At 50.8% G+C, this 68,909-nt stretch overlaps 5 protein-coding genes across 8 annotated transcripts; 1 reads left to right on the top strand and 4 right to left on the bottom strand.

The window, feature by feature from the left end:
* Positions 1-363: 363 nt before the first annotated feature.
* Pglyrp4 (peptidoglycan recognition protein 4) lies at positions 364-21,992 on the bottom strand. 4 transcript variants are annotated; one of them, XM_015502888.2, is made up of 10 exons: positions 21,894-21,992; positions 13,005-13,295; positions 12,461-12,574; positions 10,935-11,042; positions 10,100-10,301; positions 8,387-8,505; positions 6,982-7,134; positions 6,048-6,246; positions 3,022-3,140; positions 364-1,418 (listed from the first exon to the last, which is right to left on the bottom strand). In XM_015502888.2, the coding sequence occupies exons 3-10, from the start codon at positions 12,507-12,509 to the stop codon at positions 1,240-1,242; spliced, it is 1,128 nt and encodes a 375-aa protein (XP_015358374.1). In that variant the 5' UTR covers positions 12,510-12,574; positions 13,005-13,295; positions 21,894-21,992; the 3' UTR covers positions 364-1,239. The 4 variants fall into 4 exon arrangements, with proteins under 4 accessions (XP_015358374.1, XP_048670785.1, XP_048670784.1 ...); XM_048814828.1 differs by having other exon boundaries at positions 12,461-12,586; positions 13,087-13,295; XM_048814827.1 differs by having other exon boundaries at positions 13,087-13,295.
* On the top strand, positions 21,980-24,735 carry S100a9 (S100 calcium binding protein A9). Its single transcript, XM_015502887.2, has 3 exons — positions 21,980-22,115; positions 22,386-22,546; positions 24,426-24,735. Exons 2-3 carry the CDS (start codon positions 22,397-22,399, stop codon positions 24,618-24,620), a joined length of 345 nt encoding a protein of 114 aa, XP_015358373.1. The 5' UTR covers positions 21,980-22,115; positions 22,386-22,396; the 3' UTR covers positions 24,621-24,735.
* Positions 24,736-38,938: 14,203 nt separating this feature from the next.
* Positions 38,939-40,582, bottom strand: LOC107156643 (protein S100-A12). Its single transcript, XM_015502683.2, has 3 exons — positions 40,427-40,582; positions 39,699-39,859; positions 38,939-39,200 (listed from the first exon to the last, which is right to left on the bottom strand). The coding sequence occupies exons 2-3, from the start codon at positions 39,834-39,836 to the stop codon at positions 39,060-39,062; spliced, it is 279 nt and encodes a 92-aa protein (XP_015358169.1). The 5' UTR covers positions 39,837-39,859; positions 40,427-40,582; the 3' UTR covers positions 38,939-39,059.
* A 9,259-nt stretch (positions 40,583-49,841) lies between these two features.
* S100a8 (S100 calcium binding protein A8) lies at positions 49,842-50,991 on the bottom strand. Its single transcript, XM_015502682.2, has 3 exons — positions 50,846-50,991; positions 50,195-50,356; positions 49,842-50,040 (listed from the first exon to the last, which is right to left on the bottom strand). The coding sequence occupies exons 2-3, from the start codon at positions 50,333-50,335 to the stop codon at positions 49,912-49,914; spliced, it is 270 nt and encodes an 89-aa protein (XP_015358168.1). The 5' UTR covers positions 50,336-50,356; positions 50,846-50,991; the 3' UTR covers positions 49,842-49,911.
* Positions 50,992-57,692: 6,701 nt separating this feature from the next.
* Positions 57,693-61,312, bottom strand: LOC107156659 (protein S100-A15A-like). The gene is made up of 4 exons (XM_015502695.2): positions 61,150-61,312; positions 60,173-60,336; positions 59,804-59,970; positions 57,693-58,379 (listed from the first exon to the last, which is right to left on the bottom strand). The coding sequence occupies exons 3-4, from the start codon at positions 59,951-59,953 to the stop codon at positions 58,203-58,205; spliced, it is 327 nt and encodes a 108-aa protein (XP_015358181.1). The 5' UTR covers positions 59,954-59,970; positions 60,173-60,336; positions 61,150-61,312; the 3' UTR covers positions 57,693-58,202.
* Positions 61,313-68,909: the final 7,597 nt, after the last annotated feature.

The raw sequence follows: 68,909 nt of genomic DNA, 5'->3' as shown, positions 1-68,909 counted from the left end.
TCCTCTCTGCCTGTGAAGGAGCACACAGTCCCTTCCCTCAGGGTGCTTTGGAGAGACAGGGACATGGGACTCTAAAGACATAGCATCCACCATGCGGCCTGCGCATTGGTTTCATTAATGAGGTTCTTGGCATAAAAGTTAGCTAGCAGAGATCGAAATAAAACACACAGACTCAGTTACCTTTTTCTATGACCAGGTCCGAGATGGCTCCCCTCTCTGGCTCCAACCTCGAACCACCCGTAGGGCAGCAAGGATTACTCAGGGCTAGCAGGAGAGAGAGAGCGAGCACACCAGGGAGTAGCCTTTTATTGGGGAACAAGAAATTCAGGGGAGAATTCCATCCAATGAAGGTTGAGGGGGGGCCGCACTCCAAGGTCAGGGTCAGTGATTGGGCCCCCGGGGTCAGTGGTCAGTCACACCCCCACACAGACGGGTTCTCTCATCAGGAGAGGGCCGGGAAAGTTCCGACACAGCCAGAAGCCTCAGGCCCAAACCGGGAGTCGCCCAGTCACGCGTGAGAATGGCTCTCCACAATAGCACTCAGTACAGAAAAGCCCCCAGAGCCAGCTCGGAGCCTCAGACTAAGAGAGAATACTGGTGGACCAGGGCACGATCCCAGGGGGCTTCCCAAAGAGAAGATGATGGAGCAAATTGGCCAGGTGACCAGGAACCCGTCCACTCTTTCATCCATTTCTTCAACAAACACCTAAGGGACCTACTAAATTCCAGACATGGGTAAGGAACTGACACAAGACAAAGGGACAATAAATCTCAGCTCCTTCCCTTGGAGAGCTCATAGTCTGGGAGAGAGGACAGAAACCACTCTGATAATGACAGCCCTTCAGTAACAGCTGCACCCGAGTCTGTACAAGTCAACGTGTGAGCAGAGGGAAGGAGTGGGCGCACGGGCCTGGCGATGGGTGAGGGCCGGCAGCTTCCAGGCAGACCTCGGGGGAAGGCACACCAGGCAGAGGACCATCACCCATCAACTCTCCCGGCTGAGCAGGAGGTGCCCAGGGACGAAGAAGGTGAAGAGAGGGGAAGTGGGGCCCAGATGTGAAGCGCCGTGAGGGCCCAACCTACAGGATGCTGCAGGACAATAGTAGGAGAGGACTGTATCACCCCAACCTGCGAAAGGGAGGCAAGGTGGGACTTGCAGGGGAGGGGGACACAGATGGGTGGGAGGTGAGGACAGAGACCTAGCAGCAGGTTGAGCAGTCTCAGGAGCTGGGGCCTCCCTCACTGTTTGAAGTGAGGCCAAGTCTTGATTATGTTGTACAAAGCCTGTCCCGGGGACAGAGTATTGGCCACATCACTGTGGCCTACCAGCAGGTAGTTGGGGGCCAGGTACCCCTTGACCACAGCACACTGGATCAAGTCCTTGGCCACCTCCAGCGCAGAAGCATTGGGCGCAGTACCTGCAAAACACAGTAGTCCGTTGGTCATAGGAATTCCAGGGCACCCTGCCCAGGGCAGGACACACCCCTAGAACCATCCACCACCACCAAGCTAGTACAGGCCACTGCTGTCAACTGTCACAGAAACAAAAGGAGACAGAAGCAAGGGGCAGGGGCAGAAGCCCCTTGCGCCAGCTGCCAGCTCTATTTGTATCAATAGGTTGCACAAGATCACTGGCATCATAAGTACCCATTGTTCACTGTGTCACTGGGCAGGTTACAGAGTTAGCAACACTGTGCAGCTTCTTCCTCACTTACATACTACCGTTGCAATGTGCAATGTGAGGAGCTTTGTGCAGATCTCAAGAAAGTCCATTGTTTAAAGTTACTGTTCTGTGGACAGGTTCAGGCCCAGCGGAGCTTGGTGAAACACTGTGGTTTGTCTAACAAGAGAGTTCCTTTATTCCCAGGAGCTGAGTGCCTGAGACCAAGGTCAAGGCTGATAAGACTCTAAGTCAGAGCCTCCTCATGCAGGGCATTGCCACAGCAGCCAGGGTTTCCTAGCCCAGGCATTCTGTGCCTTGGCACAGAAACTTCCTCTGCCACCAACCATGACACAGTCATGAGACCCCAATCCTGAACACAGAACCCTTATAGTTAGCCACTCAATGGACAGAGTCTAGACTTCAGTGCCTCAGGGCCAAAGTTTTCCCAAATCAAAAGGCTGAGTCTGGGGAAAGAAACTCATTCTTCTGAGAATATGCAAAGCCTTTTTCCACTGCGAAAGTTTATCTTACTGGGGAAAGTTTACCTCCCCCAGGGAACACATGGCAAGGTCTGGAGACAGTTTGGTTGTCAAAATTAAGAAAGGGAAGATACTGTTATCTCCATTTGATAGAAGCCAAGAATACTGCTAAGCTTCGTAAGGCCCAGGACCTGTAGGGCCCAGGTTAGCGCCACAACAGAAAATCATCTGATGTGAGACGTCAGAATCACCAAGGCCAGGAACCTGTGCTTTACCCAGAGATTTGCTTGCTCCTTCTTCGCCTCTCCTGACCTCAGGTCAGCCCCATTTCCAGGCACAGTCCTGGGCCACTCCTGCCCCCACCCAATTCCCATTTCTGTGTCAGCCTGAACCAGCCCCAGTGACATAGCCGCCCCTCTCCAGGATTCAACAAAAAGCACCTGAATATTGAAAAGAAAAAAAAAAAAACACTCTAGTCAAGGGCTCTGGTCTGTGACGATATTCAGTGTATGGAGTGTGCAGTCTCAGTGCAGAGTCAGGGTTTATCCATGTTGGTGTGACATATAAGGTGAAGGGGTGCCACTTGCTGTCATGGCAACCAAGAAATGGTGTGTCTGCTAAGATGAGTAACAGTAGGCACAAAGATGGCTCCATGTGTCCCTTAGGGGTTGGAAGAGAGAGTTCTGGCTGCATGAGCAGGAGGTGAGTTCCATCTGAGGGTCACCTCTGGCCACACTCAGCCTAGTTAAATGTCAGATTTGAAGCTCCACACGTGCAGTCATTTAGACAGTGCCTGAGTCTGATGTCTTTGTCACCCACGTCACACCTTCTCTCTGAGATACCATACGATGACCACCACTGCCCAAAGCATCCACTTACCTGTAAAGGTGCCCATGAACGAGATGGCCAAGGCAATGTCATTGTAGCCAGGGGTTCGGGAGCCTTGAACATTCCAGCCGACCCCTTCATAAACGGCACCATCCTGGCCCACGAGGAAGCTGCAGGACACGAGGGGGTGGAGATGGGCACGAGAGAGAGGCGCTCTGGGATCGCTTCTCGTCGTCATTCCTAATTCACTCATGTCTCTTCTCACCAGATATCATATTAAATTCTAAGCCCTGGGTCACAGAAACAAGTCAGACCTGGTCCTTAAACCAGCTTGGGGTGGGGGAGGACCCTGATTTATAGCATTTGTAGATTTCTGGGGAAGAAAACTCCCACCGTGGCTGATTTTAGGCTACCAGCTATTTAGCAGCTGGCTCAGAAAATTCCTGAATCTCTGACCGTCAGTCCTCTGAGCTGCCCGGGCCCATCCGGCTCCAGCACATCACTCCTGACACGAGGAGCTCACTGTCAATGAGGAAATTGGAAAGACAGCTTTCCGTGCCTGCCTGTCCCCCACCTCACCAAAGCACGACTTTCTCCAAGCTGGCCCACAGCCTCCTCCCCACGGAGGACAAGTGCCCATCTCTAGGCTTACCTGCCTTGGCCTCTTCGCACACTGGACTCTGTCGACCCTCTCCAAATATTCTCTTCCCGTGGCTTCCCCCACACCACACTCTCCCAGCTTTCTCCTCTGGCTGCCTCCTCTCTGCCCCTCGGATTCCTGTGGCCTTCCTGAGGGGCTCCTCAGGGTCCTGCTCTTTAAGCCTCTTCTCCCTCAACACACCCACTTCCTTGGCTCCTTTACCATCCATGAAAGTCCACAAGTTCATGACTAGACCCACTTCTTCCCGTCTATGCTCCTTCCTGGGATCTCATCTTGGAGAAAGGTGCTGCCACCCACTGCCCACTGGTCATGGGCACAAAAACAGTCCTCAGCCCACCCACTCGCTCAACCCACGCTTGTCTGCAGTATCTCCCGCCACTCCCCTGCCCCTGCACCCAGTCATTAACCATCACCTCTTCAACTTCTCTCCATGACAGAGGCCATCACCCTAGCTGTGCCGCCATATCATCTTGCCTGAATGGCTACACAGTCCTCAGACCTGGCTACCTCCAGTGTTACACTCTTCAGATCCATTCCTGGAGCCACAGCTAGAGTGGCCTTTTGAAAATACGTTGCATGTCATGTTAAAATCCTGCTTTTGGTCCTTGGCACCAAGCCCAAGCTCCCCAGCTCGAGTCACAAGGTCTTCAGGACATGGCCCCTGTTTTACCCACCACACCCCTCTTTAGCATCTCTGTGCTCATGAGAAACACCTCTCCGCTTCTCAAAGGAACTGTTCTCGGGCTGGACTCCAAGCCTTTCCATAGAAGTCCCTTCCTCTATCTGAAATGTTCTTCCTCCTCTGATTGGTTCCCACTGGGTCTTTAGGTCCCAGCTCATGTGTGACTCCCTCAGGTAACATGTCCTTCGCAGCCATCTCCCCAGCAACCTGAGCCCTCCTTCAAGCACCTACTGCACCTCACTAAGGCTTAACTTGTTCAACTCTTTTTCTCCCTCCCTAAAGTACTAGCCCCATAAAGGCAAGACTATGTCTCTGTTCCGTCCAAACAGCGTCCCCAGAGCACAGCCTACGGCTATCTCATGTGAAAAGCAAGTGTTTATCCTGACTCCAGGCCCTCCCAAGGTGACAAAATGACAGTCATATAGTATAATAGAAGGGACACAATAAAAAGTCAGAAATCAAAAGACAGGTAACAGCGTTGAGCAATCTGAGTAGAAAAGGGAAAGACCTCTCCTCAACCTCCATCATTTCCCTGTTCAGGATTTCCAAATTTATAGTCAATGTTCAGACATCCAAGTGTCACTAAGGAGAACATCAATCCTCCATGGCAGGACCTAACAAAGCACTTGGGAGGTCCTGATAAATGATAGATGTTGGGAAAAACATTATATCCTCTTTTTAAAGGGTTATTACTAAAATGGAAACAGAACAGAGGTTCAGCAGCCCAGAAGCCCACATGGAGCAATGGAAATTCATCTAAGACAGGCCCCCGCCCAGGGCTCCGCAGGCCACATCCTATGCAAAGTGCCCAGCTTGGGCTACTAACATCCAGCTCCACTTTGCTAAGCTGTGAATGTCCCCAGAAGTGGGGGTTCCCTTTATTAACGTGTACGAATATGTACTGGGCTAGCCGTGGCCTGTCCTGAGACTTAATACTTAATGGGGTTGTTTCTGATGGGACGTGAGATGGTGTGCAACCCCCAAATGTCTTATCTGCAAGCTCTGGATGCATCCTCAAGACACCTCTACCTGTTTTGTGGACCATTTGGTTCCTATGTGCCAGTATTAAGGGACAAGTTTTTAAAACGGGCACTCTAAATGGAAACAACCTGAGCAAAACCGGCCCGGAACGTTGAGCCCCATTTGGGCTACACTTAATGAGGAGAGAAAAAGAAGGGAGGGAAGGAGGGAGGGAGGGTTGGTTTGGTCTCCCGTTAGGTCAGTGTGTTCCTTAATGAAGACTCCCAGACCTTGGCAGCCCCTCCCTCTCCTTCATACAGGGAAGACTCTCTCGCAGTAGGCCCACAGGCTGGCTGCAGAGGATGGCACCGTGACCTGAGTGGGAACAGCTTCTAGATGTGGCCACACTGAGGGGCGGAGCAGAGGGAAGCACTTCCTTGAAAAGGTCACCACCTGAGATCGTCTTGTCTAAAGATTCCCTGGCACACAGGTGCCTCCTTGGTGGTATCTCAACAGTCTCGGCATCCGCCATGCCAACACGCTACCTTTGAGAGAGGCACGTGTCTTAAGAACATGCCCAGGGCCACGACCACCCCCTTAGATAACTCCTGAATAAGACCCTCCCAGGACTGGATGGGAATCCATGAGGCCAGACCTGAGGGTCTTTCACATGGTGAGAACTCAGGAGATCTTACTGCCCTCTCCTTCCCTTCAGAGGCTCAGTTTCTGCCCCCAGAAACCAGAAAAGAAGCCCCCATTCTGGGGCCCACTTACTTATACCCCACGTCGCAGGCATGGCGTCTGTCCATGAAGAGGGACTGGAGGTCTCGCACCAGCAGGCGGCACTCGTCAGACACACCGCAGGTCCTCCCAGCAGTGTGGAGGACGACCACGTACTTAGCAGGAAGGGTCATCTTGGGACAGTAGGTCTCCCTGGCCCCCCAAGCAGACCGAGCGACAATGCTAGGGCAAGCTATGGCAGGGCAAAAACATAATGATAATTAAACTCTTCCTTTAAAATCCATATAAGTGGTACCCTAAGTTTCCTCAGCACTACTTTTCTGGGAGGGGTCCAGTGCTGGGGGGTGGAACCCAGGTGCAGTTCACCACTGAGCTACATCCTAGTCCTTTTTAGTTTTTATCTGGAGACAGGGTTTCACTAAGTTGCTGAGGCTGGCCTCACGCTTGCAATCATCCTGCCTCAGCCTCTCAAATTGCTAGAATTATAGGTATGCACCACCTATATTCAGAAATGTGTTTGCATATAAGCATATGAATATATAAATAGGTGTAGAAATATCCTATCATTTTCTGTGTTCTTCCCCCACCCCCAGCATTTTTTATCATATAACATGCCAAGTGTTTTTCTGGTTTATTTGCGTCTTTCTCTACCCTGTAGATTGAAACATCATGAGGTCAGGGATTTTAATGTCTCGTATATCCTGAGAGTCTAGTAGGTGTTCAGTAAATGTCTGCCAATTTGAAGAAACAAGTGCACAGATATAACACCAGGCATAACGCCAAGGTTCTGCCATTCTAGGAATCTGAGGGGGAAAGAGGTGCCCTGGAGGGTCCCTTTCAAGGTTTGCTGGCCCCAAAGTTTCAAGAGGAATCTGAGGAGAGCCTGGTGGGAAGCCACCCCCCGGGTGGCGTTGGAGTCTAGTGAGGAGCCATCCTGGATGGAGCCCAGAAGGGCCCAAGGTCTTACCGTGCCTCAGCCTTGCCTTTGGGGGAGGAGCCAGGCAGTTCTCGCCTCTCACAACAAGTGGCTGGGTGTACCTAGGTGACAGGTGTCCCCTCTGCACAGCATAAGAGACTAGGTCCTTCATGGCTGACAGGGCGGCAGGGCTGGGGCTGAGGCCTGGAAGAGAGCAATTGTGGGGAATCTCAGTCTGACCTGAGCTTCAGGGGACTGAACAGAGAAGGAACACTGGCCAAGCCCTGCCCAGCAGGCTCCTCCCCCGGTCTGAGAGGCAAGGGTCTGCCAGGACAGAGTTCTCTGTGGCCCAGGATGAAGCCCTTTCCCAGTGACCTGCCAGGACTCCTCTGTCGACTCCCTCTATTCATGAGAGAACACAGAGGCAGCGACCACTCACAGCGCTGGCCTGCTCAGGCCAGGGTCCCCCATCAGAAGGGCCCTGGCAGGCACGAGCCAGACTCTGCCCACATTCGCCCATTTAATCCTCACCACAAACCCCTGAGGCAGAAGCTATCATTAAGCCCATTATTCATGTAGAGGAACTTGAGGCTGTAAAAAGTAACACCTTCAAAATCCCAAGCCAACAAGAGGCAACAAGTAGTCATCAAAGTTTATAAAGAAATACATCAACTAATCAATTAGTAAACAAAACTGCTGACCCAGTGAGTCTCTGGCAGGCTGGAAACCCCCCAACCCCGGTTGGCCGTGGAGGATACAGACTCACGTACTGATTCCTCTACTCACGGCTGTGTCGCTGTGAGTTATTTACTTCTCTGAAACTCAGGCTGCACCCTGTGATAACAGAAACTGTGAAATCCACCTGGACAACCTCAGAGAATATTGATATTCGAGATCTTGGTTAACAGGAAGGGGTGCACAAATTCAGGGAAATGGCCCCGGACAATGTATGTTCCAAGGTCAAGGCCAACGGCATGACATGTAGAGCAAGAGACCAGAAGAAAGTGGAGTCAGAGATCGGGGACCTCTGAGTCATTTGTAAACAATGTATGGACAATCTGGGAGTGAGAGATGGAAGGAGGCGGTGTCAGGCAGGAATCTGGGGGTCCAGTCTGCGGCTACAAAAAGTTGACATTAGAGGAAGACGAGATAGTCATTCACCCAGAGGTGACAGAGGAAGCCCGGCTCTTTCCAGAAGAGCAGGGGAACTGCAGAGGAAAAACTCATAAGCAGCTCTTCCTACAAGATGGCTAGAAGAAGAGGGGTTGCCATGGAGACTGAGAGAAGTCAGAGCAGTTGGAGAAGCATCCTCACAAAGCCATGACAGGGAGGCCAAGGGAGAATGAATTCCGGGAGTGGATCTTTGGAGAAGTCTGGGAAGGCTGCATGGTGTTGAGACAGGCCATGTTGAGTGCCAAGGACTCTTTGGAGAGGGCTCGTCGGGGGCGGTCATTACCTTCCTTGGTGCCGAAGAAGGCGACGCCCAGGGAAATGTTGCCGTAGCCTTGGGTGTGCGAGCCTTGGACGTTCCAACCAACACCTTCATACACCCTGCCATCGTCCCCGACCAGGAAGCTGTCAGCAAGGGGACAAGGTTGAGCAGCTGACGTGGTGACCCACCCGAGAGAGGAACCACGTACCCAGGCTCCAGATGGACGAGGGCTTGAGCCATGTTCACTAAAAGGAACTCACATGGTTCTTCCCAGACTGTGGAAGACCAGGTCACTCATCCTAGTCCTTAACATTCTGGCCTGCTGCAGCACTCCCTTCCTGCCCCATGCCCTGCACAGACCTGGAGCTGAACATAGATCATCCCGTGCACTCAGAGGAGGAGGGGTCCCCGGTCTTCACAGTAATTAGCATCGACCCAACCACACCACGCTAGCTCAAACATGGCTCTCCTCCCTCCTCCAAAATGCACGGTGCCCATGTGATCGTCCCCAAGCTATTCACCTGATTTCTCCCTGCAGGGTCACTGTCCTGCATGTACCTGGTACCTGAACAAGGACATGCAACGCGGAAGCAGACAGTGCGTTCAGAAGTGATCCCAGAAGCCAGAGGGAGGGAGTAAGGAGAGTGAGACAGGAAGGAGACACCAAATAGAGTGTGCACCTGAGCTGGCTTGGCAGGGGCCGCCCGGCTTCCACCACCCACCTCACCCGTGTCCTTCTGAGGAACCGCGTACGCATATTTTATAACCGTCCTTCAGAAGGGCTGGGGGCCAAGGGAGATCTCATCAGCTCCTCTCTCCCCTCACCGCCCAGGACCTTGGGAAAGCCTGAAGTATGTTGGACACCGAGCAGGAGCCATCACCATGCTCAGGAACTGTCCGTAAGTGGCCAAAGTCAGATGTGAGTCTTCTAGATGGGTCTTAGAGCAACAGATGGGACGAGTGCCCCCAAGAGACTCCCTCCTTCCTCCCTGGGCAGGTGGAGACAAACTCAGAGCTGATAGGGAGCAAAGGCACTCAGGGACAAGGACGTCGTCTGTAACCTGCGATGTGCCGGGGAAACCAAGCTTGGCCTGGGTAGGAAGATTGGTTGTCCTTATTTTCTTTGGGGAGTTCCCAGGGGGAGGGACTGGGTGGAAAATTCTAAAGGACTTGGGATCTCATGAGGGTTTGAAACATTTTATTCACTATAAAACCTACGTAACTATAATCTAGACAATGAGGGAAATGAATGCGAATTTGTTGTGGTTCGGACATAAGGTTCCCCCCAAAATCTCCTGTTAACGCAGGAATGTTCAGAGGGAAAGTGATTGGGCTGTGCGTGCTGTGACCTAATGTGACCATCTTAGTTTCAAAGGACTGACTGGGTGATCAATGTAGGCCAGGGGCACGACAGGAGGGGTAGGTCCCTGGGGGAGTGCCTGGAAGGTTCATCTCCCTGTGGCCCTCTCCCCTTCTCTGTCTTCTGACCCTGCAGCTCCCCTCTGCTGGGCCCTTCCCCCCTGAGGTTTTGCTGCACCTTGGCCCCAGAACAATGGAGTCGGCCACCCACGGACCCTGAAACCACAAGCCCTGGACAAAACTTTTCCTCCTCTAAGTTGTTCTTGTGGGGTATTTTGGTGGCAGGAACAAAGAGCTGACTAAAACAGAAGGATCCAGAGAAGCAGCCCCGCAGAGCAGGGTTGGCCCTGTGCCTCGAGACCCGGCCCCGGCTCTTACTTGTAGGCCACGTCACACCAACTGTTGCTGTGGACATGATAGGCCTGCAGTTCCCGCAGCCTCTGACTGCAAACCGCCTGGTCGTGGCACTCCAGCCCAGGGACATGATGTGTGACGAGGACATCCACCGGCATGATCAGTTGAGAGCTGCAGCCAACAGCTTCTGCCCCCCATTCCTTGCGAGAGACCATGGAGAAGACATCTGTGGAAGGAACCGTGGGATGTCACTCGGTGCATCCTGCCCTGTGGTCGCCCATGAGCGACCTGGGCTGCATGTGCACGTCTGGGCCGCATCTGCCCCGTGGTGGGGGAAGAGCGTTAGGAGGAAGCCCTCGGCAGGCAGGTACACCCTCCCCAGCTCATGCCATCTGCATCCCACCCCTTAGGCAGAGTCTGATCCAGCCAGGGAGCCCGGATGCTTTGCTGCCCCACCCCAGCACATCCCCATCCACAATAAGACACTGTCTCCCAGCTCCTTCCCTGCTCTGCCCAGGCGCCTACTGCAGGGAGCGGCTCTGTCTCACCCACTTTCCCTGGAGGAAGTCCTGAGCAGCACCAGAGAGGGCTGCATCTCCTCCTTGGCCCGAGACTCCCTCCAGACAGGGGCTGAGTCTCCCAACCCAGTCTCCTCCCCGAGGTCAGGGTTTCTATCACCACCTGGCGCCGACCCTGTATCCCAAGGACCTAGGGCAATCCGTGAAGTGGCCGGCCAGTGTTACTCTCTACGGGGTTCCATTCGCCCCGTCCCATGTCACGGGGTGTCACGTGGCCGTGCAGACCTGAGAAACATTTCCAGCCACCTGAGAAACCCCAGTCGGTCCCCAAGATTCCTCACCATCAAGACCGAGTTTGCCTTTTTCAATGAGCTGGGAGATGTTGCCAAACAAGGCCTGCAGACCCTCCGACACCTGTGTTGTGTGTGCTTTGTCCCAGGAGGAAACAGCTGCAAAAGAAGGTTCCGTTATGCATCAAACTACAGATACCAGGCCTCTAACCAGAAGGAGCCAACCCCTCTCCACGGCCCCTTGGCCTCCCCAAATGCCCAAGCCACCTCCAAGAAATCCCTCTCAACTAACCAGAGGACCACCTCCCACAGCAGAAGGAGGCATGGCTTTCTCCAACACCCACTCAAGGTGAAGCCCTGGTGTCGGGAGCCGCTCTGGACAGGAGCTGGGTACTCACCTTTAAGTCCTAAGTAAAGAGGGACTGAGCTGGTACCGCACCCACTGCAATGCGATTGGACCTCAACTCCCTCAGATAAGAAAGGTGCAGCTCCGGGCGTGGGCGTCACCCAGTGGGGTTGAGTTACACCACTGTTTGTTGTAACCCTACCCTTTGCCCTTTTTTGGATAGAGTGTTCCATGGATCAGCTCCCCCCACTAATAAAACCCGGGTTCGAGGTGTGCTCCTCTCTTTCTTGCCTGCCTTTCCCCCCGTTGTGGGAGCTGTGGCTGAGGAGCGGTCACTGAACCCAAAGAAAAAGGAACTTTCTGTGTCTGTGTCTTTATTTAGTCAGCCCAAATTCATTAAAGTGACCCTGATTGATTGAGTCGCGTGTCCCCGCACCCCGGCATGAGACTTAATGGTTATGGGCAGGGAGTCAAAAATATCAGCCTATCCTCCTGAGTGGCATGTACACACACACAATTCACAAAAACAACTTGGAAATGCATTTGGGCACCTCCAAACCACAAAATCCTCTTGTGTGTGAATTTTAGTTAATGGAAACATGAGAAAGAGTCTGCGGGGAAACAATATAGAATTACTTGCATGAGGCAGGCCAGTGCCTGAGTGACTGGAGGGCATGTGCTAACCCAGGTTCCATGGTCCATGAAGGACAGACAGCAGTGGTTTGGGCACAGAGCATCAGGGCATCAACTTACATCTAGTGAGTGATATTCCCAAGGAACTTTTTTCTTTTTCTTTTTTTGTGGTTGATTAGGGTTTTTTTTAACCCCTGTTTTTTAAAAATTTGATCTTTCTAAGGAACATTTTTTTTAACATTAAAAACCTAACTCAAGTCGGACTCTGAATAACATCATAATAATACATCGTTCCAGTTTATTTGCTGTTAATCTCCAGGTGCTCAGTCCTTCTGTGTGTGTCATCTCATTTGACTCTCCAATAAGTTGACGAGGTTGGTGACCTTACCTCAATTTTCAGGTTGGAAGATTAAGAGTTTACTGCATAACTTATTTAAAATCATTATCGGAAGCAGAGCAGGGACTCAAACCTAGGTTGAAAGAGTCCAAGTTCCACGCTCTAAGTATAAAGCTATTCTTTCAACCCAGGGAATTCCTACTACAGGATTTTTGGAAAGATGCTCTCAGTCAGTATTTGGTCCAGAGAAAGAAAACTTACCACAGGACTGGAGACCCAAAACAGAGAAGATGAGAAGCCAGGGCAGCATCCTCACAGGGGCCCAGCACACCGATGGGAACCGTATGTTTAGCAGCCCTTAGGCAAGCGGCAGTCCTGGGAGACACACTGACAGTTAACGTGACTATGACGCTCACTCTACAGATGGAGCACCCCCAGACTACACCGTACCCCGTACCCCGTCTGACTCCCTGCCGCACTGTGGGCCTCCTGAGGCTCCTGCTTGCCAGAGGAAAGGGACAAGGACGCTGTCATGGCGACTCAATTTTATCTAATATCCACTGAGTGCAGGGCGTGTTCAGACACTTGCACACGCAGTCTTATTTAATGCTCACCATCTTTGTAAGGTTAACCCCCATTTCTACAGACAAGGGCAACAAGACCCCAAAACGGTCCAACCAAGAAATCCAAACTCTCCTAGATGAGTCCACTGTGAGGATGACTTTCCAGCTGGGGACAGAAGCAAGGAGGGAGATGCAGGAGTTGGGGGAGGGAGGATCCCAGTTCTAGGGAGAGGAAATCTGACCTTAACTCTCCATTTGGTGGAGTCCAGCCCCGGCTCCTGGAGGGGGACTCTGAAGAAGAAACACTCAGAGACTCAGAAATACCTGTGGACCCTGCGCTGTCCCAGCCCAGCAGGTCAGGGTGCAGCCTGCTCCCTCCTCATTGGCTGGCAGCTCCTTCTCCTCCAGACTTGGCCTCTGGCGCGGTCCCCTCCTCCAGCCTTCCCTCTCCCCAGCACTAGAGGGCGCTCCTTCCCTGGGAATGGCGCACTCCAGCTCTGGCTTCCCGGAGAGGACAGGAAAGCCTGGGATCCCTAAGGAAAGACAGAGCTCTGAGACTCAGAGCTGGCTCCTTCCACGTAGCTCTGAAAGGAACCGTGGTGAAACCAGACGGGGCTGAGAGCACCTGGGGACCCGCCCTGTGAATAACTCCAGCTATCTCCTCCGTGGGAAAAAGCAAGATTGCCCAACCTTCCTGAGCTCTTTCCTCATCCCAGTCCCCAAGAAGCCCAGCCAACCTGTGGGACCCAGGGGCTGTGTCCCCGACATCTGCAAACTTCCTGCCCGTGGAAACAGATTTGCTCCAGGTGTCTGAAGGCTGTGGACTGAGGTCATTTCACCAACATGCCACCCTCCCCTTCCCCTGGGTTCCCCAACTTAATCTATATTCCCAGGGGACAGCTCACCATGCCCAATTCTTTGCGGGAGGTGGGGGATGAATTCAGAGACACTCAACCACTAAGCCAAGTCCCCAGCCCTATTTTGTATTTTATTTAGAGACAGGGTCTCACTGAGTTGCTTAGCACCTCGCTGTTACCAAGGCTGGTTTTGAACTTGCGATCCTCCTGCCTCAGCCTCCCGAGCCACTGGGATTACAGGCGCAGACACTGTGCCCAGCTCGCTATGCCTAATTCTGACCCTGTAGCCTACACGTGCATCACACTGCCTCCTGCCACACCACATCCTTGGCATCAAGCTGTCACCCATCACAGGAAGCCTCCCACAAGCCTTGCATCTCTAGTCCCTTGCCCACTCCTCGGTCATCTCTTCATCAGGTGCACGCTCTGCAACGCTGCTCTCCTGGGCTGTGGATCTTTGCAGAGGGAGCTCCACCTGACACCTTCCAAGAACACAGCCAGGTGCACATTGCGTGAGGACCTCTCAGCTCCTAGTGGGTGGGGCAGTCTCTAGAGACACTGAGGAATGCCCATATCTAGAAAGGCTGCCCTTAGTCAGTCTCACTCTCAGTCAAAGGTCCCAAGAGACGCTCCCTACACAGGAGCCCTTGAATGCACCCCAGGTTCACCCCCTTTCTTGCCAGTCATGTGCCCAGGCCCAGCCAATGCCGTGAGACCGAGCCAGGGCTGCTGAGCGATGCCCGGGGGGAAGGTGCAGGTGGGCAGAGCCAGGACCAAGATGAAGGCCACCAAGAACTGCAGCCCAAGATCACTGCGGTAGGCACCTAGGGGTTTCCTGACCCTTGGGGACGGGCTGTTCCTCCGCAGCCCCGCCTCTGCCCATTTCAAGGCCAGCTTCAGCAATTTAAAAGGCCCTAAGCAACTTAGTGAGACCCTGTCTCAAATTTTTTAAATTTTTTGTTTTGTTGTTGGTTTTGTTTTTGGGTTTTTTTCAGTAAGAGATTGAACCAAGGGGTGTTCCCACTGAGTTTCATCCCCAGCCCTTTCATTTTTTATTTTCAAACAGGATATCTGTAAGTTGCCCAGGTTGGCCTCCAAATTGTGATCCTCCTGCCTCAGCCTCCCAGGTGTCTGGGATTATAGTCATTGCCGCCACACCGGGCCTTACCTAAGAACATTCTTAATGAAGCAGAGAAAATCATTCATTTTATTAAATCTCAATCCTGGTTCTGTCATGGAAAAGCATCTGTGTGACTGAGCTGTGAACCAGACCACTTTTTCATGGAACACCATTTTTACTTGAAAGCACAGATAACAGTCAAACTACATATTTATACTTGGGTACATCGTAGACTTCCTCTTGAAAATATACAAATGTGCCTTTTGTTTCAAGGAAAACAACTGATGGAATTGGTTAGCTTAGTAAAATTAGTACTTTCAAACAAAAATTAGAATTTTGAAAAATTTTTGTCTGCCACCATGATTTGACAGCTTCCCAATACTGAAAGACTTTACCGATGGATGAGATCAGTGATATAAATATATATGTATGTGTGTGTGTGTGTGTGTACATCAAGTAATAAAACGTGTCAGCATTTAGAAAATGTGCATACCTCAAGGAGCCAATATTTTCTGAATGACTAATGTATGAGGTTACAAAATAACGCTTGAATAAGATATCCATTCCAATTTTAAGATAGACCGATTGATTCTAATGAAAACAAATACAAAGAATTCATTCATGTGGCTTCAGAATCTACATTACAAATAACTTTTAACAAATTACCAGTTGTTGAGTTTGGATGTATATCAAAAAATGTAAAATGTATATTATTTTTAAAGGTCACTAATATATTCCTCCCCATTCCAAGTACCTGTCTGTGAGAGGCTGGATTTTTCTTCCCATCTTCAACCAAAACAATATTTTGCCACATGTCGAATGCAGAAGCAGATATGGAAATGCAGCCTATCATCTTTTCATCTACACAGTGAAGTAGTAGGAGAAAATGTTTTAAAAAGTGACACTCACTAGCTTTGCAAAACATCTGTATAATTATTTTTAATTTTTGAACTAGAGATTAATATATAATGAGTTTATTAATGCTAATTTAATCAATATATCAAACTTTTTGAAATTTAAAAAAACGGCAACTATTGATTAGACATAACCCACAATCATCTCTCTGGGATAGTCAGTAATTTTCACAAGTACAAAGGGGTCCTGAGAACTACAGGTCCCAGGCCAGATCAATGCCGCTAGCGCTGGTGCAGGTTGGCCACCAGGTGGCAGCACCGCTCCTTGAATCCTGGCATCCTTTCACACACCCCGACTCTCGGTCGTCTCCCCCGCCTCCCCATGTCCCCCCTCACTCCTCTCCACCTCCTTCTCTTCCTCTCCCTTCTCCTGTGTTGCACAACTTCTTAATGACCGGAAATGGTCTTCTAAGCCTAGGTTCTGTGAAAGCCAAGTCAGTCATTCATTCTACCCTGCAAATGCATATGTCTCTCACGTGCAAAGCTGATCATTGAAGAAGGAGTAAGTGGAGAAGCTGGCTCTCCAGGATTTAATCGTCCAGTGCGGGAGTAAAAGGCCGGTAATTACAATGCCCACATGGTGATGTTTGTGAAAGCCCTTATTCTCTACAAAGGGGATTTCTGAGAGGCAGAGGAAGCCAATGGAGAGATACTGGGATACCCCTCCGGAGTCTTGGAGAGATCTGAAACTTCAGTGTGGGGCAAAGTAAGGACAACAGCTAGAAAATGGGAGAGGAGGAAGGACTGGAAAAATGGTATCCAGGAGACAGAAAAGGGGACATCCACTTTCTTGGTTTGGAAGGCAACACTTCCTGGAAATTAGGAAAATTCTGTGCACAGATAGCTGAGGTGGAGTGCGGGGAGGTGTTCAGACCTAGGATCTAGGAAGCCCGGTTACCAGAGAGGCCTCACTGTGGACACCAAAGCAGCCTAGCGTGGGGCAGGAGATAGGTCGGCCTTCAGCTGACCTTAGGATGGCCATCAGTGGAGGCTTGGTGAGATTGGAGGCCAAAGATGGCAGGACAACCATCTGATGTCACCTGTGGATGAATCCTCCGAGCCATCCTAATGCACCAGACACCCAAACTGAACAGAGGGGAACGGGGAGTCAGAAAGTCCAGATCCAGAGAGTTCCAAGCCAGTGGGAAGGGACAGAATGGAGAAAGAGGTGTTATGCTGGAATTCGGGACCCCCAAAAGACCACCAGAGTCCAAGATCAATGTAAGCAGCAAAGAGGTGTTTATTGCGAGCTAGCTCCTCCGCGCACACACACCAACAGGTGACGCTGAGAGGCCCCGAGCCCAGGGTTTGCAGCAGTTTTATACATTCTTTGGAGAAGGCAGGGACCCCCCATACATCATAGCATCTCTTAGCAAGTCATCACACACCGTGGGAAAATCAAATAACAACTCTAAAACATGATTAGCACATTCACTGGCGGGAACAAGTTGGGGAGGGGTGATTGCTTAGTACAAGAGGGGGATTCATTTGAACTGATTGGTTTAAGCCAAGAGGGGTGTACGTGCTGAACTACATGGTTTCCCAACACTTTATCAACCACCATAAACTACTGGGAGGGTCATCTGGCATCCCAGGTATTTCCCTGTCTCATTCTGATTGGTGGCTGCTAGGGGGTTGCTATGGGTCCCCACCTAGCCTGACTGAGTCAGGGACACCTGGCGCAGCAGATCTCTCCTGTTATTTGTAGATAAACAACTCAGCAGGGTGGGAATGTGCCTAGGAGTGCTCTGTGGGTCTTTCCAAGGACAAAGGTCATGTCCTTTCCTTGGACAGGCTTTGCTCTGAGGTAGAGGCTGGTTTTTCAGAGGCAGCAGGTTGGGCTTAGCCTGGGAGGGTCTGGGCCCCAGGGGGCAGCTTTGAGGAGGGGACCCGCCTTCCTCTTCTGGGGGAGCAGCATGTGATCCAGGAATCACACAGAGCCCTGGAGCATCGGGGCCGTGTTCATGGAGCCCACCAAGATGCCATCGGAACCTGGTGCCAGCCCAAGAAGTGACTGAGCTGACCCAACCTCTCAGTTTAACAGATACAAACCTGGAGGCCGTATGGAGGGAAAGACTTGTAATGGCCCCAGTGAGTTGGCAAAGCTAGGACTGGAACCCAGCCTCAGCCCGCAGCCTCTGTACTCTTTCCACCAGGGTCCCGCAGACTGGAGGATGAGAGCTTGGGGTGGGGAGAGTCCCATGTGCACCCCCTGGGACACCCAGTGCAGCACAGGTGGACCAAGTGGCCTGAGGGCCACAGCAGCGATACCCAGGGTTACCGTGACTACTCCTTGCTGGGAGTGCTGAAGTATAACACCAGAGAAGCAGCCGCGCGCAAGTGTGGAGTGGAAAAGGAAGGCTTTACTAAAGGAGAGAAGACCTCCCCACCCACCCCCCAGGAAGAAGGGGCTTAGGGTGATTTGATGAGCACCTCCCTATTTGCTGGGAGCTGCTTCATTAACAGTTCTTTAGGATGGGCCTGGGCCTTGGGGACATTAACATTTCAATCTCCCAGGTGTGGTTCTGATTTCCTGGGCTCAGGTTGACTCCATTTTCTTTAGGGACTTGATTTTCTTTACTAGGCTCGGTATCAGACCCAATTTACCTAGCTACTCTAACTGCCTGTCTTTCAATCTGGCTTCAGCCTGAGCGTGAGAGAAGCAGAAAGGCTCAGGCCTGCCGTTGGTCCTGAGCACGGGAGAGGGGCTGGTGACTTCATTGTCGCTACAGGATTCTCTGGCCGTTAGTTGTTTGCTTACACATTTTTTTTATCCAGAAACCACACCCTTTTCTCCCAAAAACAACATCCAGAGTTACTGTTCAGAGCCAGAAAAAAAAAAAGTGGCCAATTCATGTCCTCGTAGGAGGCTCTGAGTTTCCCGGGAAAACCAGTACCCTGAGGAGCTCCACCTCCCACCAGCCCTCAGTGCAACCTGGGCCTCGGAGGGGGTGAGGAACAGGTGGCTCAAGTCACTACCTGGTGGCTCAGCCCTGACGTCACCTGGGCCTGAACTAGCCTGGGATCTGGGGCCCACCATGGCCTCCTGGGATGGGACCAACTGACGGCATGGGATTCCCCAAGTGCAAATTCCATGTCTGCGTTTAGGCTGGCTCCTGCCAGCCGCTGAGCCTCATCTCCCCTCCCCCTCCCCATTTTACCTTCATCCTGAACCAACATTATAGGATGACAATCAGCAGCTCTGCAGAAAGTCACAGGGCAAAGGCCAAGAGACCAGTGTTCATTCCACATTCACGCACTTCATGAATTCCTGCACGCCTGCGTTTACCCACTCAGCAAGTGCGCACCCAGCACCCAGCAAGTCAGGCCCTCGCTGGGTGCCAGGGTCCCAGAGGTGAGCAGAGCCATATACCTGCCTGAGGAGCCACAGCCAGTGAAGGAGACAGCCAGAGAGTCAAGAACCCCATGGCAGAGCAGGGCACCCCTGTCCACCCACGGGCACACACCCTGCTTCATGGTCAATGCTTTTGCTTTTCTTTAAAATCAGTTGACAGCTTTTATAAGTGGAAGTTTGCAGTAAGAATGCAGATTCCCCAGGCCTTGGGGAAACCCAGCAACACCGGTCCTGGGCAGCCCTCCCCTGAGGCTGAAGGCTGGCTGTCCTTCAAGTTAAGAATGCTCCTGCCAGCCGGTCTCCACTGAAAGCAAAAATAATCCAAATGGGGACAGACCTCAGTGGATCAGCGACGTCAACGGGCCACAACAGGGGTCTGAGTTTTACAGGGTTCAACAGAGCCGGGTCATGGGATGAGCGGGTCAGTACTTTTGGCAGGCACATGGAGGGTGGGACAGGAGGGCAGGTAGGGAAGTTCCCTGGGGCCTGTTGTGCTGGGTCATCAGTTCAGTCAGGTGGGGGCCAGGCTGAGCTCCTCTGCGCTCTCCCCAGCTTCCCTTCCTGCCTCCCCTCCAGCTGAGGCCTGAGCTTCTAAATGACTAAGGCTCCAATTGACCTCAGACGTCTCCCAGCACACACTTAGCAGGAAGGCGGGTGGGGGACCAGCTGCAGATAGGGGAGTGCCCGGGAGTTTATTCTCAATGTCATTCATCCGGCTACCTAGTGTCCTTGACCCAGAGTTCCCACATCCATTGCCAAAGTCACCCTACTGGCTCTGTTGATTTCTCACACCTGGCCGGCTTCACCTTTCTGCAGGGGTGTGTGACTCTTTGGTGCAGGTGAAATTGCTCCAACAGAGGCAGCAGAGGGCGCTGTGGGAGCACAAGAAAAGGCACCCAGCGGATGCTTACGAAGCCTGAAACTAGATGTAGATTCCTTACCCGCCCGAGCAGGTGGGCACACAGGGTCCACCTTCATTCAGTGATTCCTCTAAACAGTCAGGGGCAGCCTCCGTTGGGAAATGCACCTGAACTTTCCATTTAAGTATTTCTTGGCTGGTGGGGCGCAGTGGCACACCTGTAATCCCAGCTACTCTGGAGTCTGGTGCAGAAGGAACACAAGTTCAAGACCAGCCTGAACAACTTAGTGATACCCTGTCTCAAAAACACAAGAAAAGAGGAAAGTGCTGGAGGTGGTGTAACTCAGTGGTAGAGCACCCTGGGCACCCCAGTTCCTCAAATATAATAATTTCACAGCCATGTCGACACCATTCATTCATTCAAGTGTGCATTCAACATGCATTTATTAAATAATTGCTGTGCGCTTAATACAGTGCCAGGTCCTATCCCAAACTACCAAGGGTTTAAAATGTGATTAGGAAGACAGGATGTCAAATCATGTCTCCCCTGTGTTTTGTGACTCGCTCACCAAGATCCCCCAGCATCTTGTGCTGGTACCAATAATAATGAAAAGGTAACTGATAATAGTGCTTCTTATTTCCTGAACTCTTCCCAGTTCTGCATGTATTGTACAATCCTCAAGGAAGGCGCTATTAGTATCTTATTTTACCAATTAAGGAAAGTGAAACAGCGAAGTTCAATAAATTGCCTAAGGTCACACTCAGTGAGTCTGAGCTCTGTGCATCTCAGCAGTGCAGGCAGGACGTGCTCAGGACCAGGGCTTAGCACACACTGGGGCTGCCGGGGGCTTCCAGAGGGCAGTGGGCAGGAGGGGCCTTGGCAATGAGGGAAGGCTTCTTGAAGACTGGAGAAAAGGACTAGGTGAGGTGGAAGAGGAGGAATACCTTCCCCGAAGGAGGGAGAGAGGCTGGGAGGAGCAAGAAGGCAGGACAATACCTCAGGTACGTCCTCCATGCACCATGCACCCTTCCCGGGGCGAGGGGTCAGGATGCCAATAAGGAAATGTGATGATTCAGCAAAAGCAAGGGTGTCCCTCCCCAGACTGTGTGTATGGGAGGTGATAAACATGAAAAAGAACCTCTCTTTCAGGATCTATAGGCACTAAATAGACAGCAGCGAAGTATGCAAATCAGTTGGCTCCAGGAAAGCAGCCTTAGAGCCAGAAGTGGCCTGGAGGAGACCGCCCTGCCCAGGGGGTGTTCCTGATGGGAAGAATAGCACAGGTTTCCAGGATGAGGCAGCCTTTGAGCTGAGCGGGGAGGTGGGGTTTGGATTTCACCACCACGCTGTGGCAAGGAGCGAGGTGGGCCCCGCGTGCCCACAGTGGAGGGGGACTGCAGGGGAAACTGGCCAGGAGAGACCGAGCCCACGCCCCACAGGGCCTTGTGCAGAGGGCTAAGCCATATCAGTTTGCTCTGTGGGCGGTGGGGAGATACATACGAAGGTGGCAGCAGGAGAGGGGCCCGTCTTGCCCACCAGGAGCGACATACAATAGCCCTCTTCTAGGTCGTAAGTTCCTGGAGGGTGTGGACCCCAATGAGGAGTGGGATTTAGAAGAGGCAGGCCCTGAAGACCTCTCACTCTGACTGTAAGAAGGACGCATACCTGCCATTGCCCTTAACCAGGAATCAAGATGTCTGAGGCCAAGTCCTGCCACGTCACCAGCCAGCTCTGTGACCTTGCTGGGGTCCCTCTCTGGGGTCCTTCATCTGCAGTGCAACAGGGTCAATCACCTCTAAGAATCTTTCTAATCCTAACCCCCACTCTCCAAGTGCCAGACCCTCCTCCCCACAGAGCCAGGCAAGCACAGAGGACTAAGGAGAGGAGAGGCAGAGGGGGTCGGCACCACGGTCCTCAGAGGACTTCTAGCTGTCCCAGAGGTGGGATGTGAGGGGCCAGCGGAGTGGCAGGCCGGTGGCTTGCTCAGGGAGAGAGGGGGGTTGGGGTTGAGGGGACTGAACTCACCAGCCTCCTCCCAAACCAGTTCCAGGCCCAGGGCTGGCAATTTCACAAAAAAAGGCAAAGGAACTATGTGAACATTTCCTGTCCTGCCCAGCCCCCTTCCTGGAGGCTTACCAAACTGATGGCCTGTGAAGCAATCCTGCCCAGAGAGCCCTGGCCCGGAGCTGCCTATAAATGCCAAGCCAGCACCTCCCTGTCAGAGGCTCTGTAGGATCCTGGGCTTTGGTGAGTGAGCTACTCACTGCGCACCGGCAGAAGCCTGCCTTCCAGTTCTTTCTCTTCTCCTCCCACCCAACCTTCTTCCAAACTGGAAGCCCTCCTTGGTCTGGCCCTGAACACTTTCTAGCATCCTTCACATTTCTTGGGTCTTCTGTGCCCAACTGCTTTTCCCCCTCCCTTCCTTCCTGCCCGTGGCCAGAGGACAATCAAGGCAGCCTGGCAGCCTGTTCTTTCTTCTAAATGTCCCAAATCCTTGCTTCTCCGTTATTCCGACAGAGTGCAAGAAGATGGCGCGTGAATTGTCACAGATGGAACGCAGCATAGAGACCGTGATCGACACCTTTCACCAGTACACAGTAAGGTCAGGGGACCCAGACACCCTGAACCAGAAGGAATTCAAACAGCTGGCGAAGAAAGAGCTGCAAAACTTCCTCAAGGTAGGGCTTGGTCAAAGAGAGAGGAGCAGGTGCTGTCTGCAGCAATCAAGGAGAAAGCTGTAGCCGGGAACTTGTCTGGAATCCCAGCTACTCAGGAGGCTGAGGCAGGAGGATCTCAAATTTGAGGCCAACCTAGGCAACTCAGCAAGACCCTGCCTCAAAATAAGAAATATAAAGGGCTGAGGTATAAGACAGTGGTAGAGCACATTGGGTTCAACTCATACCAAAAGAGAGAAAGGGAGAATACTAGCTTCTTCTATCCAGAGGCACTAGAGGTGCTCAAAGCTAGGCAGCACTAATAGAGTCAAGAAATTGTGTGGTTGGACATGTGCTGTGTGTGAAGCCTTGTGTTGGTCACAGGGAAGTGGCAGTGACCAGGTAGCCCACTCTCCCATCGGGGAGACATACAACAAATGAACAGATAAATCCAACCCCTCTAAGTGCCTGGGAGATAACAAATAGGGTGGTGGTCTGGGTTGGTAGGGCAGAGGGGATTAGGAGGGGTGGACAGGAAGAGCCTCTTTAGGTGACACACGAGCTGAGACCCGGGTGTTGGGAAGGGAAGCACCTAAACTCAGCACTCGGCAGGAAGCTAAGACTAAGCTGGGAATGTGGGGTAGACCTAGAGGGCTTTTCCAATCCCACCCGTCCAGGGAAGAAAATTGAGAAATGAGGAGCACGTGGAGAACCCGGCGCAGCACGGGCACATACAGAGCACTCGTGGAATGTGTTTCCCTGTTCTGAAAACGATTTCCAGGAAAAAGAAGGATTCGTTCCCACACTCTTTTTGTTTTCTTTATAAATCTGGGGAAATTGGGGAAACGGAGGCCTAGACTAAGAAGGATATAGAACACGTGGGTCCCAGGCCCAATCCTGTTCCCAGGGCCAGTCATCCTGGGGAAAGTCCCCATCCCCCTCTGGTGCTCGTCCCTCCCTGGTAAGATGGAGAATTGCCACCGTGGGATGTCTGAGGGACAGTGACAACTCCCTGCAGGTGAGGGTCTCAGGCTGGATGAGGTAGACAGGGCACCAAGAGGCTGTGTGGGTGACCTTCTCCTCTGTGGGACACCCGCATGCTCTCCATCCCCCTCCCCAGTGTCCCCTGCCAGAAGCAAAGTGGTAGGCTAAGAAGGGGACCTACAAGATGGGCCATCAAGAGTCCAGGAGAAGGCTGAGCAGAGGGGTCCCAGCCAGAGAATGGCAGAGAGGGCAGCTGGTTCTCTTTGGCTCACCTGGACCTCGTCACCTCGCCCCCATCCTCCTGGCATGCTCTATCTTACCCTGTGAGGTCAGCAGAGCCCCTCCATGGCTCTGCCCCGCCCAGGACCTCACAGCAGCTGGCTTTCCTAAGTGCCTCCCCCGAATCTGAGGCTGATGAGCTTCACTAACTGGAGACCTCTAGGGCAGGAGGGGAGGGGGACTGAGGAGATTAAAGAGAACAGGACGAAACGGGCCTGAGTCAGACCTGAATCTGCTTCTCCACCTCTGGGTTTCCAGGCTGCTCAACCCGGGAACGGCTGAGCCTCTCTAAGACTCGAGTCTTCCTAGGAAGATGTGATTTCCACCTGTTCAAGTTGTTAAAAAGATCAAATGAGGGGATATGTCTAGACTTGCAAATTGTGGGACCTTCTTCTGTAAAATAGAGAGCCAGGGTCCTCAAGTTGGAGGGCAGGTCTGGGGAACCAAATAGAAAGAGTTTAGCACACGACACGCTTAGTGTCTGCCCCTCCGGGGGCACCCAGTCAATGGTCATCTTGAAGTGTCTTTAATGGGGGCCAACCTTCCCCATTCATCAGCTATCTGGCCATTCACTGTGCTCCAGGGTCCCCCCACCCCTGGCCATACCCAGCCCTTACAGCCCTCTCTCCCACACCCACAGAAAGAGAATAAGGATGAGAAGGTCATAAATCACATCTTGGAGGACCTGGACACCAACCAGGACAAGCAGCTGAGCTTTGAAGAGTTCATCATGCTGATAGCAAAGCTGACCCATGCCTCCCACGAGGAGATGCACAAGAACGCCCCCAATAAGGAAGGTCACAGCCACGGGCCAGGCCTTGGGGGGTGCCGCTAATCGGGAGGCCACTCCACCCTGCTTCTGGCCAGCCAGGGCCACAGGGGATGATGTGTCCCACTGCCTTGGCTGTGGCCGTGGAGGTCAAGGGGAAATAAAGTCTTTCACCCTGCAAGGACTCCGCGTGCTGCTTCTGCCACCTTCCCAAGTTGTCTGAGGGATTAGGGGATCAGGAGGGGTGGACAGCCCACCCGTGTCTGCAGCTCCGCCCTCCATCGGGTCAGAACAAAATGAGAACCAGCAACATGTGGCTCTGTTCTGAACCTCTTGGGTTCACCTACCTGACCATGTCCTCCTCCCTGACATCAGACCCTCCTGCTCAGGTCCCATCTCCCTGTCCTGCCTGTCAACACAGCCTGGTCCCCTCAGAAAGCAAAAGCGGGCTATCCCTGTCCCTCAATGTGCCACACACTTCCTTACCCCCTCCCAGCCCCGCCTGGCCCATCACTGTCCATATGGTCATCTCTCTCTATTAGAACTCTGTCCCTCTGAGGTCTCCCAGAAATGGACCTAGACGATGCCACATTTGGGGAAAAGAAAATACTTGGGCAGTGGGAACAAGGACAAATGGGGATGATTATGTACCAACTCGTTTCTGGATCCAAGACAGCAGTTGGATTTCTCCTAATAGGCCTAGTATCCTAAATGTGGAGTTAGCGGGTGGGGTGCTCAGTGGGAGGGCGTGAGAGTTAGCCCATGCCTACCCCAGCCCCAGCAGGACAGTGGAGTGACAAGGCCCCCGCCTGCCCAGCAGAAGACATGAGCACCAGGCTGGGTTCTGCAATAAAACCTTCAGAAGTACCAGGGAGAGCTTGAACTCTGAGTCCACAGATCATCTGGGGCCTGAAGATTCAGATTTTAAGCCTCAAGATCCAGCTGATCTCCCTGCTGCAGTGGAGATTTCTCCAGCCCCTGGTTGGTGGCTGAGAGCTTGGGCCAGTGGAATTTACTCCTCTCTGCAAAACCTGCATCCTCCAGACCCAAGTGCCCACCTCAGAGACGTCCAAGTGACTCCTCTTTCATCTCCCTGACCTCTGCTCCTAAAATCCCTTCCCAGGTCACAACCAGCTGGTGTGGGCCTTGCAAAAACCACAGCCCAGTTCAGGGTTCTCTACATGAGATTTAGGATCAAGAGAGAGATACTGCATCTCAAAAAACACTCATAAGCCATGGAGATGCAGAAAATGCTCAGGAGGAAGAGTTGTAAATCCTGAGGGACATGCCCTGAGCCCAGGCCCTTGTAAAAGGACAAGCTCAGGGAAAACTGGCAAGAAATTATGTAACTGCACCCTGGCTCCACCCCACACGAGGGGTGACTCCACCCTGGCTCCACCCCACACGAGGGCTTGCTGCTGTCTCTCCCTCTGGAGAGAACCCACATCTTCCCTGAATTTGTATTCCTTGCTCTTCTTGAGATTGCCCCCTTCTCCCTTGACTATGTATTTTCTTTCCTAAATAAACATGGCTCATGCTGACATTCTTCTCCGTCACGTACGCCAGGAGCCCTGCTGGTCCTGGGTCAAGCTCCCCGTCTCTCTGGGAACTCCTCGAACACTGCTTCAGAGGCACGTCTTCTCCTGTGACATAAGCCCCAGCCTTGCCGCAGGGAGAAGACACAGAATTGGGAGTGGGGGGAGTTGGAGAAGGACTAGCAGTCATCTACTCCCTTTTTTTTTTTTTTTTTTTTTTTTTTTTGTAATAAATGAAGAGACACATACAGCAGAGACTAGTGCAAGGTCACACAGGAGCAGAGTGGATCAAAATAGTGCCAGGAGAAGCCCACCCACTTCACTGCCTGAGTCTCCCCTTTCCTTCCCTAGAGCTGAGCAAGAAGAAAGCAGCCTCCCGCTGTGACCTACTGTCACGGAGTCCCCAGCTGCTGGTAGCATGCTCCTACTCTGAAGCCCCCAGGCCTCCACTGTGGGGGTGAGGACTTAAGAGCCCTTAATGTCTCCGGGCTGTGGGTTTGGGTACAGAGTTGGGAAGCCCTCACCAGCCTTCAGTGCCTGACTTGGTGCATCTTCTGACTGGCTACTACCCCTCCACACATCCAGGGAGGCCTCACCCTCTTTATCCTCTTCTGAATGCGGTTAGGCACAGGGGAAAGAAGCAACCTGGGATATGAGGCCTGAGTGCCAGCACTGGACTCCGTGCTCAGGGGAAGGCAGGCAGGTGCTTCCCCCCACCACCACTCTCTGCCCATTACTGACCACAATGTCCCCGAAATATATCTGTGACTCTGTCTGCAACACTAGACTGTGAACTCTGGGGTGGCAAAGTCCATTCCCTTGTCTTATTCTCACTCTATCCCCAACACCAGAGGGATGGATGGAGCAGAGTAGGATCTCAACAAACACTGACTGTTTAAATGTCCTAAAATTTCTGAGGTGCTCTCTTCTCAGAGGAAGGTGGAGGGGAGAGGAGGAGGAGGAGGAAAGTGTGATTAAGCCAAGTAAATGGAAGGCTTCTGGGTTATCATCTTAGACCCTGGAACCTGAAGGTTGGGGGTGCAGGCTTATGGGAACCAAAGGCCCCTCCCCCACTGTGTTGACTCAAATCCGTTCTGCTTTTATGTCACACACACACACACACACACACTGGAATTCTGGATTTAAAAAAAGAGATTTGCTGTGGGGAAAAAAAAAATGGAGACCCATTGCTTGAATGCAAGCTGTCCCAGCTCCACCCCTGAGTGGTTCTCCCCAACGTCCCCACCAAGAGGTTGAACCAACACTGCCTGAATTCCTCCAGGGAAGTGGGGCTTCCTCCTTTGGCTCTGACACCCAGAACATCCTTCATTACACTGAGCCAAGACCCGTCTCCTCGTGCCTGGTACACATGAATCCTAGTTCCCCTCCTTCGAGGGAACAGAACTATTTGAGACACAGAATAAAGCTAATCCCTTATCATCCTTCCACCCATCCAGTTCCCCAAAACCCTCTCCATAAATACGCCCAGTCTTTCTCCAGCCTCTTCACTTTCAGACTAGGAACACTCTTCCCCTCCTGGTGTCTCTAGCAAGTTCCTTGGTATCCATCAGGTCTCAGCCAGCATCTGACTTCGCGAAGCCTCCCGCCACCTCCCTCCCTTCTCAAGACCAGAACTCTGATCCTTGTTTCTCTTCCCTCCTTTCTCTCTCTCTCTCTCCCTCTCCCTCTCCCTGCCCCTCCCCCCTCCCCTTTCCCACACCAGTACTAGAAAGTGAACTCAGGAGTGCTCTACCCCTGAGCTAACCCCCAGCCCTTTTTATTTTTTATTCTGAGACAAGGTCTCTTGCTAAGTTGCTGAGGCTGGCCTCAAACTTGCCATCCTCCCGGCTCTTCTTCCCGAGTTTCTGGGATTACAGGCATGCGCCACTATGCCCAGCTTGACAGCTCTGCCATGGCATGTCCAATTAGGACTTGGAATTCCTTGTCTGCAAGTTGACTGTGAGCTCCTGAAACCAGGATGTAGTTGTCCTGCTCCATGTCCCCAGATCTCAGCAGAGTGCAGACTCACACTGAGCGTTATGGATGGGTCTGGGGCCTTAGGGAGTCGGAGGCAGATGTTGGAACAGACCTGGGTCCTTCACAGGGAGGACCCAGAGGTTGCAGACACCAGCTGCCTGGCAGTTTGGAGGCTGACACAGCAGAGAGAATGGACCTGTTTAGGTGCTGGCAATGCGTCCTCTTGCCCTCATCTCTCCACAGACTCTGTCTCGCTGTAGGGTTCTGTTTTAGAACCCAGGGAAGGTCTGACAGCGAGCCACTCTCTCAGGCCCAGGGGATTTGAACAGAGCTGGTTCAGGTAGCTTAGCCCCTTCCTTCCCACTAGTCCCTTCCATTAAATAGATGACATGGTCCTGATGATCAAAGGGGAACAAAGTCCTCTTCCCTTAGACACAGAGCAAGAGGGTCACGGTAAAGATTTCCACTGCAGGGAGAGCTAGAGGCTGCCTCTCAGATGAGTGTGTTCTTTGGAGAAACATGAACTTGGGGGTTTCCCCAGGATCGTAGTGTCTAAGGAACCAGAGATGACTGTCCCCCAGTTGCTAGAAGAGGGAGTTGCCTCCGATCTGACTAGCAGTGGAACCTGAACTTCTGGATGTCTTTTTTAGGAAGAATGAGGAAGGCGCCGTGGTGACCTGAGCTGCTGGACTCTGCCCAGATTTGTAGCCTGCTCTGAATGCCCTCCAGGGTCTGGGCGGCATGGAATGGCTCTGGAATTTGGGGGGAATACATGAATTCACTTGTCTCCCCGCTCATTCGCTCAGCAGGTGTCCACTGGACACTTGCTGTGTGCCGGGTACCACGTAAAGCTACGAGGGGGCACCACGATAAATAAGACTTGGCTCTGCCGTCCAGCAACTCCCAGACCTGCAGCGCAACAGGACAGGTCCTCACCTTATCCTAACAAGGAAGACAAACGACAGGGGAGGTTGGAAGCTCCATGGAGCTGGAGTGGGAACCATGCCCATCGGCAGGGACCGTCTCCCTGGAGGGGAGGGAATCAGAGACCCATTGGGGCTGGGGGCTACAGATGTTCCAGAACAGACTGGAGGGTGCTTCAGCAGGAGGAGAGCAGGTGGGCAAAGGCCTGAAAGTGACAGGTGTGGGGTTGAACAGGAATGAGGAGCAGCAGGGGTGAAAGGGGAGAGGAGAGGGTCACGGGGGGGGGGAGATCCTAGTGGACAGGGGACGCCCACGATGGGCCAGGGACTCCCCCCTTGTTGGGGGCCTGCTGCAATACTCTGAGTGGGAACTGAACAGAGACCCCAGTGGCCCTTCTTAGAAAACGCAGATTTGTTCAGAATCTCAGACCATCCCAGGCTCCCTCAGGAAGAGCCCAACCTGCATCCCCTATTGGATAAATAAGATGCTATAATTTGATGCTGTTTGCCAAGAACTTGCCGGGAAGAAAGGCCGCTGCTTTCACCAGCCCCGTGAAGCAATCTTACACAACCCTGATGCAGGCCCCGCTCTGAAGTAAACTCCAGAATCCAACCTCAGAGCCCTGGCCCCTCCCAGCAGTTGCTTAAAATTTCTAGTTTAGAAAGCCCTGGGTCATGGGTGTTGACATTCCAGTCCCCACGGTGACAACAAGACTGAAACTGGTTGCTCAAGTCCTGTTGTATCTTGGGGCTCAGACCTGAGCCAATTCCTCTATCCCAAGGTCAGCTCCTTGGCCAGGTTGGACCCCCACCCATCTTTTAAGATCCCCCCCCCCCAGTCCCAAGAGACAGGGAACTCGACGCCCAGTAGGGAGTCGCTGGCCTCCTACAGGTTTCCCTGTCCACCATGACTTCCCCCATTTTTGCCCACAATTGTCACAGGCAGACCTTACAGTGAGGAGGAGGATCGTTGCCAAGAGGAGGGTGGCACCCAGCTGGCCCAGCAAGAGTGCAGGATCCCGGGGTGGGGATCCAGCCCAGCATGAGTCCCCGCCTTGCTCCCTCCTCTCCCCCAACTCTCGCCCCTTCCCTCCTGACTCGCCCCTCTCCTTCTCCCTCTACCTACTCCATATTCCCTCAGAGCTCTTCCTCACTGCTGCCTTCCGCATCCCCCACCTCCAGTTCTCCGTGGTGAAATGCAGCCCTGTGTCACCGGGGTCCCTTCAGGGAGTGCCTTTGAGAAGGATCTAGGAGTCCTATCTAACAGGGATGGAGGCAGGTGAACTCTCAGAGAGAGAGAAAGAGACCCTCACTCGGTGGAGCCCGGGACCTAGGAGTGTGACCAGGCCTGCTTGTCTGTCACATAAACAAAACCTCGGCATTGGCTTATACCAGACCAACCAGAACAAAAGCATCACTCATTTCAATGCCCCCAGAGTCAAAGACCTACACAATATGCTCACATCTGATTTACAGCTCAATTGCTTAACCAAGAGGAAACATTCTGAACCCCAAACATCAAATGATTGACATGAGACTTGATTTTCAAAAAACGCTTGCCTGGGAACTTGTACATTTCTTCCCAGGGATATCATATATACCGTCAGAGAGCTCAGCCCTGAGCGCGTGGTGCTTCCGTTCTCCGAAACATGAGGGTCTTCCACATCTTGCCTTTGGGGAGTGTATACCTGCCCTGTAATAAGCCTTTGCTTGTGCCTTGCTTTCAGTGCATCTTGGAATTCTTTTTGGTGGCATAAGTCAAGAACCTGCCTAGGGCAAATTGAGGTCCCACTGCCCCCTTGGAGGGACCTCCTCAGTCCCATGTCCAGTGACAGGATGATTCCTTAAAAAAAACCCACGGAGTTCAGTTTCCAAATCTCCTCTTAATAACAAAGGAGAAAGTCACTAGAGGAGACTCATTTATGTGTGTCATTTAACACAGACCAGGCAACTTGCTGTTGTACAAACATCTAGAGTGTGCTTCCACGAAGCTAGAGGGAACAGGTCCGTCACTCAGGGTGGCCTCTTGATGCAGTGCAGAGGCTCAGTAAACACGAGGTGTATAAGGCGGTTGCCGTCAGATGCAGCGTTCTGTTTTCACAGTAAACATTTTTTTCTCGGTTCTAATTAGTTATACATGACAACAGAATGCATTTTGACTACATAAATGAAGTATAACTTCCCATTCTTCTGGTTGTACATGATATAGGATTACACGGGTCATGTAATCCTATATGCACATAAGGTCATAATGTCCAGATCATTCTATTATCCTTTCTACTCCCATATCCCCTCCCTCCCTTCACTCCCCTCTGACTAATCCAAAGTAACTCTATTCTTTCCTAGCCACCCCCATTGTGGATTAGCATCTACAAATCAGAGAAAACATTCAGCCTCTGGTTCTTTGGGATTGGCTTATTTCACTTAGCATGATAGCCTCTAGCTTCATCCATTTACCTGCAAATGCCATAATTTCATTCTTCTCTATGGCTGAGTAATATTCCATTGTGTATATATACCACATTTTCTTTATTCATTCATCTGTTGTAGGGTACCTAAGTTGGTTCCACAGTTTAGCTATTTGGGAACTGAGATGCTATAAACATGGATGTGGTGTGTCACTGCAGTGTACTGATTTTAAGACCTTTGGGTATAAACCGACAAGTGGGATAGCTAGGTCAAATGGTGGTTTCATCCTAAGTTTTCTAAGGAATTTCCATATTGCTTTCCCAAGTGGTTGCACCAATTTGCAGTCCCACCAGCCATGTAGGAATGAACCTTTTCCCCACATCCTCGCCAACTCTTATTGTTGCCTGTATTCTTGGTAATTGCCATTCTGACTGGAGTGAGGTGAAATCTTAGGGTGGTTTTGATTTGCATTTCTCTAATTGCTAGAGCTGTTGAACACTTTTTCATATATTTGTTGATTGATTGTATTTCTTCTTCTATGAAGTGTCTGTTCAGTTCCTTAGTCCATTTTTATTGATTGGGTTACTTGGGGTTTGTTTTTTGTTTGTTTGTTTGTTTGTTTGGTATTGAGTTTTTTGAGGGTTTTTTTTTTTGGTATTGAGTTTTTTGTATATTCTGGAGATTAAATACTGTATCTGAGGTACATGTGGTATAGATTTTATCCCATTCTGTAGGCTTTCTCTTCACACTAGCGGTTGTACAGTAAACATTTTTAGATTTCAGTAGGAGGATCACACCACAAAATAACAATAAAAATTAGAGTATAGTAAATACATAAACTAGTCACATAGTCGTTTCTCATCTCTGTCAGTTTTGATGTACTGCACATAACTGTGTGTGCCATTCATTCTTTTAAACAACTGGCCAAGTTAGTTTACACCAGTGTCACCACAAACATGTGAGAAATGCCTTGCGCTGCATAGTACATCAATGTCACCACCGGGTGATAGAAATTTTTCAGCTCCATCGTAATCCTAAGAGGCTCTTGTCACATATACAGTCTGCCACTGACCAAGACATCATTATGACCTTCCTTGAAGAACTTGGGGTATCGAGTCTAGGGACAAAGGGAAGGGAGGTCATGACCCCTGCCTTCAAACACTGCCAGGTCCTTGGGAGAGATGCCCACTCCGTGACACGGCCTGGAAACGCTTCATGCTGTGGCTCGTTGCAGCCAGCCCCTCCCATGCCCCCAGCACCTCCATAAGCCTCTTCCTGGTATTCGGTGCCAGCCATTCCTTCCCTTGGCCAAGCACAGTGACTCCACTCAGGGAAACCACCGCTCTCCGGGTGTTGCCTCATTCTGCAAGTATCCACCAAACGCAGGGCTCCCTTCCAGGTGCCGGTCAACCGTCATGTGAGGCCTGCTCTCTGGGGGTCTGCAGCTGGGGAGAGTGGAGCAAGAAACCGCCCGGGGCCATTTCAGAAGGTGGTGGGTTCCGCAGAAAAACCCGAGGAAGATGTGATGGAGTGACTGCTGGGAGAGTAGGTGACCAGGCCAGGCCTTGCTAAGGAGGGAACAGGACGTGAGGCCTAAGTCACAAGTGCAGGAAGTCAGGGTCCATGCCCTCCAGATTTTTACAGTTTAACTGCTTCCATTCAGTGTGGAAGGCTTCTTGGGTCGGCCAAGTCAAAGTGATGTGAGTCCTCGCCAGTCTCACATCAGGGGCTGCTGGTGCTCTTTCTGTGGACCCCAGGTCCTTTGGCTGACCTCCAAGGCCCTGGTACACAGGCGGGCTTGGTTCTGGCATGCCAGCAGCCTTCCAAAACGTCTTCTCAAGGGTAAGGGTGGCACATGCAGCACCCATAAGAATAGCCTTAGTGTCCTTTACCACACGATAATGCCACAGCCCAGCAGGACCGTGAGGGTGGAACAGGCAGGTCAGCCTCAAGTTGGAAGGTCCTGAAACTCTCCTCTCCAGAGAAGGGTGCCACGGGGATATGGGCAGGAGAACGCCCTGAACGGTGAGATTTGATTTGGACCTTGGGGTATCCATAGGAGTGACAGAACCAGAGAAGAGCCACACAGCCTAGTGCCCACAGGAGAGGAGACATGGGCAGTGCTGTGAATGGAGAGAAGCCAAGGCACCGAAGACACAGAGATCACAGGGCACCGTGTGGTTTAGATGCGTCTCCCAAATCCCCCGATGGGGATTAACTGGGTGGAAACTGTAAGCAGGTGGGGTGTGGCTGGAGAAGGGGGTCCCTGGGGAGGGCATGCCTTTGGGGTATGTATCGTGTTCCTGGTGAGCAGAGGTCTCTCTCTGCTTCCTGGTGCCATGTCCTGCCACGTTCTTCAGCCATGATGGTTTGCCTCGCCTCAGGACCCAAAGAATGGAGCTGGCCGTCTCTGGACAGAGACCCCTGAAACTATAAGCCCCCAATAAACTTTTCCTCCTTTAATTGTTCTTGTCAGATGTTTGCTTACTGAAACAGGACAGCGAGAGCAAAACCCGGGAAGTCCGAAAGTTCATGGGAAAACTGGAGCATGCTCTGGAGGGGCTGGACAAAGAGCTTCAGCGGGTGGACAGAGGCTGATAGTGGACACGGGAGGACAGGTCCGGTCTCTGTGGCTCCATGATCCTAACAGCATTTGTGTGTGTTTGCTTGTTTAATGACACCCGCTGAAGTCACGGAGTCTAGACTTTGTTTTCATGAAGGCACTAGCGGCACTAGTTCAATCACTTTACAGATAGAAAAACTCGGCTCGGAGACTGCACAGCCACCAGCCCAAGCCACAAGGCCAAGAAGCAGTTGAGCCAGGAGTCGAACCATCTCGTGTGATTGCAACTCGAAGGCTGTTTTCACCCTTGGATGCCTCTGATTTAACAGTTCATGAATTCTTCCTGTGATTTCAGCTCAGTTTGTGGCTCAGCAGGTTGTTGTAGGGGGGAAAGAATCATAGTGAATGTTCTCGCTACAGCAAATACACTGGGTTTTGTTCTTCTTGATGGTTGTTGGTTTTACTATGATTTATATCCCAAATGATCAGAAATACGTGTGAGTGCATTAAATGACACAGCAGCTTGATCTAGTTCAAAGGCCTTTAAAGAAAGAGATTGTAGGGTGGGGTCGTGGCTCTGCGGTAGAGCACGCGCCTAGCACATGTGAGGCCCTGGGTTCGATCCTCAGCACCGCATAAAAATAAGTAAAATAAAGGTATTGTGTCCAACTACAACTAAAAACTAAATATTTGGGAAAAAAAAAAAGAAAGCTATTGTGTAGTCACCCCTGGTTACTTGACGACCCAAGCTTCCCCTAAATTCAACGTTAATCTTTGCTTCAGTTTAAAATAATCTCTACCTATTGATACATTGCAGAGAATAGGTGAGCTGCAATCATCTCTTGTATAAACTGTCTTATTGTTTGTGTTAGTCACCTTCGCATCACTGTGATCACAATGTCTGACAAGAACAAAGAACAGTTTAGAGGAGGGAAGGTTCAGTTTGGCTCACAGGTTCAGGGGTTCCGTGCCTGGTCAGCTGGCTGCATTGCTCTGGGCCCGAGGTGAGGTTGAACATCGTGGGAGGGGGGGTGTGTGGAGAAGCACTGCTCAGCTCACGGCAGAAGGAAGCAAACAAGGGGGACAGAAGGAAAGGCCACCAGGAAGATGCGCCTCTCAGGGCGTGTCCCCGTGACTCACCTCGTCCAGCCTCGCCCCACCTGCCTATAGTCACCACCCAGGCCATTCAAACTGGGATGGACTGACGGTCACGGCTCTCACAGTCCGCTCATCTCACCTCCGAGCATTCCTGCATTAACCCAGGAGCTTTGGGGAGTCACCTCATATGCAAACCCTAACTCCCTTCTTACTAATTTCCCTTAAGTACTTCCCGGAGTCAGGGGCCAAGTGGCTGACAGGTGCTTCGAGACTAGCTAAGCCTCACACCCACTCCGGGAGAAAGCTTCTGTTGTTATCCCCATGTTATTGAGGAGGAAACTAAAGTTAGAAGATTTAAAGTTCTTTGTTCAAAGTTTCACAATTAGTAAGTGGCCAAACGAGGAGTAGAACCAAGAAAAAGAATTCAGTCCTCCTCCCCTGGACCGCCCCCCTTGAGTGCATCCTGGGGATGTCATCCTTGGTACCCTCACGTGAAGTGACGCTCCCCTTCTGGACCTACTCAAAATCCCCCTCCATCCAGTCGTGATCTCTCAGGACGTTAAAAGTAGATGACATCTCCGTGTTCACCTAGTCTGAAGCTCCTCAAAACTGAAATTCTAAAACTCCTTTGAATTCCTCAAAGTGAGGGAAACAGAGCCCACCTTTGGTGATGGAAGCCGCCTGGCTTTGACGATCCCAGGACCCTCCTCTCTGGGCTCCAACCCTTCCTCCTCTGCCAACCCTCCTTCACCGTCTTTGGCCTCCTGCCCTGCCCCACGCTCGGGCTTCAGCTCCTCACACACTTTGAACACCCCCCTGCCTCCTCTCTGCTCCGCTCAGACACAATCGCAGGGGCCGGGGGCTCCTCCGGGGGGCCAGTGCTGGAACCCAGCGTCCTGCACATCATTTCCATGTGGCTTCTTACCAAACAAGCCAGAGGCCAAGCCGTGTCCCCACCGTGGGCCGCGCCCCTCCTCGGATTTCCCCATATCTACCCACTGGTAGAGCTTCCCTTACATCTCCCTCAGATCCTGCCCTTCTGAGCTGTGCCTGCTGCTGAAAGAGAGGCTGGCAGCCATTGAAGGGTCTGCCAGAGCCCAGGGCTCTGCCCTGGAGGCTTCTTCCTCGGGTACCTTGACATTCTGATAAGTCCATCTGATTCCAAAGGGCAGGGCTTGCTCCTGATTCCAAGCTCCCCATCCACCCCAGGGGAGCATCAGCATTAGCGGGAGGGAGGCGGGATTGGAGGGCAGGGAGGCCCCAGTGACTCCTGCTGATCAGACTGAATTCCCCTTCCCTCCAGGGAACACTGACCCACCTGGCCCTTTCAGAGATCATTCCTGCACCCCGCCCGGGGGTCACACTCTCTGTTCTCTGGAACCAGCTGTGGGAAACCGACCGCCAGGTGTGGCGGTGCACTCCTGAAATCCCAGCAGCTGGGGAGGCGGAGGGAGGAGGATCACAATTCAAAGCCAGCCTCAGAAACTTAGTGAGGTCCTGAGCAACTTAGCTAAACTCTGTCTCAAAATAAAAAATAAAAGGCCTAAGGATGTGGCACAGGGATTAAGTGGGTTCAAACCCTGGTATAAACGAAATTTCGGGCTGGGGCTGGGGCTCAGTGGTAGAGCACTCGCCTACCATGCATGAGGCACTGGGTTCGATCCTCAGCACCACATAAAAATAAAATAATAAAATATTGTGCCCACCTAGAACTAAAAAATAAATATTTTTTTAAAAAAGAAAGAAAATTTAAAGAGAAAACAAAACCCATACCTTATTGATGTCCACACATTTATTCATAAAAGAAATACTTATCCGACACTGTGTCAGTCCATTTGTACCGCTACAACAAAATGCCACAGATTGGGGAACTTATAAAATAGAATTTTATTTCTCCCATTTGGGGATGCTTCACAGCCCAAGACCAGGACTTTGATAGATTCCATGCCTGGCGAGGGCTGCTTTCTGCTTCCGAGATGAGGCCCTGTAGCTGCATCCTCCACAGGGGATGAATGCTGAGTCTCAGGTAGAGAAAGGGACACACCCCAGTAAGCCTTTCCAACAAGGCACCGTACCTCTCTGTGAGGGTGGAGCTTTCATGGTATTTGACCTCCTAAAGCCACCACCGTTCCATACTGTTACGTTGGGGATTCGGTTTCAACATGAATTTTGGAAGGACCCAAACATTCAGACCACAGCAAGCACCCCCACCGCCAGGTTCTGTGCACCTGCTCTCAAACAACCCGGTCCACTGGGGTGTGGGCATTAAGCAAAACCACATCAATGCCTGTGCCTCTCTGTGGCTCACAGAGAAGAGAAAGACACCAAAGGAGACTGCCTCCCTCTCGGGTGGGTGTTGAGCCAAGAACTTGGCCCGGACCATCAAGGGTCTACACAGAGAAGCCTTCCTGCCCGTTACTCTAGGTCGGACAGAGCATAGCATTCTACTCCCTGGTCCCTACTTTTGTTCTTCCCAACTCCTGTCCCTTCTGAGAGAACCAAAGAAATTGTTCTTTACAACCCCGTGCTCAGAAACATGCAAGTACCGGATTATTTTCCCTGTTTTCAAAGTTCTACCCCAAATATCATCACCAAGTGTCCGTTCTTTCAGGAAGCCCAACAGCCTCATCCCCTGAGCCGGGCCACCTTCCTGTTCTCCCACAATGTCCCGTGCTTACTTCTGCTAAAACACACATGACATGACATAGAAACTTCTGCTGACTCTCACTTTTCCTCACCAGAATTGAGCACCTGAAGGCAACGCTTAGTCTTTCATTTCTATATCCCCAACACCCAGCTCAATGTCAGAGAGGAAAAAAAAAAACCTTTGGAGTAAACTGTGACCTCTCACTTTCCACCTTCAAATGTCTTCAGCATCTGATTACTCCTTGTCTCCAGCCTCCTAGCCCACTCTGGCTTCCGACCAATGACCTTGGGCTGCAATATCCGATATGGTGGCCATGAACTATATGCGGCTATTGAGCCCTTAAAATGTAGCTGTAGGGGGGCTGGGGTTGTGACTCAGCAATAGAGGTTCACCTAGCACGTGCGAGGCCCTGGGTTGGATCCTCAGCACCACATAAAAATAAATCAATAAAAATAAAGGTATGGTGTCCAACTACAACTAAAAAATAAATTTAAAAAAATGTAACTGTAGCTATGAGATATACTGAAAGTATAAAATACACATGGGATTTCAAAGGCTTTAAACAAAAGATAAGAATGTAAAATATCTAAATAGGAATTTTTATATCCTTGATGTGATGTAGTTCTCTCTCCTGCAGACCGTATCCCACCTACCCCCACTCCCCATCTCGGTTATTGTGTGCCAGGTACACTGGATTTTGTGCTATTCTTTGAGCCTATGCCCACCTCAGGACCTTGATCTTTCCCTGTCAGGAACTCCCGGATGCCAGATATCTGCAAGCCACTCTCCTTCATTTCTTTCTGACTTCTACTCCAATGCATACCCAAAACATTCCATCTAAACTAACATCCCATTCTTTTTCCTTCTACCCCGGCCCAAATTCCCTGCTTTAGTTTTATTCACATCATTTATTAGCACCCTCCAATGTTACCATAATATATATATATATATATATATGTAATATCTATGTTATGTGTTTGACGATTCATTTACTTCCCAATGGAATATAAACTCTGAGGGGACAAGGACTTTTGTTATTTTGGTCTCTGGCTGTCACAAATATTCAATGAATTTTTTTTTTTTTAAACAAACAGTGGACTTTCAATAAATATTGGGTAGACAAATGGAGCCAGGGGTTTAAAGGGTCTAAATGAGGCTGTCAGAATAGCAAGGTGACGTATAACTAATTTGAGGGACCATGCATGGAGAGAAATAAAAGTGGACAGATGCCATTAAGAATTTTTCATGAGTACATTTATTAATTCTCACTCCCCTCAGGCAAAGCAGGGCTGTGGTGAGGGGGAGAACACTCTCCTCAGGACATGGCTGCGGAAAAGGCTCTCAGAGAGGTTGCTACTCTCGGTGGAGGTTCTTGTGGGTCGTCTCCAGCACAGAGGCCACCAGTAATAGGAATTCCCTAAAGTCGACCTCTCCGTCTCGATTATCATCCAGATCCTGGAATATTCTGTCAATGGTAGCTTGATCTTGGGTATTCTAGGAGACAGAACAGAGACCGTGAGTGCAGACCCTCGGTATCAAACTCCCCCACCGACCCTTCTTGGACCACTCAGCCCTCGGGACTCAGTTTAGTGACGTCTAGGACATTAAGTCATTGAGGCGGCACTGGGGAATCCAACATGACAAGACAGAGGATGTAACTGACATTCCAGGATGGGCCACCCCAGACTCAGGCAAGGCTTGACCTGGAAGGTACTCTGCATCTATCCCAGGCCTCCCCTCCCCTGCGTCTTTGCCCTTTCTATATGAGGACACAAATCCCAGAGTGAGAAACTGAGTAAAGCCCAAAAGGAGAGAGAGAGTGTGAGAGAGGGCAGCAGAGGCCCTACCCCACAGCAGGGGGAGAAGGTCCTTGGGAGCTCAAACTGGGGCTGACCCGACCCCAGTCCTTGTCCCGCCATCCTCTCCCGGAACTCGCCACTCCCTCAGTGCCGGGGGAGGACAAGTGGTGACGACGAGATGGGCAGCACCTACCTTGATGGTGTTTGCAAGGTCCCTGGTTATCAGCTTCTTCAGCTCACTCTTGGAGAGGGTGTCAAAATCCCCCACATGAGCTGAGTGCTGGTGGAAGATGTTGATGATCCCCTCCAAGTGCTCTTCCAGAGTGGGCATCTTCCCAACCTCAGGTTCACCTTCTAGAAGACAAAAGAGGTCTCGCTTCACTTCCTCCTCCCAACCCTTAACATCCACTCTCCCCTCTTTCTGTATCTAGGGTGCAGAAAAACCATGACAGACGTCCTCCAGATCCACTTGGGGTCTCTCTGCTCCAAGTTTGAACCACGGTGAATTTTTGATTTGTGGATAGGATGAAAGAGAGAAGGAGACATAATACAGTCTATAGTCTGACAGAATCAACCCCAGTTGCCCGTGGTGTCACACACCACTCCATCCACCGGGCAAGACCATTTAGAGGTTATTGCTCACTTAAGCTCACTGCGAAGGGTTCTGTAGCTGACATTGCTCTTCGCTTTCCCCAGATAACAATACTTTGGCCAGACAACATCTACAGACATCCCAGCCCTGGTAAGCCATGCCTGAGGCTAGATCCACCTAGCACAGCAAGCGCTTGAATTAAAAATGTAAGATCAGCCCAGAAGTGCACAGACAAGCAGAGGCTTCTGACGCCTGTGATTGCAAAGTGACCACCTGCAATCACAATCCTGTGGGACACCTAAGGAGCCAGCCAAGGAAAGGACACTTACCCCTTCAATGCACAAAGTGTGGAGCAGTAGCAGAAAGCCAGCACGGGTGAAGAGCATGAGCCCAGGAGGCTTTTATAATGCAGTCTAAACTTCACCTTCAACCTTGGGTCAAGAAATCTCTCTGATTCATCTTGAAGCAATTGCTGGAAGATACTCTGTTGCTCAACAGAAGCTTTGGGCTTGTGGTTTTGAGTGCAACCTGAGCAGCTCAGATTCCACCCACCCACCCTGAACTTCACATTCCTCCTCAGCTCAAAGCAAAGCCCCAGCACTGGCCACCCACCAACACCCAGGGGCCTTGCACATTTCCCAGCCCTGGGCCAGTGCCCAGCCTTCAAGTTCAGCTTCACACCCTACTTCCTAATAAATAAAAAGAAATTTAAAAATTTTAAAAAAAGGCTAAGAGCAGACTAGGGAAGGAGAAGGAGAGGTATTTGTTGACAATCTATTAAAACAAAAACAATAATGACAATCAAAATAATTGAAGTAAACACGTAATCCTGGAAGGTGAAAAAGAGATTAGTTTAAGCTAAGGAAATCTGAATAAATGGAATTTTGCTAATATCCATAGTGATGCATTCATATTAACAAATGTAACACACCAATGTAAAATATTAATAATAGAGGAAGCTGTATGCCAGGACGTGGAAACTGTCTGTACTATCTTCCCAATTTTTCTATAAACCTAAAGCTATTCTAAACGAGTCTCTATTTGCCAAGAAGTGAAGAGGCATTGGGCACTCAACACACCTTCAAAGCAGCCCTATTTTTCAGATGAAGAAATTTCCTAAAATGAGAATAGTTTTATTATTATAAAAAAACAATACCTGCTCATTCTTTTAAACATATACATATATGATTTTTGGTAGATGTAGAGAATCTCATATCAGACCTTTGTCTTTATTTCCATTTTTTTCCCTAATACAGTCAGTTCTCAATTTTCTTTTTAAAAATTCTTTCCTCAAGGCAGCCCAAGCTCCCAAAATCACTGTGGGAAGGCCCTGGGCCGGGCTCAGGAGTGGAGTAACAGCAATCAACCAGACAGTGTGGCCGCCTCCCTTTCCCCTCCAGGAAGCTCCTCTCACCCCACCTGGGCACCAGCCTCTTGTTTGGTGCCCAGCCAAGGAAGCGGTAGGGGATCAAGGGTGTTGTCACAGAAAAAGCACCGCGCAAAGTCCCTGGCTGTCAGGGGCTGGCCCTGTCTTCCCCACCCAACAGGAAATCCTTGGGGTCTGGGCTGTGCAGGAAGACTGGCACTCAGGGAAGCCAAGGGAATCAAAGTTTGTGAAACTGCTGGGTACCATGCCACAAGGCAGGACATGAGTCATTAGACGGTACCAAACCCCATAGAATGCACAGCACCTGGGTTGAACCCCAGGGTAAGCCATGGGCTTTAATGGCAGTAAGGATCAGTATTAACCCATCAATTAACATGCGAACACCCTAATGCCAAGGTGTCAATAGGGAAACTCAGAGACAGACAGCCCAGGGCATATGGAAACCCTCTGCACTCTCTGTTCAGGTTTTCTGCAAACCCGAAACTTACCCCCCCACCACCAAATAGTTCATTGATTTTAAAAAGTACCGCCACACCTAAAATCACTGTGTACAAAAAGTAGTGGAATACAACACAAAAACCAAACTTTTTAAATAGTCAAGCTCACTTTCACTACTCCCTCTCTTAAATCAATCAAATTGCTGTGAAAAAATGATAGAAAAACTTAGAACATTTGAAAAAAATCATCAGGTAAAAGCATGATTAATTCTAATTTTTGCAATCTCAACTAGAAATAAGTAGGTACTCTAAAGTAGAAGGGAGAATTTTAAGAGAATGTCATCATGCAAGCATCTGAAAAGAGTTATCAAGGCAGCTTCGAATTTTAAAAAAAATCAGAAATAAAGCTTTACATTGGTAATTGTGGGTCAAGGGCATATGGGAATTTCCAACACTACACTTGTGATTTTTCTCTAAGTTTTAACTTGTATCAAACTAAATTATGTCAAATTAAAATAATATAAAAATTAACTCAGCAATACAAAAAAAAAAAAAAAGTTATGACAACCAAAGGAGTCTTTTAGTTACCCAAGAAATAGGGAAGGATATGCCAGCAACTTCCAGTAGGGTAGGATGGCAGCCGCCGCCCTCCCCCACCCAGTTCAGCTGTCTTCAAGTTAACCCAGAGCCTGGTTTGGGGGAGTCACTCCATAGCTACAAGTGATTTTTTCCATCACCAACACATTTCTCTAAAGCTACCATGTCCAGAGAGGAAATAAACTCCCAGGTGTTCAACGAGAGAGAAAAAGAGGGCAGAGTTACTTTAAAGGGTCTGGGACTCTGGGTCTAAAGAGATGGGCAACCTCAGATCAGTTCTAGCCTCTGAGCAGTTCCCACCTCTCGCCCGGAGGACCAAGCCTCTAGCATATGGGTCTTTGGGGGAACATTCCAGACTCTAGCAGGTGGGGATGGAGGTGAAGAGGGCCGGAGGAAGCATTGCTTCTTGTTGTTTTAACAGAATAGGTACCAACCCTGGGTTCTGGCAAACAGAATGTCACCTTCAGGTTTTGGTTTTGGTTTTTGTCTTGTCTGTGGAAGAAATGAACGAAGCCAATGAGGTAAGACAGAAGAACTCTCCCTGAGTTACTGGGGGACGCAAAGCTGGCCACTGGAGTAGAGGATCAATTTTTAAAGCAGGGCCCAGGGCTTTTCCGGAAGGGAGAGAACAATACCTCTCTGTCTTCTGTCCACTCACTTTCCCATCACACTGCCTGATCTTGGCAGCTATAAAGAGTCAGGAATTTGGACTAGGGTGACCACTCCCTGTGAAGTACATGCACCACACACTGGCTACTCTACCTCTTGCACAAGTCCAATGAGACACAACGATCCCACCAGTTTAAGCAAAGCAGCTGTATTGGGGATGGGGTACTGAGGATTGAACCCAGCCAGGGGTTCTTTACACTGAGCTACACCCCCAGTCCTTTTTTTATTTTTTATATTGGAAACAAGGTCTTACTAAGTCGCTCAGGTTGATTTTGAACATGTGGCCCTCCTGCCCCACCCTCCTGAGTTCCTGGGATTACAGGCCTGCACCACTGTACCCAGCTGCAAAGCAACATTACAGCTCACAGACTGGCAACCACGGACCACAGACGCCTAGAATTCATGGCGAGCTGGTCCCCCAAGGTTCAGGAAAACCAGCCAGGCAGGATGGAGTCTCACCTACATATACCCATGTTGCTGGAGCGCTCTTCCCTGGGTTTTATACACCAGGGGCAACTGGAATAGCTGGGTCAGCAAGGCCATATGGGAGCTTATTCTGCAGTCCACCCCGCAAGCCAGTGTCACTTTGCAAAGATAATTCATCTCATAGGCCTAACATCTCCCCAGCTCTTACTACATTCATGTGACACTGTGACCAGTCTCAGTGCAGAAGACATCTCACTAGACCCAGGAGGACCCTACCACAACAGGACTGCCTGGATGGCCTCTTCCAGGATGCCAGCCATCTAGAGAAGAAGGTGCTGAAGAGGCCACAGAAGGATCCTTCAAATGGCTCCACTGTTTGCAACCAATTGGGGGTGGGGGACTGGTTCTGGGTCTCTCCCACGGTGTCTCTGTAAGTACAGCAGGAGGTGTTGGCAATGACTACACACCACCCTGTTCTTCCAGCACAGAATCAGAAACCGTTCAGCTACGCACCATCCTCCTCGCGCATGAGTTCAGCGAGTCTTGTTGGTCCTAAAGAGCCTAGGTGGCAGTGTTGGCCATCTCCACCAGAGTCCATGACAGGCTGGGGACCACTCTCCAGGTACGAGGACACAGACGGAGGAATGGAGTCTGTGTGGCTGGCGGGGTGTGTCTGAGTGTGAGCCTTTCCAGCTTTGAGTGTCACTTTGCACAAATACCTAAGGATCCAAAATTGCCAAACATCAGGCCCCATCTGAGGGTGAAAGACACCCCACAAAGGAATATACGAGGGAGTGCAAGTAACCTGGTTAGAGAGTGGTCACTGTAAGAGCGTAGCACCATGGTACAAAGCCTGTGCCTGGTTTAGCCGTGAAGGAGGTGGCAGGATTAATTCGCACGACATACATGCTCTCCCACACCACTGGCAATGTTGAATCTGTCTGATTTTATATCTATGTTCTAGGCATACCACCCACACTGAGGGTCTCACTCTCCAATCGGAATTGTCAAGGGCCGTTGGGACCCCCATTGGTCTGGCGATAGGCCACACATAGGCCCTTCAAGTCTGGAGGGCAGTGCTCCAAAACTGGGAGTGGCCGATCCAGTCATGTTTCAAAGCACCTGGGAACTTCCCAAAGCTCCGGATACTGGAAGGAAGCCTCCTCCACCCCAGAAGGGAGAGGAACTTGCTGCTGGGTCAGCCCCTCAGAGCTTAGCGAGATGAAAAGGTCAATCCTCTTGCTCTACGTGCAGGAAGATTATCCTTGTCTGAAATGTTACTCACACCAGGAAAGACTCACAGCGCTTCAGGCCCTAAGGTGTGTCTGAGACAGCAGAGGGGACCCAAGAGAGAGAAGTCCATCGGCACCTGCTCTGCCTACCTGTCACTCTGGACAGCAGAGGTGGGGCAGGGGGCAAAGAGAAAGAGGCTGGAGAGGCAGGCAGAGGCCAAGGCTGGTTCTGTCCACACACAAGACAGAAAACCAACTAGAAAGGGCACATTTGTGTGGCAAGAAGGCTCTCTTGCTTGTGACAGCTCCAAGGAACCTCATTCTACCTCCACCACTTGCCAGACTAGGAACTGTCAGGTTTCTTAACCTCCCCCAAGTCTTTCCATAGCAAAAGTGGAAACAGTAATCACTTCTCATACGCTTGTTATGGGAAATAGATGAAATCAACTGCCTTGGCATTTCGTGCTGAAAAGCAAAATTATCAACAATTTTGAGCCTACACCAAAATTTGATTTGTTCAAATTTGGCAAGGAAGATTTTTCTTTTAAAAGCTGGTTTGAATAATATTTGGGAATATCCAAAGACAGTCAGAAACGGAATGCCTAAATAAGATTCTTAAGTTACATGTAAGACTTTTTAACTTTTAATGGGGTGATAGAAACCATGACAGTTTGGGGTTTAGCGTCTTGACCAGGCTGCAAACCCCTATTACCCTGTCTAGCAAATGAAAACTATCTCCTTCTTTTTCTGTGGTGAACTGCTAATCAAACATACTGTGCTGACCACAATTCTCAAGTGTCAGGTCATGATAAGTAGCAAGACCTACTTTCATCCAGACAAACTCTGACATGAGATTGAAAACACAAGCCATCACCATGTTGTCTTTCTCCAGGTTTGAAATTCTGTTTGTTGTCACACAGACATACAGCTGGAGCCCGATCGGCATTGGGAGCTTCCTCTCCCCTCTTCAGCCTGTTTCAATTTAGACGGAAATCCCTAAGTCAGGACACCAGAAAGTGGGCTGGGACCTGGCCCCAACCAAAATGGCTCGGTCCCCAAGTAGAGAATGTATGGGGAACCCTTTTCCATTGGGGTAAGCTCTTTTGCTCCACTACTGGAGACCAACTGCCCAGTCCCAGATCCTCTCCATGCCCAGGAGGCTGAGGCAGGAGAATCGTGAGTTCAAAGCCAGCCTCAGCAGAAAGCAAGGCGCTAAGCAACTCAGTGAGACCCTGTCTCTAAATAAAATACAAAAATAGGCCTGGGGACGTGGTTTGGTGGTTGAGTGCCCCTGAGTTCAATCCTTGGCACACGCGCGCGCACAAACACACAAGAGCCTTAGGTGGAGAACCCGGATGGAGAAGCAAGATTTCAGACAATGTCATCCTTTCAAATCTTCGGAAATCTCCATGGCCGGATCTGCCTCAATTGGTGAGCCAAGGTCTCTTTTGTGGGCTCAAACGTTGCACGAGGTTTCCTGCCAAACTACTATTTCTCAACTTCCCACTGCCTTGTTCTTCTTTGTCAGCTGGGGGAATGGGAAACCAAATCACCTTGCTCTGGGCCACAAACCCTGTCTGACTCTGCCCAGTGGTTCCTGTAATAGGCACCGTCTTGTTTGTCAGTGATAATCTCCAAACCTGCCTCCTCCATGAAGCTTCTAAAAACTGCCCCCCTTACCTCCTCTTTCTCCAAGCTCCCAGAGCCACTTGGGCCACCTTCTCTGCCCAACCATAAGCTCGGGAACCAACTATTGGTAGATTGGTGTTCTTTACAACCAGAGCCCCATCACTTAGGGTAAAACTCCACAGAGCACTGGGCCACCTCCCCATGCTTCCCCTGGATGGGCTCAGAAAAAGCAGACGCACAGGCCTTCCAACCAAGGGCAAACATTATCGATAATATAAATTCTAACAAAGACTCCGAGAAACCATTAAGTCCCACGTCTTCAATTCTGTGAATATTTCAATAAAATTTACTCAGGTGCATTAAAATAAATTGGAAATAATAATCTAGAGTATATACATATTACTGTATTAATATCACCATATTATAGTGTAATAATATTCTTATTGATATTATTTTTAAAAAATTTTTTTGTAGTTGTAGACGGACAGAATGCCTTTATTTTATTTGTTTATTTTTATGTGGTGCTGAGGATCAAACCCAGTGCCTCACGCATGTGAGGCAAGCACTCTGCTGCTGAGCTACAGCCCCAGCCCCTGGTTGATATTATGATATAATTATACAATATTTTATGTACTGTATTTAAGGTAGTTTTGATGTTCCACACCTGGGACAATGGGACAAAATGGGTTAACGGCAAGTCCAACTGTGCATTTTTAAGAGCAATCAAAGGCACTAGGATGTTACCCCCCACTTCAACCCTGACACACACACAGCCCATCACCACCGCCATCAGCGTAGGTAACTAAGAGGCAGAATCGGTGTACTCTCCCCTGCTGTATTCCGGAATTCTCTCTCCACCCACTACACCCCCTCAGTGTCCAGCAACGCCTGGGATGTGGTTTGGTGACCCTGGGACCCTTCTCATCTTTCTTGGCCTGGGCCACATTTGGGCCAGCTGCTCGCCTTTGCACTACAAGTTGGAGAAAATTATAGCAAGATCCCTGTGGTGCCTCTCAGAGCAGCAGAATCCGTGTTTCCACCTTGCGAGTGCGTTCCAGTCTCCTGGCGCAGGTAGAAGCACTAGCTTGAGAGTGAACAAAGATATTCTTCCACAAAACCAAGAAGAAAATCGTTTATCCCCTGGGCTCCCACTCACCTGGCAGGAGCCATCTTCACATTCTGTGATTGGATTCCCACCCAGCTCTGGTCTCCATCTTCACCTCAGCTGGCTTCCAACTCTTGTCACTAATATGCCACCCATCATAAAATGGGCTGGTAATGAAAGCCTTAGTGAATAGAGTTAACCTGCTACCTTTCCCTCTCAACTGCATTTTAATATGACCGAGTTTACTACAAACAAAAAGCCAAAGTTCCTAAATCATCTAGTTGGATCCTCTGGGGTTCGGTCCGGAATTTGTCACACCTGCCCTGGGAAACTCGGGGCAAATCTCTTCACCTTCTGGGCCTCTGCTTCCTCACCTGTCCATCTTCCTAGTAGGCATGCTCTGAAGTTTTTAAAAATCTTCTTTTTTTTTTTTAATTTATGGGGTTTTTTTTAGTAATGCATGACAGTAGCATCCATTTTGACAGAATTACTCAAGCAGGGAATACACCTTATTCTGATTCTGACCCAGTACCTCTCCTCTCCCTTCCCTTTCCCCACACCTGCCCCCTTCCCTCTGTTGATCCATTTACCCGTGGTTGGTTTTTTTTTAACTAATTTCTTGTGGATGGACATGATGGTGAGATTCCCTGGGGGTGTTCCTAGGAAAGTCACGTCAGGTTCATTCCACCGCCTCCTTTTCTCCGAGGTTCTTATGAGACAAAATGGATGTGGCTTGCACTGTGACAGGAGAATCACGCCACAGATCCTCAGCCTTGGAAGCAGGGAATGGGACTGGCATTGTGGTAGTGGTGGGGAGGGGTTGACCCTCCTGAAATCCTGGACAATTGGCCACCTCCTCTTCTCCTCTTCAGCCTGGGGCGCACCTGGCTCCTCCAAGAGCCCTCCCTCTCTCCAGCCCAGAGCTGCCTTCCTTCCTCTGGCCCAGAAAAATCACCCTAGACAGGGAGGAAGGCCCTGCTGGGTTCAGGCCCTGGCTCAGCGCCTTGAGGTCCCAGTGCAGAGGACCCCAAGCCACCTCAGCCCCCGGGGCAAGGCACCTCAGCCCCCAGAGCAGGATGGTCATGAGGGGTGCCAGCAACAGGAGAGGAACTGACCCGGCTGATGACACCACATGTCCCCAGAGTCCCACCACCCACCCCAAACACAGCACCATAGAAATACCCCACCCTGCATTCCTGAAAACCAGCAGCAAGGCCCTAGGTTTTGCCTTTCTGGGGTCTTTGGGCCCTTTTGAGAGTCTGATGGAGCCACAGAGGAATGTCCTCCTGCACACACCCTCCAAGGCCCTTCCAGAGATGCGCAGACTGGCTAAGTTAAGGACCCTGGTTTAGTGATTGGGTGACAGCTCCCCACCCTCTTCCCCATCACTGACGTCATTGCCCCAGCCCCCAGGTGGGGACTTCAGCAAGTTTCCCAAGCCACAACTTGGAAATCCAGCTCAAGAGTTAAGCTCTGCTCAAAGGTACCCGTTCCTCTCTGGCCTTCCCTTTTAATCCACCTTGGAAAAAATCCACAGATGAATGATTGGGAAATTATTTTAGATAATTCACAGATCACCAGAGAGTAAAATCCCACAGAACAGCATTTGAATAACCTATTTCTTGAGTTGGATTTTATTAATGGATTAGTCTATCTGCCCATTCCTGTATAATTTAATTGTGTTGGGAGGTTGGAAGTGAAAAGGGAGGAAAATCTTCCCCAAATCCCTAAAGTCAAACTACAGATGTGGGACCAGGGGTCTCTCCTCGTGCTGTTAAGGCAAGAATCTAAACAGTATCCACCAGCGGTCATAGAATCAGCCTCTCTCTCTCTCTCTCTCTCTCTCTCTCTCTCTCTCTCACACACACACACACACACACACACACACGCTTACACAGCTATCTCGCTGGTTTCCCTAGAGCCACATCTAAGACATTTAGCTGGAAACTAAAACGTAACTGGGAGAACAGTATTAGTTTTCCTAACTCCGCCCTGTTCCCCAATCACTCATTTGAGGGGAACTAATAAAATCATCATCCATAGTGTTATGGACTTTTTAAATCCTTAAGTCCCAGGACCAATGACTTGGGACCACGGAGCTAGAAGAGACTTAGAGTAACTTGGGGAGAGAGAGGGAGGAAGCCGAGGAGAGGGGAGCACTGGAGGCTTTGAGGGGTGAGGGTAGCAACAACCCGGGTGTCTTCTTCCTTCACCCCCAGGAAGTTCATCCCACGAGAGAAAAGCGAGAGACCAAGAGAGGACTGAGGTACGGTGACTTTATTATCCTGCAGGTACATACACAGGGGCTCAGGCCCAGGGCGGGACAGCTCTGCTACTCCTTGTGTGACTCTTTATGGGCTGCCAAGCCCACCTTGATCACCAATACGAGATACTCCTCAAAGTTAACAGCATTATCTGCATTGACGTCCAACTCCTTGAACCAGGTATCTGCATCCTTATTCTGTGAGGATCAAAGGGGGAGAAGCCAGAGTATAGATTTCTCAGAGAAAGCTAAAGCATGGCTGTCTACAGAGGGCAGCGAGGAAGACCAGTGACCCCTGGGGGCTTCCTCAGAGCCAGGCAGAGACCCCCAACCATACGCAGCCCCTCCTCACCTTCGTGTAATGAGGACACTCTTTAGTTAGCAGTTTTCTCAGGTCATCCCTGTAGATGGCATGGTAATTCCCCTTCTCCAGGGAGTACTTGTGGAAGACATCAATTAAGGAGTCCAGGGCCTTCTCCAGATCAGTTGGCATGATGTCCAAGGAACTGCTCACCTGAAGGAAGGAGCCACATGGGGAATCCTGAGCTGGAGATGGGGCACTTGCCCATGGAAGAGTGAAGACCAGAGGGACACTCAAAGGGCTCCATCCCCAAGTAATGGCTTGACCTGGTCTCTGCCATCCAAATTATTAAACCAGGAGATGACCGTGGCTTTGATGGTAAAGGGTGGGATGTGGGTATGGGAGGGACACTCATATTCTCTCTCTCTCTCTCTCTCTCTCTCTCTCTCTCTCTCTCTCTCTACCCCCCCCCCCTTCCCTTCCTCCCTATGGCACCACCCTCTGTCAAAGAAGTCCTTGCTTAGGAAATGAACGTGCCCTCGCCCGCTGGCAGAGTAGCAGACTCCACTTATCCTTGGCGCTCTTCTCCAAGAGCATCAGGGCTTTGCTGAGATCTCCCCGAGCTTCCCCCTCCTGTCTCACAGAAAGCTCCTTCCTCAAGGGAGGCCTCCAGTGCAGGCCGCCCCAGGCAGCGCCACTCACCAGACGTCCCTGAAGCTGGCTTGACAAAGGCTCTCCAGCGCTGAGTATCCACTCCCTTTTATAGCGGGGAGGCTTGGCCAGCTCCCTGCGGCTGGGCCATTCAGAGAGGCAGCTCTCCTGCAGAGTTGCTCCAGCCTCTGGTTTCCCAACCAGGTGGGTGTGGCAATCACTGGGCACAGCCAGAATTTCTGAGGGGTGGGGAGGGAAGGCTTGCAGGGCAGCGGGCCCAGGGTGAGAAACCAGGGGGAGGCCATAGCAAGGTCCTTTCCTGGGTCCCAGGAGCCCCCGGCCTTGCTGCAGCCACAGCCTCACTCCCAAGCCCTCGCCACTGCTGCTGTTGCTGATGCCGCCTGTCAGCCAGTCTGCGCATCTCTGGAAGGGCCTTGGAGGGTGTGTGCAGGAGGACATTCCTCTGTGGCTCCATCAGACTCTCAAAAGGGCCCAAAGACCCCAGAAAGGCAAAACCTAGGGCCTTGCTGCTGGTTTTCAGGAATGAAGGGTGGGGTATTTCTATGGTGCTGTGTTTGGGGTGGGTGGTGGGACTCTGGGGACATGTGGTGTCATCAGCCGGGTCAGTTCCTCTCCTGTTGCTGGCACCCCTCGTGACCATCCTGCTCTGGGGGCTGAGGTGCCTTGCCCCGGGGGCTGAGGTGGCTTGGGGTCCTCTGCACTGGGACCTCAAGGCGCTGAGCCAGGGCCTGAACCCAGCAGGGCCTTCCTCCCTGTCTGGGGTGATTTTTCTGGGCCAGAGGAAGGAAGGCAGCTCTGGGCTGGAGAGAGGGACACCTCTTTGGAGGAGCCGGGTGCGCCCCAGGCTGAAGAGGAGAAGAGGAGGTGGCCAATTGTCCAGGATTTCAGGAGGGTCAACCCCTCCCCACCACTACCACAATGCCAGTCCCATTCCCTGCTTCCAAGGCTGAGGATCTGTGGCGTGATTCTCCTGTCACAGTGCAAGCCACATCCATTTTGCCTCATAAGAACCTCGGAGAAAAGGAGGCGGTGGAATGAACCTGACGTGACTTTCCTAGGAACACCCCCAGGGAATCTCACCATCATGTCCATCCACAAGAAATTAGTTAAAAAAAAACCAACCACGGGTAAATGGATCAACAGAGGGAAGGGGGCAGGTGTGGGGAAAGGGAAGGGAGAGGAGAGGTACTGGGTCAGAATCAGAATAAGGTGTATTCCCTGCTTGAGTAATTCTGTCAAAATGGATGCTACTGTCATGCATTACTAAAAAAAACCCCATAAATTAAAAAAAAAAAAGAAGATTTTTTAAAACTTCAGAGCATGCCTACTAGGAAGATGGACAGGTGAGGAAGCGGAGGACCAGAAAGGTGAAGGGGTTTTCCCTGAGTTTCCCAGGGCAGGTGTGACAAATTCCGCACCGAACCCCGGAGGATCCAGTTCTAGAACTTGTTCTGATGGGACCATGACTGACAGGGAAAATTCCTCTTTCCTTACCTCCTTTAATCATCAAATATTGACCAGGCTTCCCCGGGCCCCGGGCCGTCAGCGCCACCTAGGGGAGGGAGACGGTATTAGTCTCTCCTTGGGATCTCCACAGCCCTCTGGGCTTTATTAGGCCACTTGTTGTGTAACAGTGTGACCTTGGACCGCTTACTTACCTGCTCTGTGCCTCAGTTAAAGCGATTCATGAATAGAGATGCAAAATGGAGTAAGCCTTCCACCCACAGAAGGAGAGAAAATATTTGTAAAACATGTATCCAGTAAAAGGTTAATATCCAGAAGATAATAAAACTCTTGACAACTCAGCAACAACAGAAAAAAACAACCCCATTTAAAAAAAAAATGGGCTAAGGGTTTAAATAGATATTTCTACAAAAAGTGTTCACATGGCCGACAAGCACATGAACAGTATGCTCAGAATCACTCATCATTAGGAAAATGCAAATCAAAACCAGAACAGAAGGAGGAGCTGGGGTTATAGCTCAGCGGTAGAGAGCTCGCCTCACACACGTGAGGCACTGGGTTTGATTCTCAGCACCACATAAAAATAAATAAAATGATAATAAAGATATTGTGTCCATCTTAAAAAAATAACAGAACGAGATACTACCTCATACCTGTTAAGAGGGCTACTATCATGAAAAAAAAACATCTGAGAGGGTGGCCCATGACTCCAAGCTACTCAGAAGGTTTGTGGCAGGAGGATCACAGGTTCAAAACCAGCCTGGGCAACTTAGTGAGAGAGATCCTGTCTCAAAAATAAAAAATAAAAAGGACTTGGAAGTATATTTCAGTGGGTTCAATTCTCAGTACCACCAAAAGAAAAAAGAAAAGAAAAAAAAAAGTAACAACGGTTGGCAAAGACCTAGAGAGATCGGAAGACTTGTGTGCTGTGGATGAGGATTTAAAATGGTTTGGCGGCTCTGAAGAAAATGGTATGGTGGCTTCTCAAAAAAATAAATAAATAAACATAATTATCACATGATCCTGCAATTCCACTTCCAGGTATATACCAGAAAAAATAAAAGTAAGGTCTTGAAAAGATATTTGTACACCCACGCTCATACAACATAATTCACAAGAGCCAAGAGGGGAGAAACACAAGAGGACGTTAACAGGTAAATGGATAAACAAATACATATATACAATGGAATATTATTCAGACTTTAAAAAGGAAAGAAATCTTGACATTTGATACCATATGGATGAACCTTGAGGATATTATGCTAAGTGAAATAAGCCTATCACAAAAAGACGAATGCCGTATGACTCCGCTTATATGACATCATTAGAGGAGTCGGATCCATAGAGACAGAAAGTACAAGGGCCAATGCTAGAGACTGGGAGGAGGGCAAATAGAGGGGTGCTGCTCGATGGGTCCAGAGTTTCAATTTTGCAAGATGAAAAGAGTTTGGAGATACATTGTTCAACAATGTGAGTGTACTTTTAATACCACTGAAAGGTACACTTAAAAACGGTGGAGATGATAAATGTAATGTTATATATATTGTGCCACAATAATTTTTTAAATTGTTTTAAAATGCTTCCATCTACAAAAAGAATTATACCTTGTGAGAATTAATAATAGATCCAAAAAACTTATGACTTATACACTTTTCTTGGCACATTTTGACCCATCATCCCAGATGTCATATTTGCCCAATCTTCTATTTATAAGGCCACATATATATGTATATTACTATGTTGTCCCAATGTCCCTTTTATAGATTTATAAACCAATCTATATTTTCATTTCCTCCTCCTCCTCCTCCTCCTCCTCCCTTTATTTGGTACTGGATGCTCTGAGCCACTGAGCCACATCCCCAGCCCTTTTTATTTTGAGACAGGTCTCACTAAGTTGCCCAAGCTGGCCTCAAACTTGTGATCCTCTTGCCTTAGCCTCCAGTGTCACTGGGATTATAAACATGTGCCACCATACACAGACAGATTTTTTTGTTTTTGTTTTTGGAGGGGGGTGGCACCAGGGATTGAACCCAAGGAGGCTTTGCCACTGAGCCACATCACCAGCCCTTTTTTATATTTTATTTAGAAACGGGGTCTCACTGAGTTGCTTAGGATCTCACTAAGTTGCTAAGGCTGGCTTTGAACCTGCAATTCTGCCTTAGCCTCCCGAGCCGCTGGGATTACAGGCATGTGCCACTGTGCCTGGCCAGACTTTTGTTCTTAATGATCATAAAAGATGTATAAGTTCTAGTTCATGGTGTACAACCTATTTTTAATGCACCTGTGTCAATTTCCCTGAAATATTTGCAGAGTTGAAAATTTGGGACTTATTACTATGCATCATATTTTAATAAAAGGTTTAACACACACACACACACACACACACACACACATACACACTATGTTTGGTGCTGAAAGCAGTGAGCCATGCTTTCTGCCCCAGTCCTGTGCCTGATTCTCTAGCCATGCTGTGAGCCCTCCAGAGCCAGACTGTGCATCTTTGCCCTTGACCCCAGGACCCAGCACAATGCCTAGCACACCCAAACAAATAATTGCAAAATCACAGCTGACATTTGCTGAGTCTGTGTCCTATGTCGGGAATCAAAAATCATAAGTGCTTCATTTGCATCAGTTCATCTAACTCTCACAATAATCCTATGAGTTACATACTTTGCAATTTCTATTGTACAGACAAGGAAACCGAGGTCCACAGAGAGAACAATGAGATTCAGGATACGATGTGACACTGCCTGGAAGTCTTCTTCATCCTCGTGACATCCTTCTCATCCTTCCCAGCCCAGCTCTGAGGCCACCTGATCCCCGCACAGCCCCCATATACGCAGGTTAGTTCTTCTCTCCTCTGTGCCACCCAAGCCCCTCCCCGTCACGACATCAGCCCTGACTTTCTAGGATTCACCTGTTTGTGGTCTCCCTTTTCTTTGGCACTGAGAAACCCTCTAGAAGAGAACCTACACTTATTTCCACACCTCTAGGTAATAAATGAATACAAAATTGAATTTTAGTGTTTTCTTTACCCAATGCAAAAATTCCCTTCGTTACACTTGGCCATTTGGGGAAGAAGGCAGAGCGTATGAATCCATCAGCCAAATGCACTCTGACTTTCTGACAAGAGGTGAATCAACCTCTAGGTCAGACTACAGTGCCCCTTCTGCCATATACCAGGACAAGTTTTCAAACCAGTGGTCAGCCCTTAAATTGTATATAGTATTCGTCAGGGACAATCCTATATGACCTGCCATACACTACCTTATCCCAAAGTGTCACATATTTTCAAAATGTGTTTACATCCACTGACTCACTTGATATCCCCAGCAACCTTATAAAGTGGGTGTCACTGGTATCATTATCCCTGTGTGACAGATGGAGAAACTGAGGCATGGGGTGTGGCTTGAGGTCCTCCTCCAGGTCTGGCTCCGGAGACTAAAGGCAGTCATGAGTGGGGGCTGCCTTATGGCATCCTGTGCAGGCTGGCCCGGGACACCATGAACGGTCACCGAGCCCTCTGATAGGTAGACGTGGGGGCTGCAGAGAGAGGAGGAGGCTGAGCTGAGCTGGCAGGAGATGGGTGCCAAGAATTGGGCAAACGTGTTGGGGGAAAGGCAGAACCTGCAATCAGCCTGAGGGACATGGGGTAACCTAGCGGAGCGGAACCTGGCCATGTTTACAGGAAAGGCCCAGTCCCCAGTATGTGTCCCAACAGACTGACTCAGCCCATCCCCAGGCTGAGGAAGTGAGGACAGAGCAGGCAGAAGTGGTGGAGAAATCCCCAGAAAGGGGGTGAAGGGAGGCCCAAAGGACCCAACCCGGTGCCCTTGTTAAGTCCTCAGAGCCCCGAGAGCCCCCACAGAGCTCAGGTGAGATGGGCAGCAACGTCCTCTGCCCTGGACGTTGAGGGTCTGAATACTCTGTCTCCATAACAGGACCAGGACTTGACCAAGGGGCCTGCCTGCAGGAGGGGGAATCGTGGGTCCCCAGCCAGCAGACCCCTCCCTGTTGACACATGCTGAGCCAGCCCTGCGCTGACTCAGGGTCAAGTTCATGGTCAGGTCTGGGGATACAGAGAGTGAAACACAACTACAGTGAACAGAGCATGCCCCTTGAGCAGGAGGGTCACAAGTTCAAAGCCAGCCTGGGCAACTTAGCAAGACCCGGTCTCAAAATAAAAAGGGCTGGGGGTGAGGTTCCGAGGTAGATTGTCCCTAGCTCAATCCTCAGTACCGAAAAAGTGCCCCTGGATAGGGAGAGACCCAGAGGGAAATGGGGTACAAAAGGCTTCCCAGAGGTGAGCATGCGATGGTGGCCCGTCATTCTTTCTAAATCCATCCTTTTGATCACAATAAGCTCAGGCCATGAGTTCCCAGACCCATCCTCAGAAAAGGAAGCCCACCAAGGTGGTCTCCGACAGGGCCTGAAGGCAGATGAGACCCTCCCCGAGGAATTCTGCCTCCAATTCCCGGGCTCCAGGGGAGAGCCAGACAGAAACAACCCAGATGGGGCAGGGGCAGGTCTCAGTTGGGAGGGGTCAGGGACCACAAGAGGGCTTGGACCATCGAGTCACGAGTAACTGAGAGACAGGACACCACATCCGTCATCAGGTTATATTGGTAAAAACCAGACCTGACCTTTCCTCCTCCAGGAAGTCTTCTCTGCTTGACAGTCTCAGGTCCACGCATTGCCCTTCCTATGACAGGAGTCTGCCTTCTGCCGGACTTGACTGTCCTCTTTAACCCGTCTCCACCTCTGACTCAGCAGGAACAAAGCCTAAGGCACAATCCTCCCTGGAACAACGGCTCCCCACCCCGACACCAAATGCCAGCGCCACTTCCAGCACGTGTTCCCCTCTGTCACCCACGCCTGAAACATCAGCCTCGTTCTGGACCCCCCCTTCCTCAGTTTGTTACCCAGGTGTGAGGCTTCGATGTCCCCACTTCCCCTGTGTCTACGCCCTCCGTTGTTTCCCTGCCTACAGCCACTGACCTCCTCCTCATTGGCCTGGGCCCAGGCTGTGCAGGAGCCTCCCGATGGCTCCCCAGCCTCTCCCCTGTCTGACCTATCCCCCGGGGTCCCCAGGTAGCCTCTGGGGGAGTGTTGATCACCTCCACCTTAAACAGCCCCTCGGGGGTCCATTACCCAGGTACAGTCCCACCCCAGAGACGGGCCTTCCAGGACTGCTGGGGTCTTGTGCTGGACCTGGGGTGCAGCTCAGCGCAGAACTCTCGCCTAGCACACACAGCCAGGCCCTGCGTTCAGTCCCCCAGTACGAGAGAGAGAGAGAGAGAGAGAGAGAGAGAGAGAGGCTTCTCAGACCCACCTATTCAAACACAACTGGGTTTATTCCCCTTGGAGATTCATTTCCAGGCCCACTTTCTGTTGTCCTGGGCAACCACAGGTGTCTCCACTGCCATTCCCCTTAAAATGTGCTCCTCTCCCCACCCTGGTCCCTCCCCAAGCCCTTTATATACAGGGTCATTGAAGCTCTCATTCTGAGCAGGGACACCTTCAAAAACAATGTCCAGTGTACTTCTGCCCACGTGGCTCTCCTTCTGCCCCTCTGTCCAGGGAGACAGTCATCAGGAACATGACTGGGGAGGCACGGCTTCCTATTAGAGGGTCAACTGCCCAAAGGAAGAGCCTCCTTCTCACAGTCTGAGAGCCGAGGGCCGGGTGTGTCCCCACTTAAACAAGAGCACGTGGGCTCCGGGGCTGTGCCTCCTCCATCAGACAGGGGCCTCTTGAAGGCAGAAGTTGAATCTCCCATCCATGAATGGTACCCAGAACCAAGAAGAGACTAACACCCCAAATGAGTGTGAGGCTGCACAAGAGTGAGCTGCACACACAGCCGAGTTCTCCGCCGGGCCCCGTAGCCAGGTCACGCTCCTCCTGGAAGCAGGCTCCAGCGGCCCTAGTAGAGGCTCTGCTGGGCACAGTGGTGGGCACACAGCTGCCGGTGGTACCGCAGGTGGTAATCCTTCGCCAGCTGGCCCAGGATGTACAGGAACTCTTCAAAGCAGACCTGGTTGTCCTTGTTCTTGTCTGCTGCCCGGAACAACTCCGCGATGTAGTGCGGCTCCTTCCGACCCTGAAGAGGGGCAAGAGGGTCAACCACCCTCCAAGCATGCAGCCCTCTCACCAGGCCTCAGCCACCTGCAGGGTAACAGCAGAGCACCCTGCCCACAAGGGCCTTGCAGGACATCGCATGCTGCATCCCTGACCTTAGGACTGAGGTTTGATAGAGGAGGGGACAACGTGAGGAAAGTCAGTGGCCTCAGCCCAGCAAGGAGACGGGTCAGGCCGGGTGGGCACGGCGAGGCAGTGGGTAGTGGCAGGGGAAGCAGATTTCAGTAAGATTCGGCTGGTGGGCGTGGCACCCCCACACCCTGGGGGGCGTTTGGGAAGCACTCAGGGGAGGGGGCTGTGGCCTGTGGGCAGCCGTGGGGCTGTGGGCAGGCCTTCATCCCTGCAGGCAGATCCATGGCCTCTCTCCCACCACCATCTTCCGCTCCTATAACCCCATCACCACCACTAAGCTGGGCGCCAGAGAACGGCTGGAGGCTTCCTGCCCTGAGCAGGCTCTCCCCGCTTCCCTCACCTGTGCCACATCAAGCCTGCTCTCCGTGCCCAGGTGTCTGTCCTCTAGGGCCCTGTACCTAAGTGGGACTGTGAGCCCCATGCATGGAGGGCCTGGGGGGTCCAGGCCCAGCCCCAAAGAGTTTTCCCTGGAAAGGAAAAGGTGTCCTAGAAATAAGACTAGTCACCCCAGCTCCCCTACCCATGTTCAGGGGTACGCTCCAGGTGACAGAGGGCAAGACTGTCTCCTCTGCTCTTTCCCAGTTAGGAGCAGGGATGGGACATGACAGTGACCTTGAGTCAGTGGTTCAATCTCACATCTCTGGAGATGACTGTTCAGAAACCCCAGGGGATAGGGCAGAGGGCGGAGGGTAGCACCCACAAAAATCCTTGTGGGCCTTACAGTCCCCAAGGTTCCCCTGGGGTGGGCGGGGCTCGTCCACATCTGCGACACTCAGGGGGCAGGAGGTGGGAGGGAAAGTTAATTCTCCTACCCCTGCCTGTCCTAGGGTGGCCCCCACAGCCTGAACTCTGCTCCCCCAGGCCCAGGGGACAGAGTGGCAGGGGAAAGAGCTGAGCTCAAAGGGCTGGAGAAGGGGTCCAGGGCTGGGGGCAGTCGCTGACAGATGGGCCTGCCAACAGAGGGAAGAATTTAGGACCTGTGCTCAGCAGACAAGATGGACAGAGGGACAAACAGTCTGGGGGTGAGGTCTGAGGGCCTTGGACTGGAGTGAGGCAGGCAGGGGAGGGAAGGGTGGGAAGTGAATCTGGGCAGACCCTGCTCTCCTTCACTTCCCTCCGCAAGTTGGAGATTCTCCTGGAAGTCAGCTCCTTCCCAACGCCCTCACCACTCACTTCCAACACTCCCCTCCAACCCCAGAGCCAACCCCATATCCATCCCCTCCTCATCCCCACCTTATCCCAGACCCCACACACCAAGGTCTCCATGAAGCGGGGCACGTTGTCCGTGAGCAGGGCCCTCAGCTCCTCCAGGGTCAGGGTCTCCACGTCCCCTTCGCGGGCTGCATACTGGTGGTAGCAGTGGATGATTTGGAAAAGGGATTCCTCCACTGGTGTGTCCGGCATGACTGCTGGGCTCCAACCTGGGACAGGGGGCAGATCTGGGGCTGCAGGGGAGAGCAGCTGGGCACAGCGGAGAATCTGGTCTGGGGCAGTCCACAGCAGGACGCATGCTTCTTCCAGAACCTTCTGCCTTCCTCCTCCTGCCCACGTTCCAGCACCTGGTCTCAGGTGTCCTCCCTGCAGTCCCCCTGGCCCCTCGAAAACCGACTCAAAGTCACTAACCTGCAAGAAGCTTTCCAGCAAAGTCTCAGGATATAACTGTGTCCCTTCACTTGGACGGAGGAGGACAGGCGTCCTGGGTGCAGGAACTGTGTCCTCCTCCCCTCCAGACCACCTGGGTTTAAGAGTTACCTGCCGTCAAAGGAGGAGGGGGAACTGAAGACTCTCTGAAACAAAACAGCGTTTATGTTGTTTACGATGGAAATTTAAAATCCTTGAAAAGGCAGTATCCGCGTCCCTGCCAAGAATAGTTTTGTTCCACAAGCAGAAAATTCGAATACCCAGATGCTCGGGGACCCAGCCTGTTCCTGCTGTTTTCTTTCTCACTTAAGTGTACAGACAGCACGGGAACCGACACCTTTGCCTGCCATCCCCTTGCTGTGTGGACCTCTCCAGGACCTGCCATGCCAACAGCTCTCCAATCCCATGGCCCCCCACCGCCTCTGTGCAGTGCCCACCTGGCACTTTGAGGCTGTCACCTGCTGCACCCCACTTTCTACAGAGATGGAGATGAGATCCAGTTTGGGGGAGCCAGCTGTCCTCCCTGAATCCTGTGCAGGTGGGAATCGTGACCACATTCCTATACCTTGTCTCGGGCGCTGCTTCTACCCTTATGGGGCCGGCCAGGCGACAAAGCACCGTCTACACATTACCCCATTTAATCCTCACAGTGACCTTAGAAGGTAGGTACCATGACCCCTATTTTCCTGGGGGGGGTAGGGAGATGAAACCCAAAGAGGTCAAGAAGTTTCTCAAGATCACACAACGGATCCACCTGGAGTCGGATTCAAACCCATGTCCTTGGGAACAAGCCCAAACACCTGCTTTTGGCTTAGGGCCCCACAGTTATGCTGTTAGGACACCCATCTACACCGTGCATATTCTCCAAAACAGGTGGGCCGCCCTCCTGTGCTCTCAGAACCTGCTCACACCAGCCCAGCCCAGCCTGCCCTTGGGGTTCTCTTGGAAGAGATGCTGACCTGTTGCCGTTGGATTCCCAGAACAGCCTGTGTTGATCCCAGAGATTCCCGAGCTCAGGCAGGAGGCAGTTGTGTGAGCAGGGGACCCCCCACCAGGCCCCACATCCCGCGCATCCCTGGTGCCTCCTATTATGCCAGTGTGTGCTTCTCCCCGGTCCCCAACAGCAGGATGGAGCCTCAGCAGCATTCCTGACGTGACGTCACAACCCTTATTGCTAAGATGAACTCATCCAGTTTCAGGGACCCACCTGCCCCTGAAGCAGGATCTGTGGTATCTAAGAATCACCAAGGTCTCATTATCTATCTCCTGCCTCAGAGCTCATCCTCCCGGTGCCAGGGCTTAGGTGGGGTCGGGCACACACTTAGACACACTGTTGTCAGATGTCCTCCTGCAATTAGTGGCCTCCAAACTCCACAGTCAGGGCACACTCATTTATTCATTCATTCAACAAATATTTCAGAGTACCTACAGTGTGCCAGTCCCTCTGCTAGGCATTATAAATAAGACACGGGTCAGCCCACAGGGTGGTGATGAGTGAAGGGACAATCATGCACTGTCACGATGCACTCAGTGACATGAGCAGGGAGACCCAGCCGCCTGGCAAGGCGCGCCTTCTGCCTGCGGAGTTGAAAGACTTCCTTAGAGAGGTGATATTTGAGTCGGGGCTTGAGAAGAAGTGGTGGGTTGCAATGAGAAGTGGAGGCCCAGGGGCTTCCTGCAGAGAAAACAGTGTGGGCTAAGGCTTGGAGGTTTGAAAGAGCGAGGCCTGCTCAGGGGACAGAGCCGGGCACCCACAAGCAGTAAGAATACACGAGGCTGGAGCAGCACATGAACCAGAGGTGAAGGGCCCTAGACACCGAGAGAGAGCTGCAACTCTGAGCTGTGCGTGGAGAGAGGCTAAGAGGGCTTTTCCTTCATTTGTTCTCTCCAGGTACAAACGACAGTAGACGGTATTGTGACATATTACACATGACGAGTGTGACTTCCCGTTCCGGTGGGTGAACATGATGTGGAGGTGCACTGGTCGCTTATTCATAGGTGAATACAGAAACTCATGTCCAGTTCTTCCTACTGTCTTTCCTATTCCCGTCCCCCCTCCCTTCCCTGCCTTCCCCTTGGTCTAATCCAAAGCACTTCCATTCTTCCCTCCCCTCCCCCTTATTGTGCCTTACAGAGAACATTCCGCCTTTGGTTTATTGAGATTGGCCCATTTCACTAGCATGATAGACTCCGGTTCCATCCATTTATCAGCAAATGCCATAATCTCATTTTTCTTTATGAAGAGAGGGGTTTAATGAGTTGTGGGTGGTGGGTGATGAGTGGTGGATGGGTGGACCAGCTTTGTCCCTGAGGAGATAACCGACTGCAATGTGGAAGTGGCTCTACTCTGAGTGGGGCAAGGCCCAGAGGCTTGGCCTCCACCCAGATGCCACTGGGACCTTTGAGTGACAGGTGAGCTCCCCTCCCCATCTCACCCGAGCCCAAGCCTTCTCTCAGCGCCCCCCCTCCACCTACCCCCAACCCCAAACACAGCTCCCTGGGAGGCCCACACAGGCTGATGCGTGAATCCCCCAGAAGAGGGCGCCAAAGTATAAGCAGCTGAACCAGGGGCTGTTCCCCGGGCATCCTGAAGGCTGGGAAACCACCAAGGCTGGAGGTGCATGCGCCAGGTCTGGGGTTCCGTCCCCAGCACCAGAATCATCATCATTATAGGCCAATACTTAAGCCAATACCTTTTCCACTTTGACCTATAACAATTTCCTCAACAAACAAGTGGTTCATTCTCATTCTCTCTCTCTCTCTCTCTCTCTCTCTCTCTCTCTCTCTCTCTCTCCTTACTAGAAATTGAACCCAGAGGTACTCTGCCACAGAGAGATATCCCCAGCCCTTTCTTTTTCCTTTTTCTTTTTCTTTTTTTTTTTTAAATTTGAGTCAAGATCTCAAACTTGTGATCTTCCTACCTCAACCTCTCAAGTAGCTGAGATCCCAGGCATATGACAGCATATCTGGCTTACACTTTTGTAATTTCTGAACTAAAAATGTGACTCAGATTTCTAAAAAAGTAAAACAATTTGGCCATACCTAACTAGAGGCCCAGAGAATTTTTTATTGAATACCTTCAACTCAGCCCTCCTTTCCCTGGGAATTTATCCCAAGCACTTCATTAACCAGGTTTTGAAAGCAATAATCAAGGAAAACATTCACCACTGAAGTATGTACAATCAAGAAACAAAAATAAAATTAAAACCTGGCAGTCAGGTAATTAACAGCTTTAGGAGACCAGTGTGACTCATCCTTGGACAATTGCTGGATAATAACTGGTCTCGCAAAACAAATCCCATTTTTAACCCATGGCTTTCTAGGGAGTCAGACCCTACTCCTCTCACCCCGCCTGTCTGATTTTTTTTTTTAATACTCTTCTGGGGCTGGGGCTGGGGCTCAGTGGCAGAGCGCTCGCCTGGCGTGTGTGAGGCACTGGGTTCCATCCTCAGCACTGTGTATAAATAAACACCCTGCCCAACATTTACTGAACAACAGCAACAACAATAGATCATCCTCTTCTTATTGGTGTTATAATTGTATACAGTAGTGGGCTTCATTGAGACATATTCGTACATGAACATAATTTGGTCAGTTTCATCACTAGTTCCTTCCCCTTCTCCCTCCCCTCATTCCCTTCCTCCCTCTGCTGGTCCCCCTGGCTGTCCCCGCTTTGTCTCTCTACCTTACACATGGGAGAGGAAACACAGGACCCTGTGGAGTCAGCCTTATGTCACTTAATGTAAGGTTATCAAGGTCCATCCGTTTTCCTGCAAATGACACAACTTCTTTTTTATGGCTCAGTAAAACTCCATGGTATGTGTACCCCACATTTTCTTTTTTTTTTTTAATTTTAATTTTTTTTTAATAATGCAGACACAACATCTTTGTATGTGGTGCTGAGGATCGAACCCGGGCCGCACGCATGCCAGGTGAGCGCGCTACCGCTTGAGCCACATCCCCAGCCCCCCCACATTTTCTTTATCTACTCACTTGCTGACAGACACCTAGGCTGGTTTGGCTATTGTGAGTTGTGCTGCTATAAACATGGGTGTGCATGGACCACTACATTATGATGACTTTAATTCTTTTGTATAAATACTGAGGAGTGGTAGACCTGGGTCACATGGTGGTTCCACGCCTAGTCTTTTGAAGAGCCTCCATGCTGATTACCATAGTAGTTGTACTATGTACAGTCTCACCAACAGTTCCACCTGCCCTATGTGGCATGCCAGTACACAGGGACAATTCCTTCACAGCCCTGCTGTAACTACCCCCTTCATGTTGTGTTCTAGACATCTTCTCACTCGCTTAACCAAGGCTAGCCTGAATTTCAATGGCCATATAATAATCATTGGCATGTGTCAAAAGGTCTTATTGATCCATTATTGGTGAGACCCTTGGGTAACCTTTAGTTGATATATTTTAATATCAACTCCGGCTTCATACTGATATTTCTGCAGAATTTTGCCATGTGATAGGGTTCTCCTTGTACCTGGGCTGAGTGCTGGGGAGAAGAGGGTCGGAAGAGATTTGAATGACATTCCGCCTCCCAGAAGTCCACTGTCGGAGGTGGAGTGAGACATCCAGACACTCCAAGGGAGTGTGCTTGGCAAAGAGCCACAAGCTTGGTGCCTCCCTAATACTCACCCCAACTCCCCCCACACCCACCCTGAGGCCAGGGTAAGTTTGTGACACACGAACCTCCCAGTCTTCCATCTCTCTGATCATGGAGGCCGGTCACTGGAAGCAACACTTGGTGGTGTCCAGAAGCCCCTGCAGCAAAGGAGACAGGCTTTCTGGTTAGCTGGAGAAAAGAAGTCCACTCCAGATGGTCATGAAGCCCCCCAGGGTTTCAGACAACTCCAGGACAGGTAAAGACCTCAAGAAGATAATAAGAGTTTGGCTAAGAGGGTAGTGTAGGGTGGAAGAGACCAAGCAGTTACTTTGGAAACTAAAAAAACAGGGTCATCTTTGTACCCAGGATGATGAGTCAAGTTGTACTGTGACATACTGAGGCTTATTTGGGATTTTTAACAAATCTCATCAGTGTAATTTTATAGACTTAGTTTATACGTAGAGTTAGAGCAAACTGACATCCTACTCAGTATCTAAACTGGCCAGACGCAGTGGTGCACACCTTAATCCCAGAGGTTTGGGAGGCTGAGCCAGGAGGATCTGGAGTTCAGAGCCAGCCTCAGCAAAAGTGAGGCTCTAAGCAACTCAGTGAGACCCTGTCTCTAAATAAACTACACAATAGGGCTGGGGATGTGGCTCAGTGGTCGAGTGCCCCCGAGTTCAATCCCCAGTACCTCCCACCCAAAAAAAAGTATCTAACTGGGTGGGGGATGCATCAGGCTTGAAGAAGGCAGATGGCTACTGGCTGCTTTAGAATCCTCAAGGGAAATGTTTGGAATAACAGACTCCGGGAGGCTCCTGGGGAAGGAGGACACAGCAAAGCCCTGAGTTCTTCTCCTGTGCCGAGCACTGTTTTGTTGTTGCCGCTGTCTTTTTGATTCTGTTTTCATGTCTGGTGCTGGGGATTGAGCCCAGGGCCCCATACAGGCCAGGCAAGCGCTCTACCACTGAGCTACCCCCTCAGCCTGCCGAGCGCAGTCGTGGCCTCTACATCTGCCCACTCATTTCATCTTCCCAACCAACAACTGCTGACAAGGAACCAGCACGGCAACTTGTTTCCTAAGTAAAGCAACGTGCTCAGTGACACAGCTAGTGTACGCAGAGGCCTCTGGACAATGAGGGGTTCCCCATGGGAAGGCCAGGGAAAGAGCCCTGCCGTTAGAGGAAAGAACTGGAACAAAGGCTCTCAGCTGGAGCCGCTCCTGTGTGCTCAAAAGATCAGGAGAGAAGGGCTGGGAGGACACGGAGCAGAGAGTCAGGAGGTGAGGCCGAGCCCTCTGCAAATCTGGAATCAAATTTGGGGGATGGGAAGTCACTAAAGGATTTCCAATAAGAGAGATGCCATTTCGTGGACCAGAAGGCTCTAATAATGTAGAACAGCAAATTCTCCCCAAAGTACTCACAGATTCAGTGCTGTTCCAAACCCCAAATCCTAGCTGGGATCTTTGTAGAAATTTACAAGCCAAATTTAAAAAGTATATGGGAATGCGAAAGTCAGGGATAGCCAGGACGGTCTTGAAAACCCAGAGACCGGAGGGTGGACAGTAGGGTGCTGAGATCTCTGATAACAGCTACGGTGACTGGAGTACTGAGGGACTAGTACCTGGTCACAGAGACCCATGGAACTTAGTGGGAAGCCGAGAAAAAGACATGAGCATCTGCTATATTTATTCTATGAAATAAATGGCACTGCCTACTTTTCACTGGATCATGTGGAGATTAATTCACAGAAACAGAAATGAAACCGGACCTCAGCGAGCAGACGTAAATTGATCCCAAGTAAATTGTAGGGTCCAAATGTAAAAAGGTAAAGTAATAAAGCTTCTGTAACTTAAGAAAATATATTCAAGACCTCCGTCTTACAGATTTACTTCTATATTTTCTTCTAAGGGCTTTATGATTTCAGGTCTTATATTTAGGTGTGTGGCCCATTTTGAGTTAATTTTTGTATATGATGGAAGGAAGGGGCCAACTTCTTCTTTTCCATGTGACTATTGGCTTGTCCCAGCACCCTGTGTTGAGAATGTTACTGGTCAAGGGTCCCTTGCACAACCACGGCAACCACAGAGGCCCTTAGGTGCCAGTTCTTGTGATTCCTCCAGAAAGAATTTGAGCACAGCACAGAGTGGCCATCTTTAACAGAGAGAGTGAGAAGGAGGCACAGCACAGCATTGGCATGGACCACCCACCTCCAAGAGAGGGCGCCGTGGTGCTCCCAGAGCTGCAGTTACTGAGGAAATTGAGTTCCCTGTTCTCGCCTCAATTTTCCTACCCACTTATTTGCTCGACTACCCCTTGGATAGCCCCCAGCAAACTCTTCTTGACAGTCCTGATGTTCTGGTGGCCAGAGTGATTGGGTGGTCACAGTTTCGTGATAAGGGAGGGATCTGGTGACTTGGTCGCAGGAGACGATGACAACTGTTTCACTGGAAACAGATGAGGGGTTATAATTAACAGGAGCTGGCGAGGGCTTGACCCACCCGACCCCACTTCTCTGAAGTCTGTCTGCTCCAGTTAGGGTCCCCATGAGTCTAAGTGACGGTTCCCTTAAAGGATAACAATGGCCTACCACCTGGGGAAGGTCGGCCTCTCCACTTCGGGCTCCCCAGGGGCTTGCCTGTTTTGGTAGGTTCCCGGGTTTCAGTTTGGGGACTCCTGAGTTGTTCTCGGCGCACAAGCCTGACGTCTGTCCTTCGTTGACCTTTCTGTCCATGGCTCACTAACTTACTTGACTAAAAACACTATTCTTCCTACATGACTGTCTTGAAATCCTTGCTGAAAATCCACCAACTGTAAATACGAAGGTCAGGTTTACCACCGACTCTTTTCTCACTCGTGTGGTGGTATCTCCCCTCTGCCATGCCTCCAAGGTCTAATGTGACTTTACTACTCAAAACAAGCTCGGCACAGAATGCTGTGGGCCTTGCCACCAGAGCCCTCAAGTCCCTCCTCCTACCGTGCCACACCCTACAGGCCCCTCCCCACCCCACCACCCCTCCATTCGTAGGCCACAGCCAACTTGTAATCTGACTTTTCAGTTAGGATGGGGTCAGTACTCTGCTTTTCCATGACCTTTTTCAATCAGGACTATTTTTTAAGCACTTCATCACCCACCACCCTAAGTATCCTTTGTGTCTCTCCTTCTAACCAGGCACATTACACTGGGTTTCTGAGCCACTTTTCCTGTAAGAGCTAAGAGAAATCCCACCCCCTGCTCACCCTGCTGCCCTCTGAGTGTTTCCCGGAATAAATTGACAAAGATTAAGTGGGAGAAAAGGCATAGAATGTATTACAGGACGGAAGTCGCAGCACGGGGAGGTTATTTACTAGCCCCAAATTATTCAGAAGCTCATATACCCGCTGTCTGTAGGGAGGGGAGGGAATGGGGAATGTTGGGGAACAGGGAATGACTTTAAGGAGATGTTAGTGGGCTTGGAAACCAGAGGCCAGGGGCACAGTCTGCTGGCACCCGGAGTGGACAATGCTTTAAACCACGGGGCCTTGCTTTGGTCAGCTGTCCCACTGCGGTGACTTAAGGACCCACCAGAACAACTGTAGAGAGGGAAAGTTTATTTAAGGGCTCTCAGTTTCCGATACCTCAGTTCCTACACAGCCAGCTCCATCATGGTAGAAGAGCACGGCAGAGGGAAGAGCTCACATGGTGATCAGCAAGCAGAGAGAGAGGCCTCCCCAAAGCCATGCCCCCCAATTCCCGCCCCCACCACTCAGCCACCACTCGGCTGATCCCATCCGGGGATCCATTCACAACCCAGTCATTCCTCCTCTGAACCTTCTTCATCGTCTCACCCTGGAGCCTCTGGGGGCCTCCTCACATCCAAACCATAACAGGCCTGAAGCAGAGGACAAAGGTGAGTGACAAGAGTCTGCACAGGTGTGCTGACAGACCTTCATCCTTCTTCCTGTGGTGTGACTTTAGTTAATGAAAGCTCAGGGGAGAGGCCATGTTGTCTTCTTTGGGGTCCAGAAAGGGAGGTATCAGAAGGAAGACTTTTCCAGAATCCTTCCAGAATCTTCTGCTCTCTAGATTCCTTCATTTGAGAATAACCAGTGTATCAACAGC

This window comes from Marmota marmota, unplaced genomic scaffold (assembly GCF_001458135.2).
Source record: "Marmota marmota marmota unplaced genomic scaffold, marMar, whole genome shotgun sequence".
NCBI classification, from domain to species: Eukaryota; Metazoa; Chordata; class Mammalia; order Rodentia; family Sciuridae; genus Marmota; species Marmota marmota.
This window is presented reverse-complemented; position numbering and strand designations above follow the sequence as displayed.

What these genes read in the sequence shown, in the direction of transcription:
- Pglyrp4 (XM_015502888.2), bottom strand. Translation starts at nt 12,509, where the DNA reads ATGCTGCCCTGGCTTCTCATCTTCTCTGTTTTGGGTCTCCAGTCCTGT. An exon ending in AGGCAAACTCGGTCTTGATG is followed by an intron (nt 10,302 to 10,934) that starts GTGAGGAATCTT and finishes TTCCTTCCACAG; the next exon opens with ATGTCTTCTCCATGGTCTCT. An exon ending in CTTCTTCGGCACCAAGGAAG is followed by an intron (nt 7,135 to 8,386) that starts GTAATGACCGCC and finishes GCTCTCTTCCAG; the next exon opens with GCCTCAGCCCCAGCCCTGCC.
- S100a9 (XM_015502887.2), top strand. Translation starts at nt 22,397, where the DNA reads ATGGCGCGTGAATTGTCACAGATGGAACGCAGCATAGAGACCGTGATC. An exon ending in AGCTGCAAAACTTCCTCAAG is followed by an intron (nt 22,547 to 24,425) that starts GTAGGGCTTGGT and finishes CCACACCCACAG; the next exon opens with AAAGAGAATAAGGATGAGAA.
- LOC107156643 (XM_015502683.2), bottom strand. Translation starts at nt 39,836, where the DNA reads ATGCCCACTCTGGAAGAGCACTTGGAGGGGATCATCAACATCTTCCAC. An exon ending in ACCTTGCAAACACCATCAAG is followed by an intron (nt 39,201 to 39,698) that starts GTAGGTGCTGCC and finishes TCTGTCTCCTAG; the next exon opens with AATACCCAAGATCAAGCTAC.
- S100a8 (XM_015502682.2), bottom strand. Translation starts at nt 50,335, where the DNA reads ATGCCAACTGATCTGGAGAAGGCCCTGGACTCCTTAATTGATGTCTTC. An exon ending in AGTGTCCTCATTACACGAAG is followed by an intron (nt 50,041 to 50,194) that starts GTGAGGAGGGGC and finishes TGATCCTCACAG; the next exon opens with AATAAGGATGCAGATACCTG.
- LOC107156659 (XM_015502695.2), bottom strand. Translation starts at nt 59,953, where the DNA reads ATGCCGGACACACCAGTGGAGGAATCCCTTTTCCAAATCATCCACTGC. An exon ending in CCCGCTTCATGGAGACCTTG is followed by an intron (nt 58,380 to 59,803) that starts GTGTGTGGGGTC and finishes GCCCCTCTTCAG; the next exon opens with GGTCGGAAGGAGCCGCACTA.